The sequence below is a fragment of the Pezoporus occidentalis genome, unplaced genomic scaffold (assembly GCF_034315485.1).
Source record: "Pezoporus occidentalis ecotype Australia unplaced genomic scaffold, CSIRO_AGI_Poc_V1 ctg151, whole genome shotgun sequence".
NCBI classification, from domain to species: Eukaryota; Metazoa; Chordata; class Aves; order Psittaciformes; family Psittacidae; genus Pezoporus; species Pezoporus occidentalis.
Window position 1 is genome coordinate 3,033,831 of NW_026913328.1, and position 68,696 is coordinate 3,102,526.

The 68,696-nt window shown below is 39.4% G+C and overlaps 2 long non-coding RNA genes across 3 annotated transcripts; one reads left to right on the top strand and one right to left on the bottom strand.

The window, feature by feature from the left end:
* Window positions 1-41,967: 41,967 nt before the first annotated feature.
* On the top strand, window positions 41,968-59,474 carry LOC134159848 (uncharacterized). Of its 2 annotated transcripts, none has more exons than XR_009963325.1 (3): window positions 41,968-41,988; window positions 42,985-43,126; window positions 58,144-59,474. It is a non-coding gene; the product is annotated as an uncharacterized LOC134159848 (long non-coding RNA). The 2 variants fall into 2 exon arrangements; XR_009963326.1 differs by lacking the exon at window positions 58,144-59,474 and adding an exon at window positions 47,477-47,600.
* LOC134159849 (uncharacterized) lies at window positions 51,610-59,839 on the bottom strand. The gene is made up of 4 exons (XR_009963327.1): window positions 59,481-59,839; window positions 59,255-59,345; window positions 53,479-53,594; window positions 51,610-52,115 (listed from the first exon to the last, which is right to left on the bottom strand). It is a non-coding gene; the product is annotated as an uncharacterized LOC134159849 (long non-coding RNA).
* Window positions 59,840-68,696: the final 8,857 nt, after the last annotated feature.

Below are 68,696 nucleotides of genomic sequence, written 5' to 3' on the forward strand. Positions count from 1 at the left end.
CCTGTTTGCTATTTTTTTTAAGTATGTCTCTTTCGTTTGGCTTGTCATTACTCCTGTAATAGACAATTTTGTCTTCTGTTTGTAATTTTCTGCTGCAGTGGTTCCAAAGGTTCAAAATAATCTCTTTCTGTCTTACTAGAAACAAGATAAGGGAATGTGTATCTAAATAGTTTGCTTATTCCAAATCCTAAATGATGTCCCAGTTAGTGTACCTTTCACTGCTATACTTTTCTTACTGCTGCTGCAGAGGCTTTACACGGGTGCTTGTGTTCTGTACTTTTTATGCTTCCTGGAAGTGATTTGGACCAAAGGCATTTTTCATAAAAGAAAATGCTTGAGATTTTTCTAAATGGCAATCTGTTAAGCACTATTTTGTGGACAAAAAAAACCCTCAGAAAGTCATTGCCCTTTTCTTCTGGGAGAGAGAATTAGTCTACTAGATGCAAGGCAACACAGAATTCTACTTGAACCTAAATAACGTATTTTGAGCTGTTATCAGGCACATTACATGACATTAAAGATAAAATTTAAGAAATGGCGGAGTTTCTACCATTCTTGCATGCAGTTTATTTTTCAAGTTAATCTTTCAAATATTGAAAGTTCACATTCAGTGTCTTGATCAAAAATGATAAATGAACTACTGAATTAGAAGAAGATGCTGCTATTATTTTAACCAGTAAACTAACTCAGGGTTAATCTGGGTGTTATTTAGCCTATTGAAAGTGTTTTGAGTGAACATATGGTTTCTATTGTGAAATCAAGGCACAGTTTTAACTATGAATATAGATAATTACCCTTTGGACTTTAAACATTTATATGTGTCACGTTATGTTGGAGCATTTTTCATGGTCAATAGGTTGAAAGGTTATAGAGTTGAAAATGTAAATTGAGTGTGTTTGAGTAAAACTATCCAGTGAAATGATAGTACAATTCGCTACTGCTCTCTCTTGGAAAGAGGTAGTAATAACACTCAGTGAGCATGAGCAATGTAGCAGGTTATTTATTTAAATACAGATTGTTATGGTAAAAGATTTTAATATGAGAGTTACAGGAATTCAACCATATATATTACTAGAAAATCCCTGGTTACTGGAGCTTACGTTTATATATATACACAGTATATTTGGGGACCTAATTATAATGCTAACAAAAAAACCTTTAAATAAACTGTGTGTGTGTGCACGCCTTAGAGCCAGGAGTATTGCTATATTCCCACCAATACATTCTGCTCTTGATTTAGACTTGAAAGTGTGTTTAGTTTTCCTCCCTGAGTGTAGCCCTTGGCAACATCCTCTTCCAAGGAGCCAGACATTATGTCTGCACTGAGGATGGCTGAAGGACCCAGCAAGTATGTGCAAGGAGTACTAATCTCCCTACGGCGCAGTGGCTTACTCGCAGCAGCCCAGGATGCATTTACCAGGGCAACCCCATCATCCCAGGATACATCCCCATCATATGTGGGCTCTAACAGCCCACATAATAATATAATAATATAGTTCATAGTGAGAGAAAGCTGAAAGTCCTTCTAGTCCCTGGCCTAAGGAGGCACATTTTCACCCTGCCTTAACAATGGGAAGCATTTCAGGTGACATGAGCAGCTTCCCGCTTTGTCCTCATGGACCGCTGTGATGCTGAGTACAAGGGGACAGCACCTAGCACTGAGTTTATTTCTTCAGAGATAGCATGCATTTCTCTGAGCACCAGTTTGGCACACTCCAGACTGGATGTACCCTAGTGTTAATTGTAAAATACCTGCGTTATGTCTGTTGAACTTCTAGCCATTGACAACCTGGGAAATACATGATCCAAAACACCTTTTATAAAAATTAGTTAACTATTTATTAATAATTCATTACTTTGGACTATGTAATAGATATTAACAGAGTAATGCATTAGCCCATAAACAATTGCTACAAGAAAAACAAGGACTTCCAAAAACCCCACAAATAAAAACATTTATTCTTGTTATTATGCTTCTATATATGTCAATTTTATTATGTTTTAAATAGCTATTTCTATGCATTGTATCAGATTTTGCAAGAGAATACAGTCTTTCTCCATGCACACTAAAGAACAATGGAATCGCTTTTTTCCCTGCCCACACATGTGCTTTATGTAACAGGAGCCATTTTAATTACAGCACATCTCTATTCCTGCTCTCCCACTTTCAGAAACACACACACAAAAAAAAAAGCTTTTTTTTGTCATTTCTAGAAGTATGCTTATTCAAAATACCCTTTGATTACTCTTTACACCATTGAACCACATCCAAAACTGCTTCACTTATCTGTTGCTTTCCATAGCAACCTGTTTTTTAGCACTCTCCAACATTGTTTTCTAACTTCTGAATAATTACTTCTTTCCTTCTTTCCCTTCCATCATAGGTGGTCACTCCCTGTCAATTCTCAGTCTGGGAACCACACACTGAGTTATTGCTAATATCTACTAGCTGTTCCCCAGTAATAGCAATTAACAAAAATCATTGATCTGTGAAAAATCCCAAATACTAACATTTCCAGGTGTTATCTTGAAGCAGGAAGATTGTACTGTTTAAAAGATGAACTCCCAAGAATCCATGTGCAGTTTCTGAAATGCAGTTTCGGAAAGGTTTTGGATCAGTCCAGGTAGCAAGCATTTTTATTTTGGATGAGTTGAAATGAAACATGATATTTTCTTCCAGTTTTCATGGTAGAAAAATTGAATATTATTGGCCTAGTTAAACTGTGTCAGTGTCACAGAACTGTCATTTGCTATTAAAAGCACTAAGGTAAAAAATTATTGAGCAGCTTTCCCAACTATTACCATTACTGCTCTTCACAGTTTGTGCTACAGTAATATTAAGGGGCATAAGCTGAGAGCAAGACTCTATTTTGTTAGACATTGTAAAAATATATAATAGAAGATCTTTCCCAAGGGAGTTTAGAATATCTGTGGAGAAGATAAGATTGAGGAGGGGGAGCAGAAGAAATTGAAGGCTGGTGCAGGCAAATGGCAGAATCAGAATTAGGAAACTTTTGTTTTATTTTTAAACCTCAATTTGTGGTTCACTCAAAATCAGCCTTTTTGCTTGTTTTTATAAGTGCATTTTGTTTACTTTTTTCTTGTGTGCTACTTTACCTTTTTCTATGTCCCTCTTTTCCTTCTTTTTCCTTTCTCCCTTCTTTCTCAATTAGTCTGAAAATCATTTTCCCAAAATACTCAGTTGTACCACCTCCTTTAATCTATTCTGTTTCTGTTCTTACATCAGCTCTTGGACCAGTCTCTCCTCTAAGGAAGTGTGTCTTTGTTACTCCAATCCTATATATGCTTTTCAGGTTTGCCTGCTTTTTTTATCTTTATTGTTTGTGTGCAGACAGGAATTTTAGATTCCTTGATTAAAGATCAAATTTTGGGGGAAACGAAAAAAAAAATCCCTGAAGATTTTAAAACCCAATGCTAGAGAAAACAAATTACCATGATTTTCTTTTAATTGGGAAAAAGAAGAAAAGAACTACCAGCGCTCTCCAGAAGATGTGCCTTCCCACCAGCTGGTGTTGGAGGTGAGCCTAGAAAGAGGTGACAATTGCATTTTTCTCTGCACTTTGAATGGGATTTCTGGTGAATACTGCATTTACATAGAAACAACTGCTGCATGGAAATATACTTTCAAATATGCAGGAAGCCTATTTTGTTTGTGAATTTTCAAGTCACCTAAGAGACTCGCGTGTTTTAGATCACACCAGAATAGAAAGTCTCCCAGAAGATGGCTTTGGTGCGCCTGTCACTGTTTGTGTCTCTCTGCGAGACCTCAAGCTGCAGCTGAAAAAATACTTAAATGGGGCCACTACATGTTTTTAATCCCCCTCTTCCTTCCACTGAAAGGATCTAATTTTTTACCATGCAAATATTCATTCCTATTTCTTTCCTAATAAGCTTATCTTGCTGATAGTTCAACTAAACTCATGTTGTATTCAAAACTCAAAGTTTCCTCATTAAAGTCCAATTCCAGTTTTCCTTCTTAGATATTCAGTGCTTCTGCACACTGTGAAGAAAGATATTTTTAGAAAATATGGGCCACTTAATTCCCGTTAAGTTTTCTGTAACAGATGGTATAGTTATTTGATTTATGCATTCACCTTCACGTGGCCCTGCTGACTGCCAGGTTTTTTAAACCTCTGAAATTCTTTTTTTGTTATTCACTGAAACCTCACCCTTTCCCCTGCATGAAATATTAGTTTTACTTAGGAAATCTAACTGCGTGCAATTTTCATGTTACTGAAATTGTGCACGGTCCGGTGATTAATTGTATTGTCTTGATCACAGCCTCAGACTGATGTTCAGGGCTCATTACAGCGGGAGGAATTCAGCAGAACACGAATCTTAACCAGGTGTGGCTTATTAAAGTGGCAGCGCCCAATTTAAAGACCATAAAGGATTTGTATCAAAATTGATGCTTTTAGCTACTTTCCACCCCCAGGATCGTAGAGATGTAATACAAAAAGGACAGTGTAGCTTGCTCTTGGAAATCAGTCACATCCATCATGTGAAAAAGCAGCTCAGATCTGTTCCTCCCTGGCGTGGGAAGAGTTGCAATATACTTTTAGTACAGCACTTTTATACCAAACATCTTCAAAACTTCCCTTAGTTTGACACAGATTACAGTACCTAAAGCACAGTTTGCATTACATACTGAATCACGTATTTCTCATCTCTCAGAAAGATGTTTTACTTTCCTCTGAAGATGTGCATACTACATCAGTACAAATTCTAAGGAGAGGTAAATGTTGTAGGAAGATACAAACAGCATTTACCTTGAATTCAACCAAGACTTCATATTTTCATTCCATTTTTAACGCAGTCTAATCTGATATGTAAAAACAGCAGGGAGGAGCAATACACACACATGACCTAGGTAACTTTTTACTACCAGGTGAGCCTATCTTCAGCCCAGGGTGAGTGCTGGTCCCTCACAGCTGACATCAGTATATTGGTGGTAAGTTGTCAGGTGGCCAGAAAGGCTCATTACCTGCTGGAGAAACATAGCAGTTTGCTGTTTGTTCAGATTTTGGGAAGCTTTCAAAGCAGAGAAGTTCTAAGTGGGATTGTTGCTTTGGATAAACCATGTAAGTTGGATGTGCTTTTGTTGTTACTGTTGTGAGGAACTGCAGTCTGATACTTCTGTGCCTCAGAAATGAGTGTAAAACTTTACGCTTTCTCACCGAAATAGAAAATAAATTCTAATTGAAGGGGTAAAGTTTGAAATTGTAGTTTGCTGCCATTTCATTGTGCCATGTTGTCTTCAGTTGAAAGTATCAAATGCAGCCATATATTCATCAGTTATGGAGTGTGAAGTAGCTGCTCCTCACAGGTCAGTGCTTGTTTGTGCTTCCTTAAACCTAACAACTATTTTCCTACCAGTAAGAATGGGACTGAGCATGTTGTGAATCTTTTTGGGGAAAAAAAAATTAAAAATACTTCTGAGGCTTCTGTGACATTGCTTGTGACTATGAAGGGTTTGATCTGGTGACTTGATGACCATTTTCTCATAGCATGTGCATCTGAAGTGCTTACAATCAGAAAACAGTATGTGAACACCAACACTTCAGTGCAAGTATAGGCTGTTTAAAAGATAGTGACTCATAAAAAGACCAGTTTCCTTGTTATTAAGGAATGAAAGGTGTGCTGGTTATGGCTGGGACAGAATTAATTTTCTTCATAGTAGCTAGAATGGGCAATGTTTTGGATTTTTGCTGGAAATTGTTGATAATACAAGGTTGGTTTAGTTATCATTAGGTAGAGTGTACAGAGCCAAGGCCTTTTCTGCCTCTCACCCCACCCTGTGAGTAATCTAAGGGTGCACAAGGAGTTTGGAGGGGACACAGCTGGGCCAGCTGAAGCCAACTGATCAAAGGAATATTTAGACTAGAATCGTGGAATAGTTAGGATTGGAAAGGACCTTAAGATCATCCAGTTCCAACCCCCCTGCCATGGGCGGGGACACCTCACACTAAACCATGTCACCCAAGGCTCTGTCCAGCCTGGCCTTGAACACCGCCAGGGATGGAGCATTCACAGCTTCCCTGAGCAACCCATTCCAGTGCCTCACCACCCTTACAGTAAAGAACTTCCTCCTTATATCCAGTCTAAACATCCCCTGTTTGAGTTTTAATCCTCTACCCCTTGTCCTATCACTGCGGTCCCTAATGAAAGGCCCCTCCCCAGCATCCCTATAGGCCCCCTTCAGATACCGGAAGGCTGCTATGAGGTCTCCATGCAGCCTTCTCTTCTCCAGGCTGAACAGCCCCAACTTTCTCAGCCTGTCTTCATACGGGAGGTGCTCCAGTCCCCTGATCATCCTCGTGGCCTTCCTCTGGACTTGTTCCAAGAGTTCCATGCCCTTTTTATGTTGATGACACCAGCACTGCACACAATACTCTGAGGTCTCACGAGAGCAGAGGAGAGGGGCAGGATCACCTCCTTCAACCTGCTGGTCGCGCTGCTTTTGATGCAGCCCAGGATACAGTTGGCTTTCTGGGCTGCAAGCGCACACTGAAGCCGGCTCATGTTCATTTTCTCATCAACCAGCACCCCCACGTCCTTCTCCACAGGGCTGCTCTGAATCTCTTCTCTGCCCAACCTGTAGCTGTGCCTGGGATTGCTCCAACCCAGGGGTAGGACCTTGCACTTGGCATGGTGTCCTGGGTTTAGCAGTAGCAGTCAATTTTTCTCCTTCTTGGTAGCTGGTGCAACGCTGTGTTTTGACTTTCAGCCTGGGAACAGTGCTGATAACACCAATGTGTTCGGTCGTTGCTAAGTGATGTTTACCCTGACCAAGGACTTTGTGAACCTCATGCTCTGCCAGGGAGGAGGAGAAGCCAGGAGGAAGCAGAGACGGGACACCTGACCCAAGCTAACCAAAGAGGTATTCCATAGCACAGCACGTCATGCCCGGGAGGGTAACTGGGAGTTACCTGGAAGGACATGGGGCTTCTGGGTCGGACTCGTTTCCCGGCAGGTTGTATTGTATTCTCTTCCCTTGTTATTTTCTCTTCTCATTGTTGTTGGTGGTGGTAGTGGTGGTGATTTGTGTTGCACATTATTTGCTGGACTGCTCTTGTCTCAACCCATAGGAGTTGCACTCCTTTGATTCTCTTCCCCATCCCTCCGGGAGTGGGGAAGGGGAGAGCCCCCAGGGGGGGAAGCCTCGACTGCCTCCAGCCCAGCACCACTCACGGGAAGTGAGTGAACAAGCTGTCTGGCTAGGGTTTAAACCACTACACATGGTTAAACTTCATAAGGTTGGCATCAGCCCACCTCACAAGCATGTCAAGGTCCCCCTGGATGGCATTCCTTCCCACCAGCGTATCAACCGAACCACACACCCTGGTGTCACCGGCAAACTTGCTGAGGGCGCACTCAATCCCACTGTCCATGTCACCAACAATGTTGAAAAAGACCGGTCCCAGCACCGATCCCTGAGGGACGCCCCTCGTTACTGGTCTCCAGCTGGACATTGAGCCATTGACCACAACTCTTTGTGTGTGGCCATCCAGCCAGTTCTTTATCCACAGAGTAGTCCATCCATCAAATTGATGTCTCTCCAATTTAGAGACAAGGATGTCATGTGGGGCAGCATCGAGCGCTTTGCACAAGTCCAGGTAGATGATATCAACTGCTCCATCCCTTTCCATCAGTTCTGTAGCCCCATCATAGAAGGCCACCAAACTTGTCAGGCAGGATTTCCCCTTAGTGAAGCCATGCTGGCTGTCACCAAGCACCTTGATTTTCATGTGCCTTAGCATGCCATCCAGGAGAATCTGCTCCAAGATTTTGCCAGGCACAGAGGTGAGACTGACTGGTCTGTAATTCCCAAGGTCATCCATTTTCCCCTTCTTGAAAATGGGGGTTATATTTCCCTTTTTCCAGTCATCGGGAACTTCACCCGACTGCCAAAATTTTTCAAATATGATGGCCAGCGGCTTTGCAACTTCATTTGCCGGCTCCTTCGGACCCACGGTTTGATTTCATCAGGACCCATGGACTTGTGCATGTTCAGATTTTTAACATGGTCTCAAACCAGTTCCTCTCCTACAGTGGGCTCAAGGTCTTCATTCTCACAGTCCCTGCATCTGCCTTCCAATACGTGGGTGGTGCAGTCAGAGCCTTTGGCAGTGAAGACCGAGGCAAAGAAGTCATTCAGAACCTCAGCCTTCTCCAAATCCAGGGTAGCCAGTTCTCCTGATATCTTGCAGAGAGGGCCCACATTGTCCCTAGTCTGTCTTTTATTCTCAGTGTACCTATAGAATCCCTTCCTGTTATCTTTCACATCCCTAGCCAAGTTTATTTCTAACTGGGGTGTATGAATTTCATATTTGTCCTGGGTTCTGCAGTAGCAGTCATGTTTTTCCTTTGTGTTAACTGGTGCAGTGCTGTGTTTTGACTTCCAGCTTGAGAACAGTGTTGGTGAAGCCGATGTTTTCGGTTGTTGCTAAGTGATGTTTACCCTGACCAAGGACTCTGTGAGGCTCATGCTCTGCCAGGGAGGAGGGGAGGCTGTGAGGAAGCAGAGACGGGGCACCTGACCCGGGCTAGCCGGGGAGGTATTCCATACCACAGCACGTCATGCCCGGGGTGAGGGGTAACTGGGAGTTACCCGGAAGGACAGGGGCTTCCGAGTGGAACTCGTTTTCTTGGCCGGTGGTATCGTATTCTCTTCCCTTGTTATTTTCCCTTATCATTGTTGTAGCTGATAGTAGCGGTGGTGATTTGTTGCTGGAGTGTTTTTGTCTCAACCCGTAGGAGTTGCACTCTCTCGATCCTCCTCCCCGTTCCTCCGGGAGCGGGGAAGGGGAGAGCCCCGGTGCGGGGAGGCGGGGGGGGAGACGGACACGGACCTCGATTGTTGTCAGCTTGGCGCCACTCACTGGGAGTGCGTGAACAAGCTACCTGACTGGGTTTGAATGATGTCATGCTCAGAAATAAAAGCTGGGAGGGGAGAAGAAGGAAGGAAAGGACTTTCAGAGTTATGGCATTTTGTCTTCCCAAGTAACAGTTATATGTGATGGAGCCCTGCTTTCCTGGATGGCTGAACAACTGCCTGCCAATAGCAAGTGATGAATAAATTCCTTGTTTTGCTTTGCTTGTGTGTGTAGCTTTTGCTTTATCTATTGAACTTTCTTTATCTCAACCCATGTTTTCTCACTGTTACTCTTCTGATTCTTCTCCATCCCACTGGAAGGGGAGTAAGGAAGCAGCTTCATGGTGCTTAGTTGCCAGCTGTGGTTAAACCATGACACAGGAAAGACGCATTGTCTCTGAAATGTGATTGAAGCTTAATCCTCAGCAAATCCGTAACTTTACATGAGGTGATACTTTTGTTTTTTTGTATTCTGCATGCTTTAGCACTAGCCCTAAGTGAGCTGCAGGCAAGCAGAGTGCTACGTAGCTCTACATCCACAGGGAGATTAACCTGATACGCTTCCAGTAGTTATTGAAAGAGAGGAAGATGATAATGAGAAGCAGTTAATGACAGGAAAGCCATTGGAAATGCAGTTTATAATGTCAATGCCTTCTTATCTTTACTTTTATGAGGCTTGTATTTAAATTCTCCGTAAAACTTAAAAATGGATGGTGTGGTATATTTTTGAAGGAGGTTCATTCCTTAGGTCATATATGTGACAAATGCTTAGATCCATTAATCATGGATTTTAATACATGCAGCTGATCAAGAAGTTTGGCAGCGGATACTCTTTATCTGAAAAGGAGTAATCCAGTGAGTAGAAAATCTGACTTGCCAATAGCTGTTTTTACGGGAAGCTCAAATAAGGAAAAGGGAGAAGGACAGCTCCTGCTGAGAACAGCAAGTCTGACATGAGCTGCTAAGAGAAGGAATTCCCAGGCAGCAAAGGCTGAAACAAAGGGAAGGTTCATGTCCTGGCAGGCTTTAAATAAAGGAAAGTATGCTTGAAAGCTTACACAGTCTCGGTGGAAGCAGGGCCTATGGAATTTGTGATCCAGTCCAAAACAGAGCCCACGGAAAAAAGCAGCATTGTTCCAAAGCATTATAGTACTATCTCTGTGGACAAGAAGGAAAATGCAGGGGAAATGCTGGCAAGGTCATATGATGAGTTGCCCTAAGGCACAGTGATGCACTGTGTGCATGCATTACACTGCTGGGTTCCCATATGAAGTTGCTAATGGTACAGTAAGATTACCCATCCCACTCCCAGGCCTATCATTCCTAATTTCAGTATGGGCTATTCCTTTTACTGCCTCTTTGTGACTGGAAATCTAGACTATGCCCAGTGTTGTAGTATATGTTTCTTTAAGAAGGTGCTCTATAGAGATATCTTAGAATTAGCATGTGTATCATGAGACATAGAGGTTGCCATGGTAAGTACACATTTTTTAATTGAATAGCAGACTAATAGGCACATAAAACCTCCATAACTTGTTGGCACATAAATTACCTCTCCTGGGGCTGTAGGCAATTAAACATACTTCTTTTCTGAAATTCTTTCCAAGTCTTTTTCTGTTTTTGTTTAGATCAGAGCCTCTCACATTTCTTTCCCTTTTCCCCTCAACAATGATTCTTGGTTTTCTTTTGTCCCTTTTAGATTACTCTATATGTCTGTCTCCCTCTTGCTTTCAGTTGAATGTCATATACTTCACAGAGCGGGGTAATAAAGAGGATATTGAGCTATAAAAGGGATCTAGTTGCTTTTTTAATTATTATTATTTTAAAAGCATAATTTGGTAAATTTGGTATTCATGGAACCCTCTGGGTGCAAAATAGTGTGAAGCTTATACAGCATTACTTGCCTGTCTGGACATACAAATAGGAGTGGCCATTAAATCCCAAGAGGTATATTCAAATCAAGCATATGCATTAATATACTACATTCTAAGTAGATGTTTTAATAATCACCTTTATTCAGCTCCCCTAAGGCCACATGTTCTCCCTAGAACATAAGTCTATGACATTTTGTAACTTTAGAAAAAAAGTAATGCTGCTGTAAATCCTGATTGTTTCTTTTGCTTCATTCAGTCTATTCTGATTTGAACTGGCTGGCCCAGAAATCTTTTGATGCTATTCTCTTTCCTGACAATGCTTTTCTCATTGGGCATATTTTATTTTGCTCTTCCAGTGGTGTAATGAATACATAATTTGCTTATGTGCATTGTTTAAAAAGTCAGCATTGTCTCTAATCTCATCAGTGATACGATAAATCACAAGCTTAGGCACTGCCTTCTCATTCCAGTTTTTAAAGGGTTTTTTCTTTTTTCCCGGTTACACAGTTGTTATAGAGAAGCAAATCGAGAGAAGGTTATTTGTTCTTGCTCATACCTCAGCTATTTTTAGAATCCTTGTTGACAAATTTTCAACTAAACATTATATTTCGCAAAGAATGCTGCCCTGAAATCACTGTGGCTTGAACAATAAGAAAATTCAGGACTCCAGGAGGCCAACACAACAGGATATCCATAAGTAACAACGCCTACTTATCAACAAGGGGTGAGCTTAACAGTCTTGCTCCTGGCTCTGACAAACAGTGAGCAGAATTCCTAGTGAGCTAGAGAGCAAAGAATAAATGCACGAGATAACTCTGAAGAAAGATTAGGCGCAGCTGACTTGGTCTGTCCCTTTGCACAAATCAAGAGCAATTTAGAGCTATAATGACTGATAGTTTTCTACAGATATCCTGACTTTTATCCTATGGCAGTACGGAATTCATCCACCTTTGTTTTTTTCTTTGGTTTTAGTGTTCATTTTTTATGATGAAAGTGGTCTTGTCTTAAAGGAACAGATGAGTAGTCTTTTTTTTTTTTAACTTTCCCCTGAGTAGTTCAAAGACACCTTTAACGGCTCAGAACAAAAGGAAATTATTGTACAGATCAAGGGATTACAAAGCAAAGTTTTAACAGATTCAAAATAAAATATAAACAGCTGTTGAGAGATGAACAGCACAGAGACAGTTGTTGCCAATTCATTAATAATACCCACACAAATCCACTCTATTTATTATGTTTTTAACCCATGTTTGTCAATAGGGAAAACAGTCATAATTTGAACTTGTAAAAATAATGAATGTATACCAGATAGGTTTAGTACAGAGATTTGAGAATACCAGCATGACTAGCGTTTGCCATCTGTGTCTGCGTAATCAATATTTTCTAACAGTGTAATGAGAAATAGCTCATTTATATCCTTGCCCCTTTGGCCCAAACAATTAGTCACTGTTTGTGGCCTTGTAGGTTTGCCTGCATTAGGAGGGGAAAGGATCATATAGGCAGTCATCCGTATTAGTGCAATCCATCTCTAGTTGGAAGGAATTTACACAGTCTGTTTCCTTGAATACAATACAAACAAACACGTTGCCAGCCCTCCCTGGGCACAGAAGGCTCTGAGGCTGAGCTCCGTTGCTCTGCTCTCTCTGGAATATTAGCTTAAATACTTCTCTCCTTGCTACTTTCTTTTCCAGTTGAATTCCATCTGCCAAACTGTCCCTCCCCTCCACCACTTCAGTATGAAGCTCCTTGATCACCTGTGCAGCTCCCAGAGCCTTTTGTTTTGTGTGGCAACTTCACATGTTCCCCTTTGGCTGCAGGAATGCAGTGAAGTGCTCTTCCTGGCAGATGTTTCACAATCACATGGGTATAACCAAATCTGTGCTCTTCAATTTGAAGTTTGATAGCTTCTGTTAACACTGCTGTAGCAGAATTTCTTTTATGTAGACTATCCAGCACACTAGAAATATTGCTATCTAATGGAGCAATAACAGCTTGTCAATGGTGATCAAACTCGGGTTCTTTGAGTGGAAAGTGAAGGGATTTGAGATGAGCAGGGATAACTCTGCCTCATCTATTGTTAAGGGCATTGGCATTTGCAAAAGACCTGCAGCTAAACAGTAGTTCCTGTGGCACTTTGAATACAGGTCAACAGATTTTGTAATAGAGGGGTAAACTACATCAGGCCCTACTCACAGCTGTGTAACAGCTCTCATATAAAAAAAACACTTAATTTCAGTGTATGTTTATGGCAACTTTTATGATATAAACTGCAGGAATTAGGTTCTCAAATAGATCAGATTTTTTTTCTTGAAGATCTGTACTTTCTGTATCTCTGTACTTCTAAGGAATATAACAAATTGATAAGCTACAATCTGAGAATGCAAGGTGCAGTAGATAATAGTCTACCCTCCAAAGAGGTTTTCTTTTTTGCCTTTGGAAAAAACTGTCTATAATTTAATAGACTTATATGAAGCTTTCTACAGAATTTCTAAACGGTACATCACTGTAAACTAGAGAATTACAGCTTTCAGTTTTGAACAATCAACTCTGAAACTTTAGCCAATAAAATCTGAAAAAAAGTTGAAATAATATAGATCTTTCAGTTTTTGTAAGCAAAGGTTTAGGCTGATGTTAATTGTGTCTGCTGCTCTTTTCCTAAAATGTCATTAAATAATTTTGTATGGATTCTTTAAGTCTCTGATATGTCAGTGTTCTTGTTTCTTAAAAGGACACTTACTTGATAGAATGATACTTAAGGAATCCTGCAATATGAGAAAGATTGGTAAATGCTTTGGTCTTTTTTTTTTGTTTTGAACATCTTTTCAGTATTAAGGATCCTTGTCCCTGGCTCTCAGATCCCTTCGTTGCTGGCAGTAACCAGCACAAAGGTAGTACAGTTTTCTCTGTTTCATGGAGGTTTACATGGTGGAGATGAGAGCTATTTCTCTGCACACCTCTGAGGGACTATGCTAACTCTTGAAAGGCCTTAGTTTAATGACCCTCTCATGGTATGTCCTCTTTGTTCATTGCTCTGCTATCAGGACTCCTTGAGACAGCAGTGTGTTTTCATAGATAACACAGCACCAGCAGCTTGCTTTAGATGAGCTTTAAATCATGCTCCTCTAACCACTGCTGTTCCTTAGCTAACAGACTGCAGGTAAAACTTGGGCATTACTATTGTGACTGCTTTTGTTCTGACCAAAATAAGCCTATGTACACTTTTTTTCATTTTCTTTCCAATTAATAAATTTTTCAGGCTGAAAATGTAGATTTAATTCATAAAGTAATTCTAAATATGCAAGGCCTGATCTTGATGGCTTTACTTGTGCTGAATAGGACTTAAATAAGTTCCCTTACTAACTTTCTATCAAGCATGAGAATCTGCTCCTATCACCTCTTGAAAGAGATGTATTCCATGAAAATTGGGTACGTTCAGGTTAAGTTAATTTACTCAGAACCAGTGATAAGGTGATATGCATGTGTGCGAGGTACATAGAATCATAGAATCATAGAATCATTAGGGTTGGAAAGGACCTTAAGATCATCTAGTTCCAACCCCCCTGCCGTGGGCAGGGACACCTCACACTAAATCATATCACCCAAGGCCTTGTCCAACCTGGTCTTGAACACTGCCAGGGATGGAGCATTCACAACCTCCCTGGGCAACCTATTCCAGTGCCTCACCATCCTCACAGGAAAGAATTTCCTCCTTATATCCAATCTAAACTTCCCCTGTTTAAGTTTTAACCCGTTACCCCTTGTCCTGTCACTACAGTCCCTAATGAAGAGTCCCTCTCCAGCATCCCTGTAGCCCCCCTTCAGATACTGGAAGGCTGCTATGAGGTCTCCACGCAGCCTTCTTTTCTCCAGGCTGAACAGCCCCAATTTCCTCAGCCTGTCTTCATACGGGAGGTGCTCCAGTCCCCTGATCATACTCGTGGCCCTCCTCTGGACTTGTTCCAACAGATCCATGTCCTTTTTATGTTGAGGACACCAGCACTGCACACAATACTCCAGGTGAAGTCTCACAAGAGCAGAGCAGAGGGGCAGGATCACCTCCTTCGACCTGCTGGTCACGCTGCTTTTGATGCAGCCCAGGATACAGTTGGCTTTCTGGGCTGCAAGCGCACACTGGAGCCGGCTCATGTTCATTTTCTCATCAACCAGCACCCCCACGTCCTTCTCCACAGGGCTGCTCTGAATCTCTTCTCTGCCCAACCTGTAGCTGTGCCTGGGATTGCTCCAACCCAGGTGTAGGACCTTGCACTTGGCATGGTTTTTGGCAAGCATAAGGCATGAACTGCAGATTGTCAGGGAAACTTTGACATCAGTGCTGTGAACTTCCCAAAGGGATGTAAGAAGGAACATTAACTGTTTAAATTTGAAGAAAATCTTGCTGCACAAAGGACTGAAGATACGTGCATCAAGACTCTCTGGAAACCAAATGACAATCATAGAATCATGGAATGGTTTGGGTTGGAAGGGACCTTAAAGCTTATCTAGTTCCAGCAGCTTTGCCATGGGCAGGGACACCTTCTACTTCTAGACCATTTTGCTCAAAGCCCTGTCCAACCTTGCCTTGGAAACTTCTAGGGATGGGGCAGTCACAGCTTCTCTGGACAGCCTGTTGCAGTGCCTCACCACCCTCATAGTAAAGAATTTTTTCCTAATAACTGATCTAAATCTACACTCTTTCAGTTCGAAGCCAATCTCTCTTCCTTTGTCACTACATTCTGTTGTAAAAAGCCCTCTCCAGATTTCTCATAAGCCCCCTTTAAGCACTGGAAGCTGCTCTAAGGATTTCCTGGAGCCCTCTCTTCTCCGGGCTGTCTCTCTTTAGAATGAGATATACAAATGGGAAGTGTAGAAAGAAGCAATTAATACTTACTAATCTGGATGTGGCATTTATTTATTTACAAAATATTCCTGGTCTTATACTGCTGCTACTCATACTCTTACCAGTTCCTTTTCTCTGAGTAATTCTGTTGTCCCCAGTGCAAGAGAGGACAGTAAATAGATCTTAAGAGCTTCATCAAGATTTCCTTTCTATCACCACTCAGCACTTCACTTGACTTAAATAAGCTGAATTAATGTGCCACGGGAGACTTAAAAAGCAGTTTTCTTCCCCTGCCTCCAGGTGTTTCTTCTGCTATAAAATAATTTAGCCATATTTTATCAGCAACATTAATAGTAAGTGCTTACTTGGTAATCCTTCCTGGGAGCATACATTTAGTATATCTACTAGAGTGCAATTATGGCTCTGATGGAAAAGTAAGCTTTTCCTGATAAGATACCTGAGAAAGCCAAAATGTTGTTGTGCTGGCCTAAAACACTCTATATCTGTTAAGATGGGATAAATTTACAGTGGACTGGTGCTTGGACACATGCTTAGTATAATCTCTTTCATTTACAATTGTGATATATAAAAGTGCTTTGGTTTCATGGTATTTACATAAGATCTATCAAATGGAGCTAATTTATGGAAAATATAAACCATCCATCTCCAGAAACTCAGATCCCCTTAAAATGCTTTATTTTAAATACCAAAATAGTTTCTTGAAACTTTTCCTCTTTTGGAAGACTAAACTACTTCTAGAGTATAATGATTGCTACATGAACCGGAGTTGAGTGGCTGTTTCTTCTCCTGTGTCAGAAATAGGCATCTATAGCCCAATTCTTTACCCAGCTGTCCTGGGTTCAGCAGTAGCAGTCATTTTTCCCCTTCTTGGTAGCTGGTGCAGTGCAGTGTTTTGACTTTCAGCTCGGGAACAGAGCTGATAACAAGGATATTTTGGTTTGGCCAAGGACTTTGTGAGCCTCATGCTCTGCCAGGGGGGAGGGGAAGCCAGGAGGAAGCAGAGACAGGACACCTGACCCAAACTGACCAAAGAGGTATTCCATACCACAGCACGTCATGCCCAGGATGTAACTGGGAGTTAGCCAGAAGGGCTGGGAGACTGCAGGGTTGGAGGAGGTATCGGGTCAGAGCTTGGTCGGGCTGGGGGGGCGAGTTATCGGTCGGCTGGTGGTGAGATGATGTATTCTCTTCCCTTGTTATTTCCTGTATCATTATTATCATTGGTGGTAGCAGTAGTGATCTGTGTTATACCTTAGTTACTAAACTGTTCTTATCTCAACCTGTGGGAGTTGCATTCTTTTCGATTTTCCTCTCCGTCCCTCCGAGAGCAGGGGGAGGGCAAGAAAAGGGGGGGAAGTGAGCGAACGAATTACCTGACTGGGTTTAAACCACGACACCAGCAAGTACCAGAACAGGTTTGAATAGCATGGATGCATCCAGTCTTCCATTGTAACATAAGGACAATGGTTTGCAAAGACTCCAGTTAGTTTTATTTGGCTTGTATCTTGTATATGGCTTGTATATGCTTTTCAGCTTCATATAGTTAACTATTACTTTTTCTTCAGATACCAAAGCACCCACAACAAAGATAATTAACATGTATATGCTCTCAACTTCCTGGGTGTTTTCCCAGATTCAGTATTTCAATGTTGTTTTGAATGCTGGATTTCTCTAGGCAGTTTTGGGGAGTTTATCTTTTTTAGAATAATTAATTGTGAAATGTCTCTGTTGCATAACTATACCAAAGGACATGTTTGTGCCAGCTCCTGCACTTGCTGCTGATTATTTCTGAAGTGCGTGAATAAAAGTGGCTGTGTAGCAGTGCAGGAAATCTCGACACTGTATTTAAGATGGTGTTAGTGTGAATAATTTCGGGGGGAGTTTCCTCTGTGACTATATCACTCTGTGATTTCTGTGTAATCTGATCTCTTCTGAAGCCAGACATGTCGCTGTGCCAAAATTTCTACAGCAGAAGCTACAGAAATCGATCTTTAGTATAATGGGCAGTTAGTGTTTCTCCATCATAGAAAAGTGATGATAAAAATAAGAGATTCTTTGGGCAGTATAAAACTTTATGTATTATTGGCTCAGGCAGCAGAACAATCCTGCTGGGCCTTATGCACTGAGGTTGTGCTAGGTCAGCACATGGGCAGCTACTTACTAGTTGCCAAAGCAACTACAAACCTATCTTTTTTTCCTCATAGCTTCTCTTTCCAGGCACTTTAAGCCCTTTTAAACTCCTTTCATCCCTAATATTTGTGAAATTACCTAAGGGAGGGGCAGAGAGTTATAGGTGCAAGGTGAGGTTGGATTTTACTTTCCTGACCCTCTAGATGCTTTGGGCTTTTAAGAAGCTTAGAAATACCATGTTCAACACAGTCACAACCAGTGTCTTTATGTAATATGACTCCTAGTCTGTCAGTTTGTCATAAGGTGACAAATATAACAAATACTTGCTCTAAATATTTTTTCCTTAATTACTTTAAGCACGGTAAGATAATGCAGTTTCATAACAAATTACATTAGTGATAGCAAGTGAAAATTTAGTTTGATGCAAAATGACAAGTCTTGTCATATAGCCACTGATTAATTTTTGTAACAAGGCTTATAGTGTTTGAAATATTCACTGCTCAAATAGAACACATAATCTTCTGATGCTGATAGTTTGTCTCTTTTAAAGCAACTTTTTTCCAAACTAATAAACATATAGCTTTTTGAGGTATTTCAAGGCACAGAGCTGAGTTCTGCTCTCTAATGAGCTGTTTGCCATCCTTTTTAAGAGCTTAGTGCATTGAACTATGGCAGCGCAGTATAATGGCTATATGTCTTTACAAAGGCTTAGCTCTTGTGTTGTCTCTGTCCTTTCTCTGCATATATGAATAGCCTCTAATACAATAAAAGTACTAACACAGTCCTCGGGGGATGTAAAATGCAATGTAATTTCCAAGTCCAGAGGTAAGATTGCCCAGAGAAAGGTGTGGGTGGCAGCCACACATGTTGAGGTGATCCCAGGTGTCCACACCAAGAAAAGAAACGAACCCACCACCTGTTCTCCCCTGAAGGAGCATATTATCTCTCTCATACATTGTAAGAGTATGTAATTAAGTCCCAGTACCTCTGAGGTTTACTTTCTTGAGGCTCTTTAACCAAACTAACTGTTCTGACTTTGTGTTATCCAAGTGATTTTCAGACCCACTATGCAACATCAAACATATATGTTCAGTGTCACTCAGAAAAGTACAAGGCTGGGTACATATTGTGACATGTAAGACAACTTAAATTGCACAAATTAGTCAACAGCTGCTTTAAAGACTCTTGATTGTACACCTGGGTCTGTGTATTTTCACTTCTCCAAAACTTCCAGGATTAAGACAGATCCTCATTCTGCAGTGACACCTTAAATGGCATAGTGGTAGGTGATGTCTCTGGCTACAGTTTTTGCACATCTGGTGCATGACACTCACAGGCTCCAATTCCTCTTAAGCACAAGATAATCCTTTTCCTTGTGACAGGTTTCTCATTTCAGGTACTTTCAGCATAACAACCCAGAATTTCTCCCTTGCCATTTTTTGAATCAATAACTTTAAAATAACATTGCTGCTCCCATTTGAATGCAGGTTTGAAACTGCAGTCCAATGTAAGATGAATATCCAGGGTAAAAAAGGGAAAAAGAAGGACCTAATTGACATCAGATTAGTTCACTGAAATTCTAGCCTGGGCTTCTCTTATAATTTAAAAATGCAGCCAAAACATATGGTCTGACCAGTACTATACAGGAGATGCTACAAAATGCAAAGAGGAGAGAATGAACTTCTTGGCTGGAGACTTATAGAAGCCTATTTCTTAATGCAGTCCAACCTCACAGCTGGCTCTTAGTATCATGTGCTTCAGATGCTGTGCTCTTAAAAATGGCAAACTGCTGTCATCCCACTTAGAAGCAGTTTTAGAGGTGACATTCTCCTGGCAATGGTCAGCTGCTGTTGTGCAAGACAGGTTATTACATCATTTTTTGTGAGATTGGAGTACAGAGTGCATCAGCAAGGCTCTCTGAAACACATCAAGGTATATTGGAACTAGATGATCTTAAGGTCCTTTGCAACCCTAACTATTCTATGATTCTGTGATTCTATATTACCTTTTCAGTAAAACAAGCAGGATAACAGGTTTCCAGGTTCTGGCATGGCTGATAAGAGTCAATGTCCATCAGCAGTAGTGCTCTGCATAAATGTTTAACCCACACAATGCAGAAAGCTTTCTGTATGGAATATTCCCCAAAATAACACCATATTTCATATTTTTTTGACTGAATTCATAGGCTGTTCAGGAACAAAAACATGTGGTTGCAATGGGTTATAATTTCAGAGCAGTACCTGAATATTTTACCATAAACTGCTGGTGACTGTTACTGGGATCTGGGCAGATACTAAATGTGGGTTTGATAAAGTTACTGATGATAATGCAACATCTGTGTTTGTATGCATATACACATTTTATTCATATATATATATATATATATATATACATGCATGCTGTTTTCTGCTGTCTATGGAAAAACTCTGCTGACTGGTTCCTGCCCTTTAGCAGTCAGCTTCTCCCAGTTAGGCAGAAGATGAGGAATGACAGACATTAATAATTTTGTTTGGAATAATGAAGGGTAGTGCTACTAAGCACATCTCACCCTAAAAGACAAAATTTTGTAGTACTCTTTTTTAACCTCTTTTCCTACTCAAAAAGTGCCTGTAAAACCACATTTTGTTTTACATGGTGATATTATGACTTTTCTCTGTACTGGTAATTGTTTTTTTTTCCAGTTGTCCTTGTTCATCACTCATGCAAATTCAACTCTAGTATATATGCCACCACAGGTTAGCTCATGCCTCATGTGGGCATTAACCATGACCCTTGGAGGTATTTTTAAAGTAGTGCTGAGTAAATGCAGCCATATCAGATGTGGGGGGAAGGAGTGTAGAATGTTTTAGTGAAAACAGAACGGAATTTTTTCTTCTAAGGGTTGTAGGACAGGAGTAAGAGAGAAAAATTTTTCCTTCTCCCACAAGAATGTCTTGTTTTTTGGGGCATCTTGTTATATGATCTTATGTTTCACCCTTGAACTTTTAATTTGGAACCTTTTTAAAGCAATAAAAATGGCATTTTTGAAAGTGAAAAAAAAATCAGTATTTCTGAAATTAAATAATCTGGCAATGCAGTAACTTGACACTCTTGTCTTCCAACAGGTTTGTTGTTTTTTTTTTGTTAAAGTAGTTTATGGAACTTAAACATTGGTTTTGTCCCTCCAGTTTGTTTTGTTGTGGTTTGTTGTTTAGGTTTTATTCTTGCTTAAAATTAATGACAGAGATAAATATAAATTTTAGATAAAGTGAATCTTGTTTTTTTCAATGTAGAGAGTTTTCTTATAATGACACATAAGAAGAATTTAGTTGATTGATTTTCTATAGATCCAACAGTTTAGTAGAAACATCCATTGAACCCACAGTATGACTTGAGAACATAAAACTCCGTTATATGTTTTTCCAGTAGTGAATGCTTAAAGACACATTAGTATGCCCTCGTTATTGAGAGAAAAAAGAGCAGGGTGCAGTTTGAGTGGGTGTTATGGTGAAATAAAGAAAATGCAAAGTAAGGGAGAAGTAATGTTTCCTAAAGCATCTTGCATTTGTGCATGAATATTGTGTAATTATATGACTAGATGAGCAGTAATGTTGATGTTGAAAATCTCTCCAAAACAGAAATATTTCCAGTAAATAAACTTGTGAACAGCATCCTCTTGAAAAATTGTCCTGTTTGTATGTGGGTTTAGGGCTTTTTGGACAGGGAGAAAGGAAAAAGCTGGAAGGGAGAAAGACTCTCTGTTGATATATGGGTGTCTTTCAACTGAAGTCAATGGAGTTTGGTTACATTGACTGAACAGTTGACCCTCATGCCATAACCGGAAAGTTTAGCTATGATATTTGTAGGGCTATCATCTCATGTATCTATTGATGAGAGAGATTGAGATAGACAGCATGGTAAAAATCTGCTATGTGGCCTTGTCTTTATTAAGAGATCTGGAAGAAAGCTGTCTGAAGATGAGAGATGGAGTTAGCCACAGAAATTAATCAAAATGTGTTGAATTGTGGTGTCTAGCCTTCATTCCTGCAATATCTATCTGCATTGCCCTGTCTGGCTGTTCTCTGCTCCTGTTACAGGGATAGGATGCAAAGTCACAATGCCAGAACATGAACTTGTCTGCAGGTGACCAGAAACCAGCCAAAAATTCACCTAGCCAGGCTGCAATTTAACATGGAAAAAATGCTGAAATTATGGGTAGAGTCCAATGAATGGCAGATAAATGTGAGCCCTTCTGAGGGGTTTCATGCCTTTTTAACACAAAGGCCACACAGAACTGGTCCTGGTCTCAGTGCTTGGAGAGGCGGTGAGGTCTGCACACATTACTTTTGCGCTACCTGTCCCTAAGACTGCTCAAGACTGAAACAAGCATGCAGGCACTCACAAGGGTAGCTGGCAGCAGCCAAAATGAAGTAATACTTCAGAAATGTCTTTAGTCTACTCCATTAGCAGTTCTATATATGATGTACCTGTGGGCAGGAGTGTGGCATGTAGCCAGGTATGTCAGCATTATTCTCATGACAGACTTCTCTGTATCAAAGTCTCTCAGGTGTGACAGGTTTATATCCACTCTGCATCGCCAAAGAAATCAGTACCTGTCCTAAATGTACCCTTGCTGTTAGAAAAGGCAGTAAGTTGTTGCACAGTGATGTTGCGTTAATTAAAAGAATATAATTGCCCAAATCTAAAATGTAGCTTTCAGTTTTAGTTTATTTCAGATTAACTGGTTTAGCTCTGTACTTTTCAGGCCATTAGAGGAAAGCAGCAATTTTCAGCAATAGAGTGTAACCAAATATTGTTCTCCAAATTACTCTTATTACTTGTAGTTGGGCCACAAGTTAGTGGAGACAGAGAGATGAGTTTACAGTTGTCAAAGTTGATAGAAATGTGGAACCCCTTATGTGCACAAAAAAAAAAAAAAAAAAATGAAAAAAGAAACATATGGTTTTAATTACAAGTCTTCCAGATAGTAAATTGTAGTAAGATGTGACATCCAAAGGAAAAAGCTGACTTCTACTACAGCTGAAATGCAGGCCATGCCACTGCACTGCATCTTGTTATAGCAGACATAATTTGATATAACCATATCCTAGAATCCTGTAACTGATTATATTTGGTCATGTTTTCTCATAAATGAAGGGGGACAAGATTAGTGATGGGTGAACTTCCAATAGTTTAGAAGTTTGGATCAGCAAACCTTAATCCTAAAATGTCTTACTGCATACTTGAACCCTTTGATGTAATTTTTTTCTTCTGTCTATTTCCAAACAGTGCCCTTCACAAATGTGCAGCTTTGCCCTTCCTTTGTTCTCATCCAGCCTAAGCCTCCATCCATCAGTTTCATCGTTTCTAGCTTCTTACAGCAAGTGTTATCTGCCCACCTGTATTCCCAGATCTGGGTATGAGCCCCATTTGCTGCTCTCACCTGTACTGTTTTTCTTTCTTTTAGTCTTTTGTGTGGTGGTTTCCAAGGGTCTGGTCTTTCAACTGTCTCCCTGGCAATTCCTGAGCAAAGAAGGTACATAGTTAATCAAGGTTATGGTGCATAAAAAGGAGCAAGCTCTAGGACCCATGTTTTTGGGTGTGGACAGTGATGGAAAACTAAATAAGAAGAAACACATCCATTCTTTTCTGTCTCTACCCTGACTCTATATGGAGAGATGTATAGAGGAATGAGGACGAAAAAGTTTGATTCACGGGCAATGGAGCCCTGGCCAAGAATAGGTGATTTTACTGTATGAACTAGAAAGGGATTAAGTATCCAGTGTAACATGTTGGACAGTTACTTTTGTGGTTTTGCTTTTAAAATACATTGGTTTAAAGGAATGTAAATGTTAGCAGTTCTGTTAAAAGCAAGTGATTTGCATAGCAGAATCTGCAGGGGGAAATTATTTTTTGTTAGCGCATAGAGGATAGATGTGAGGTTCTCAAACTACAAAATTCCTGATTTACACCGTGACCACAATGCTCTGCATAAAGTACAATTCATCAGTATATAATGATATAAAGTTTACTCTAGCCAGTGTTCAGGACAAAGGCAATCAGTCTGTAATGCTGACAATGCACCAAGTCCTCTGTACTACAATATGGTACAAACACACTTCCAGTTTGGGAAGGATTCCTTTGAGCTTGGGAGTTTTGTTTGCTTGTTGCTTTTACTTCTGCTGTTATAACAGAGAAGCTGAGACTTTGACCAATGTGGTATGACAAGTATTTGTTACCACATTTCACTGCCCTGCAGTGGTAGTTCAAATCAAATCCAGATTTTGCATGCTCAGCCCATCCTGGCTGAGTATTTTCATCTGTGACATCCTTCCACTGTAGTGAGTGTGCTATGTTAGGAGAGTTTGTGTGTGTATGTTGAGCCCAGTTTTTGCAAGCTAGCCTTGGATTTTCAGTTAAGGGTATCTGATGTTCCCCAAAATGACTAACCTAAGTCCACGACCACACCACGGCATATGGCTGTTCAAAGCCTAACCCAGACATGAACAAACTTCATTGAATTGAAACATTTGAGATGGGTATCCAAGTTCTTTTGTTTTCAGTTTTTATTTCTCTGTCACAAACAAAGAATGATTGCTACATGACAGGTAGTCTCACTAGCAGAAACACAATATGAAATATTAAAGAAAAGTTTTGATTGTCTGTCAGCATGTCCCCTTAGGAAAAACTGCCACATAATAGCTGACACTGGTCCTGGCTCCACACACTTATGCCATTTGATTTGATGTGAAGCACAGTGAGTTGCAGCTGGCAGATTTTATTGCAGTATTGAAGTATTTTACAGAGTAATAGTACATACAGGCAGCATGGCATATTCCCAACAGTTCCTGTGTACTTTCAGTTCAACGGTACAGTTGTGTATACAGATACTGAACTGCTCTCTGCATTTAATTGACAAGATCTCTGCAGTGATATAGGATGCTATTTTCCTTACCACTGCTCAAGTAGACTAACAGTAGAAATATAATGAGTATACATTAGTTATAGACCACATAGGCCATACCAGAACCTTCAGAAGACTGTGGAGTAAGATTAAAAGCCAGGAATTTCATGAGAGGATGTTTTTGTAAGTTTTTAGAGGAGGCTGTGGACGTATTCTGCATGCAGCCCCTTTGTTAGTATTTCTGCTTTTAGTTTTGGAAAAAAAAACTGTGAAAGCAGAGAACAATTAAGTTTAACAAATTAAGTGTTGATTTAACCTATGGTTCTTGGGTACCTTACTGTGTAAGCTGCTCATCTTGGAATTAAACATTTTATTTTATTTTTTTTAAATCTGGACTGCAACTAAGTTATTCCCTGATGATGGTCAATGGTATAGGTCTGGTTTGTGTTATGAAGTGTTTTAACAGAGTGTTTGGCATCTGCCATCTCATTTAAGAACTTCAAGTGCATAAATTATTCTGAAAAGTTGACTGGTTGAAGTCTTTCAAAATATTTGAGAAAGCTACTTCAAAATGTGACTGAACATTGCAGAATTTAAGATGTTTTTTCTTTGAATTGTACTTAAAATGCTCAGAGCAACTTATTTTGTTTCTGAGATCAGATGGAACTGTGCACCAGCAAAAAGACCTTGCTATGAAGGAAGTGCTCTCTCAAGATAAGTGAAGTATTGTGGCTTTCAAAGGTCAGACTTTTAATGGAGCTTATTCTGTTCTACTGTTTGAAAATAGAAATAAAATATGGCTACAATTACCATGCAGCATTTAATCAGATGTTGTTCTCAGTATTCATGCAGTGTTTGTTTTGGTAAGTTACTTGCCAAGTCTGGAAGACAGAAAACCTGTGAGAGAAAACAGGAGAAGGAGGAATCTAGAGATTATAGAAAAGTCAATAATTTTATCATAAGAGGCTATGGGAGCTGGACACTTCTGGTGTTTGTGGAGGAGGAACTGCAAGGAAATTATTTATCTATCTGGATCATTCTGAAGCCTTGAAGTTTTGAATTTTTCACAAACTCAGAGGTATATTAGGGGAACAGCATAGCTGCACACTCTCACCCTCCCTCCCTGATCTGGTATGGAGTGAAAGGATGTTGTTAACATGGAAGAAGGGGTGAAAGCTGCTAAGGAAACTCTGTTGGTCTCCCGGAGGGTAAAGGAGCACCAGGAGGCCTCAAGGCAGAGTTGAATGGCTCATCTGCAGGAGCTGCTGATATGAGAAAAAGTTTCCCTTCACCCTAATAAAGAATGTTGAAGTCTTAATATTTAGGTTCATTAAAAACCTTTAAAAAAAAGGTTTTAAACACTTCTCTTTATATCAGCTCTTGTTACTATAAAACAAGTTGAAATACCACCTCAACAAGTTGTTTCAATAATAATCCATCAAAAATTTAGGAGAAATCAATGTACAGCTGTGAAAAGTTTCAATTTTATTAAATCACCATTTTCTGCTGGAAAAACTGTTCCGGTGGAAAAACTGTTCCACTGAAAAAATGTCTGCAAGCTTCAGTAGAAAAATCCCTGGACAATTATGCAGTCCAATAGCTCAGCAAGAATGTCTCTTCCGCCATTTTATATTCTTTTGATGAAAGCTTCTACCTCCTATGGTTTTTGCAGTTTATTCTTCTACTTTTGCGATGTATCTGGTCAATAGAAGTACTGTACTTTCCAAACACAAGAGAGAGAATACTCCAAAAGAGAAATCTGTGGGTATCGGTTTCAATTGTGCATGAAGCTTCTTTAGGCTAACACCTTTCTTTGTGTTATCATATGGGAAGGGAAGTTTTAAGGCCCAATGTTCATGCAAAGGAAGTTTATAAATTACGTGGGAAGATTCACTCCCTTCCACGCTGAACAAAACAGGCTCCCCTGACACAGCTGAGTAACCATAGCTAACCCATGCCATGGAGATTCAATACATATTTTCATACTTTGGAGTAAATAGTTTGCTATTAGGCTATTGAAAGGGGAAAAATAACTTGAATAAATCAAGAGAAACTGACTAGATCAGAATGTAGGGAAAAAATCCACTGAATTAGACTGGTAAATAAATCATGAACTACTGGCTAACACCTGTAGTTTTTTATAAATGTGAAGTGTTTATTAAGGATGTTCAGACTTTATAGAGCCAAACCTATATAAAAATCAGGATTATAATCACAATGTTACTCACAGACCTTTGTCTATCAGTGTGCCAAGTGCCCACATGACACCTTTCCCAAGAAAATGATTATGTGACTTTTTTGCTAGGGAACAAAAACAGTTAATTGTTTTATTTCACTAATTGTTCAATGGATTCATCTGTATGTCTGTAGAGGAAGGATACTTGTTTAAATGCAACATTTTTATTGAAATGTCTCCAAGTATTCTTTAAATATGTACTAAATTATCTGACTTTTTCCAACAAAAGTGAATATTCCACTGAATATGAGAATTTATTTATTTTTTGAAATGTCTTTTTCCTTTTGGAAAAAGATAGTAGAAGAGAGGAAAAGTTCACATATCAGAAGCTCTTTTCTTTGAGTGGCAAGGAAAACATCATCAAACCACATCTATCATGTGGATGTCACAAGCTCTAGGCTTAGATCTGCATAATTGTGGAGAGGGGCTTTAATTTCATTGTCAATACCTCAGAAAAGTTTCTCGACTCCATTTCAGTCTTTGTAGATAATTAGTTGTTGGGAACAAATTAAGGGAGAAACTGACTGCAGCCATGGTTCAGTACTCCTCTGTGGTGTGGAAGATCTTCCTCAAGCCTTTAGATGCAAGAGATGTTCATATAGAGCAGATGCTTCCTCCCAGCAAGGGAAAGCAAGGGAAACCTTCTCACTTGCAAGGCCCAGCTGCTTTAGGAAAAGTCAAGTGTCAGGCTCACAAATGCAGAGCTGCTGAGCTGGAAAGCCGAGATGTCGAGGGACCGTTATTCAGACCAAAGAGGACAGGCAACCTGGGGCACCATTTCATTGTCTTAAAAAAAATGTGGGAGCACCTGGGAAGACCAGTGGGTAGAATGACATATAAGATCAAGTCTCACCTCTGAGCAGGCTGAAGAGCTAAAAATCATATCCTTACCAGTAAACATAGTCCTGGCAAAGAAGAGATCAGTCTGGCTATGGGCTATGTGGTATGTAGCAAGCAAGTAGAGACAGATTTCTCAGGGGCTTCCTTCTAGCTGTGGTGTAAGACAGAGAGAGCTTTAGCTTAGTGTATATCACTTGACAGTTTGTTGTGACCACTTTCTATGTAATAGTGCTATTTATCAAGAGGAAAGATGGCAGGTACTCTGGGACTGGGGGAGAATTCAGGGGGATGATGCTTTCAAGTTGCCAAGTCATAGAATCATAGAATCATTAGGGTTGGAAAGGACCTTAAGACCATCTAGTTCCAACCCCCCTGCCGTGGGCAGGGACACCTCACGCTAAATCATATCACCCAAGGCCTCATCCAACCAGTTCTTGAACACTGCCAGGGATGGAGCATTCACAACCTCCCTGGGCAGCCCATTCCAGTGCCTCACCACCCTCACAGGAAAGAATTTCCTCCTTATATCCAACCTAAACTTCCCGTTTAAGTTTTAACCCGTTACCCCTTGTCCTATCACTACAGTCCCTAATGAAGAGTCCCTCCCCAGCATCCCTATAGACCCCCTTCAGATACTGGAAGGCTGCTATGAGGTCTCCACGCAGCCTTCTCTTCTCCAGGCTGAACAGCCCCAATTTCCACAGCCTGTCTTCATACGGGAGGTGTTCCAGTCCCCTGATCATCCTCGTGGCCCTCCTCTGCACTTGTTCCAACAGTTCCATGTCCTTTTTATGTTGACGACACCAGAACTGCACACAATACTCCAGGTGAGGTCTCACAAGAGCAGAGCAGAGGGGCAGGATCACCTCCTTCGACCTGCTGGTCACGCTGCTTTTGATGCAGCCCAGGATACAGTTGGCTTTCTGGGCTGCAAGCGCACACTGAAGCCGGCTCATGTTCATTTTCTCATAAACCAACACCCCCAAGTCCTTCTCCACAGGGCTGCTCTGAATCTCTTCTCTGCCCAACCTGTAGCTGTGCTTGGGATTGCTCCAACCCAGGTGTAGGACCTTGCACTTGGCATGGTTAAACTTCATGAGGCTGGCATCAGCCCACCTCACAAGCATGTCAAGGTCCCCCTGGATGGCATTCCTTCCCTCCAGGGTATCAACCGAACCACACAGCTTGGTGTCATCGGCAAACTTGCTGAGGGCACACTCAATCCCACTGTCCATGTCACCAACAATGTTGAAAAAGAACAGTCCCAACACCGATCCCTGAGGGACGCCCCTCGTTACTGGTCTCCAGCCGGACATTGAGCCATTGACCACAACTCTTTGTGTGTGGCCATCCAGCCAGTTCTTTATCCACAGAGTGGTCCATCCATCAAATTGATGTCTCTCCAATTTAGAGACAAGGATGTCATGTGGGGCAGCATCGAGCGCTTTGCACAAGTCCAGGTAGATGACATCAGCTGCTCTACCCCTGTCCATCAGTTCTGTAGTCCCATCATAGAAGGCCACCAGGTTGGTCAGGCAGGATTTCCCCTTAGTGAAGCCATGCTGTCTGTCACCAAGCACCTTGTTGATTTTCATGTGCCTTAGCATGCCATCCAGGAGAATCTGCTCCAAGATTTTGCCAGGCACAGAAGTGGGACTGACTGGTCTGTAATTCCCAAGGTCATCCATTTTCTCCTTCTTGAAAATGGGGGTTATATTTCCCTTTTTCCAGTCGTCAGGAACTTCACCTGACTGCCATGATTTCTTAAATATGATGGCCAGTGGCTTCGCAACTTCATTCACCAGCTCCTTCAGGACCCACGGACGGATCTCATCAGGACCCATGGACTTGTGCACGTTCAGATTTTTAAGATGGTCTCGAACCAGTTCCTCTCCTACAGTGGGCACAAGGTCTTCATTCTCACAGTCCCTGCATCTGCCTTCCAGTACGTGGGTGGTGCAGTCAGAGCCTTTGGCAGTGAAGACCGAGGCAAAGAAGTCATTCAGAACCTCAGCCTTCTCCAAATCCTGTGTAGCCAGTTCTCCCCAGAGCTTCCTGAGGGGGCCTACATTCTCCCTAGTCTGTTTTTTATTTGCTAGGTACCTGTAGAATCCCTTCCTGTTATCTTTAATACCTCTAGCTAAGTTTAATTCTAACTGGGCCTGTCTTTCCTAACCTGGTCCCTAGCTTCCTGGACAACATCCCTGTACTCTTCCCATGCCACCTGTCCTTGCTTCCACTTATTATAAGCTTCTTTTTTCATTTGAATTTTCCTCATCAGCTCCTTATCCATCCAAGGAGGTCTCCTGGCCCTCCTGCTGCACTTACTTCTAGTCGGGATGCAACACTCCTGAGCTTGCAGCAGGTGATCCTTGAATATCAACCAACAGTCTTGGGCCCCCCTGCCCTCTAGGGCTGTATCCCATGGAACCTTCTGAAGCAGGTTCCTGAAGAGGCCAAAGTCTGCTCTTCTGAAGTCCAGGGCAGTGAGCTTGCTGCACGCTCTTCTCACTGTCCTGAGGATCTCAAATTCGAGCATCTCGTGATCGCTGTATCCAAGGCTGCCCTGGAGAGTCACATTTCCAACGAGCCCTTCCCTGTTGGTGAGCACGAGGTCAAGCATGGCACCTCTCCTTGTTGGCTCCTCTATTACTTGCAGAAGGAAGTTGGCTTCTACACAATCGAGGAACCTCGTGGATTGCTCGTGCCGGGCTGTACCGTCTTTCCAACAGATGTCAGGGTGGTTGAAGTCACCCATGAGAACAAGGGCCTGAGAGCGTGAGGCTTTTCCTATCTGTCTATGGAGTGCTTCATCTGCAGGTTCTCCTTGATCAGGCGGTCTGTAACAGATCCCCACATAATGTCTCCCATAGCTATATTCCTAAGTCCTGTGAAGATATATAGCACCAGCTGCGAGACTGGAACCAAGAGCCACAAGGCTGTTACTGTAAGCAGTGAGAAGCACAGAAAAGTCAAACAGAAGGATAACTACCAGTGCCACACCAAGCACCAGGGCAGAGTCTTGCAAATGGCAGCAATTGCAGTGAAATACCATCTGGAGATCATGTACTACATGTGAGAACTCTCCGATATCCACAAGGATAAGGAGCTTGGATGTGGTTGAAAACTACATTTTCTCAAGTTAATTATTCACCCTGGTTTACTCATTTGACTAAACTCAGAAGTAAGCCTTTTTAAAGCTGTGTGAGCTCCTAATCGTCTGCTCAGAAGGCAAGAAAAAGTTCAAATAATCAGAAGAATGTTAAAATATTGACTTCAATCTTCACAGAAGCGTATACATTTGCTTTTCCTGATTCCCAGATGAATTCTTATGTGCACATCTTATCAGACCAAATAGTAAATCATAATATTCACACTGAACAATTTTATACCAGCCTTGATATACTACTAACAGTCATAAAATTACAAGGAACGTATAAGCTTAGTACACTTAAGCTGAAAAATATAGTTGGTAAGCTACAACATATTGCATTATTTTTTCAGTGGAGAACTATTATAACAAAAAACTCATGCTTGGATTCATGGCAACTGTACGTACATGTACAGCTGCCTCCATAAATACTGACCTGGCTTGCACTTCAGGGAGATGAACTGTAAAACAGGCACTACAGTTTAATTGACAGTAGTGCAAGACGCATTGTAGAATGAGTTAAAAGGACACTTGACCATCACAGCTGATTCCAAATATTTGCTTCACATCCCTCCGTCCTTCCTGGATACTGTCTAGTTGGGTTTGAATTATTGCATGTAACCTCAACAAGCTGCCAGTGTTGATTGTGCACATTCACTGTGCTGCTCAGTTCAGCCATAGAGCTTATGGCAGGAAAGGGGAAGCAGGGAAAAGACAAGAAAATTAAGAACAAACAAAACCACCTTTGCCTTATAAAGTGAGGATGTGGGTAGATATACTAGACAAGCAAATGCCAGAGTTGTTAGCTGTACTATTTACCCCTCCACACCAGAGAGACTTGCCAGTTTATAGTATACTTTATAGGTGCATAAGAAGAGACAGTCCTGGCCCTGTAGAAAAAATAAAACCAGTGGAATTACTTTTAAAGTGTTCTTCTGACAATATCTATAATAATAAACTCTAAGGGAACTAAATCTTTTTGATAAGAGAAATCGCTATGACTTGGTATTAATAGCCAGTATGTGTGTTACATGCGGCTAGGAAATTATTGATATTTCCAATTGTTTAAGGTGAGTTATCCTGTAGGTTTTAGTTGAATTTCTTTTGGATGTACTCATACAATAATGTCTTGTAACAAAAGTCTGTGCCTTGTGTTTGAAGCCCCAGGAAAGATCCTGTTGTGTCTCCCATGTTGCATATTGAGTGCCTTGCTAGATTCTTGGAATGATCTGTGGGGCAAATATTTCTGTCAGCTTACCTCATACATCTAGTGAAATGAACACATGAGAAGAGAGAAATAATTTCTGATTTCTTCATTTCCACACCAGCCTATGGCTATTAATCCTCACCTCCAGCTTGCTTATAGTGTGTTTTTCCTCCACACGTGCTGGCCTGGGGACAAAGGATGCTAAATCCTATTTTAAAAACAGATGGCCAAAACCATATACTTTATAAAATATTAAGCAGGAGTCAGTATGAATCCACCATTCCAGAAGCTTTACCTCTTGACTGTCACTGGATCTCTCTCTCCTGGGTATATTGCACTGCATATATTTTGAGTGCTGTGTGGATGCTCCTAGCTGTTTCTCTTCTCCTTTTCAGAGGAATGAAGAGCTTGACGCTACATCTGTGGCCTGAGCAGTCTTCTCCAGAAGAGATCATGACTAATTTTCAGTTGTGCAATGTTGATTTAGAAAATCGGACACCACCTAAAACTAGTGTAATGAAACATTTCTAAGGTAAAAGTTAGCTTCTCTTGTTAGGGCATAAACTTAAGACTGAGACAAGGGGGCACAAAATCACAAAATGGAATATAAAAACCTTTAGAATTAGTTTTAAGTAATGTTAAGTTTGATGGCTTTGTAACAGTAGCAATGGAAAATTACTGAGGTGCATGATACATAGAGAAAAAAATAGAGTACAGCTAGAGAACATACTGAGAATTCTCACAAGATAAATTGTTATAGTTGACATAGTTGTAAGAAAAACGGTCTAGAAGAACAGGATACAGGGATAAGGAGTATCTGGGAACCGCAGGTGTCCAGGATGGGCTACAGTTAAACTAACTGATAAGTAGGAGGATAGAAGGATTATTATGCCTCTGGTGCTAACGAACCAATTAAACTGTTATGAGCATCTACTGCGCGTGCTTCAAAGGCAGAAGTGATGAAGATTGTTGGAAGAAGTAAACTACCCTCAGAGACCACCACCACAATTTTGTATGCATACAGGGAACTTTCTGGAAAATTATGTAATCCATGCGTAGCCTCATGAATATGTATGTATGCCCAGTGGCTATAAAAGGATGGCTTGTGTGGCAATTGAGAGACACACATTAGGAGGAGATATCCCCCATGTCTCCTGGCACTGCAATAAAGAATGCCTGCTTGTCAGTTTGAAAACTTTGTTGGCAAGTTTGTTCCTGGAGTTTTCTCCGAATCAAGACAGATGTGGAACTGCTGACTTCTGTCCTTTGACTGTAATGGGCTCTTAGTGAATAGTTCAGACATAGGTGGCCATGCTTTTATAGCAACATAACAGCTAGCAGTTATGTGAAGTTATAGTTATTATGAAATAATTAATTATTCCCTATTAATTAATACTCATTTGTAGACTGGAGATGTTGTTTATAAATATTATTTCTGATGTATGGCAAAGTCTATTGTATGGGCAAAGTCTATAGTCTTACAATCCCTGCAAAAAAAGCCCATCTCACCTAGTTTGTCTACTGTAGTTTCTAGACAGTCTTTTTCAAACTTTTTTGCTTTTAGACATAATCAGGTTTTATAAGTGTCAGCAAGAAGGGGGGAAGGAGGGAGAAATGAGACCAACAAAAAAAACCCCCAACAAACAAAAAACCCCACAAAGGTGTGTGTGAACTAAAATGGTCTAGAGGAAAGCTCAGAGTGAAATATTTGCTTATAGACAGTGACTTAGCAGTTCTGGAGCCAAAAAATGCCAGTCTGTAAGCCAGGAAATAACCTGTCTGTGAACATAGAAAGTAGGGACCTGAAGGAGAAAAGAGGGACTTAGTCATGACAGCAAAGAGAAAAACAGAATGATAGAGCATTTGGCAAAGTTTGTCTTTAGCTAGAAAATGCAATCAATTCTTAGCACTTCTGTCCTTCTTTCAGCAAAAATTTTGTCTGATTGCCTTGTTTTTGCTTTGCTCTTGAACAAACAAACTTATGCCATCAGCTCTGGAAACAGGATCAGGTGCCTAATTAACCCGTCAGCTGACATTCAGGTCACAACTTTTGGGGAACTCATATTCAGAGAATGCTTTTACAATAAAGAGGCAGGTAACATTCATTCCAATTCTGACTTTACCCCATGCTTTTGTAGGTAGGTATTTAAAATTAGCCTTTGTGCAGAGGAGAGGGCCTTTCATTATCAAACAGACTGATGAAAAACTGTCCATTTAGCACAAGTGATCTGACACTTCACTTTCCATGTTAACTGAGCCTCTGTTTGAGGGTATGATATTGGTGTCTGTAACAAAACAGTAAGAAAAAATATCAGAGTGAAATGATGGATTTGATTGTTCAAATAGATACACTTGCCTTGATTTATCCCACAATTGTCTAAACTGCCTGTGATGCTGCTGCCCAGCTCAAATCCCTCTTGAAAACTAATATGTTATCAAAGTAAGTATATTCTAAGCAGCCTGTGTCACACACCAGGGCTTACTCTTTGAGGCTTGCACACAGCTATAAGAGCTGGCTGAGTCTACACAGTGAGTAGACTGAAAAACCTTGTCTGTGAAAGAGGTGCAAAAATGTCTTCAAATGTTTAAAAATACACAGGAGTGACCCCAGGAGAGGAAACATCTTGAACGTAAATCTATTGCGTAAAAGTGAAACTAGAATAAGTACCATCTTGCTGGTTTTGCCTCTGTGTGATGCAGAAATGGGGGCAGAAAGACTCAATTTTTGTGCTAGCGTGCCATGGCAAATGCAATTAAAAGCAAAAAGGAGAATTAGGGCTAAAGTGCAGTTGATACTAAGGAGTGGTCAGGGATTTTTAATTGAAATTGTTTTCCCCTGTAATTCAGGGAAACAATATCTCTGAGAACTGGGATTCTAATGAATGTTTGAATATTACATTTTGTTTTTAAAAGGAAAAAAGTAACAACCAACAGACATTATTTCTGAATTTCTGATTTCCATTCTAAACAGAAATACACTTTAAGAAAGAAATCAACTTTTCATCCTGATTCAGGGAGAAAAGTCAGTAATTTCCCATAAGGCAGAAATTCAGATTTTTATTAATATTTGTCTTTGAGCAGCCAGAGTCAAGATCCACTTCTTGCCAGATAATAACATGGATAAATACTGGCATTGCTTTTATATAGTGGAGTCAGTGTTAAGTGAATTTGGGATTTTGGTTAGTTTGATTTTGCTCAGTGTTGTGTGTTTCAGGGAGGGTATTTTAGCATAAATGATGATACTTGACATTTCTAACCCTTTTTACTGTGAATAACTGAATCAAACTTTAGATTATTCTGGAGGAGGTAAGATTGTGATATGCCCTTTCTTTAGGCCACTCAGACTCTATACCCTATAAAGTGTGCATTATAGAATACCCTTCTTATCCCTCTACCTCTAACCTCACTGCTACATCTAGCCTGAAACCCTTTTCATCACTCAACAAAAGCCAGGGAGCTTGAAGAGCAGCTGATAGCAATCTCAAATGTTGTTAAAAGTGAGCACTTATTAATATTTTAAATAACTGAATATATTGCAAGTTCTGAAGGATTAAAATTAGTTTTAAAGGCTCTGTAGATCAAATTAATTTCTTGAATAGAACTAGAAATGTCCCTTTCAGAATAAGAAGTCACTGGAAAATCTCCTTGATACTTTTCTAATTCTCCTCAATACTTTTCTTATTCTTCTCTCCCACTAAAGGAGATTTATATTTTATTTAAACAGCACTAGATACATTTCACATAGAAAACTAACTTCAAATGTACAGAGCTTTCTTCTTACCATCAATTATTAGAGCACTCCAGGTGTTAAGTCTTCTACAAAATTATAGAGAACTTAGGTTTTTGACAGATTCAGGAGGTGTTATATAGCAAAGAAATTCACCTTCAACCTCAAAAGACCTAACTGCTCATGGCAAGCTGATTTATGTTTTTTTAAACTGTCCTACTCCTCTGAGGCCTATAATCCCTTTATATTTGTGTATAATTGGTCAAGAGGAATTAGTCAAGATTCAGTAAGGATCTCAAAAGGGAGCATTATTGACTTCCTGAAATTAATGCCACTATGTAAAGTCCTTGTAAATGGCAAATGTAAGGATTTTCATAATTATCATTAAAAAAGCTATAGGAATTGCTGCCCTCATTGCAATCAGACTTCAGGAACAGCTGATGCTTGCTGCTCACCTATAGACAGCTGGTCAAGTAGTGGGGGGACAAATACAGGTGGTTTCTGAGAGACGAGGGTTCACAGCACTGCTGCAGTCATAGCACTTGAAAATCAATTCGGACTTGTATTCTCTTCTATTATATTTCTCTCTGAGATTTATTTCAGCTGAATGGCTGCCAGTTCTCTCTTTATTACTGTCTCTTGGAGCCTACAGCCACTCCAGCCAACCAGCCCTAACTCTGTCTTCAGTATGTTTTAAAGTTGTTTTGGCTGAAGGAAGAACCAGTGATTGCAGAAAAAGCCTCTTTTTCTCCGAGCCATTGCTGGACTTTAAATTTTGTAACACTGGAAAAAGATCAGAAAAGAGAAGGGGAGGAAAACCCCCCAAAGTCCTTTTCTAGGACTGCTCTGCTTCCACCCTCAGGACAGGCTACCTGTGAAGATCAGATCATATCTGAGATGCAGCGATTTCTCAACATGTGCCGGCAGAATGTACAGAGCCCTGGCAGAAGCATGCTAATGTATTTGGGGTAGTTACTTTATGTTATTTAAAATGCAATTAAACAGAACAAATACTGTGAGGAAATGGACAAGATTTTACATTTGCATACAAAAATTAGGAGGAAGATCTTTTCATCACATTATATATTCTATATAAACATTTTGGAAGGGAAATAATATGTGGTGATGATATAGACTGATGTAATGAAATAAATGGAATGATAGTTCTTTTGTCCCTCAAGTCAAAAGTTGTTCCCAGAAAATAATTAATTTATGGATGTATTTATCCCTGTTATTAAATACTGTAATCTGGAGCCACATCCTTCCCAGTTAAGTCTGCAAAAATTAGTCCTAAACTCTAGAAAGATTAATTGCACAAAAAGAGTATTTTTAGAAGGTTATTGTATTTTTTATTTTTTTTTTAAGTATACAGGCAAGGGAAACCAGGGATTTTCATGGAACAGGAATTTGAAACAAGGAAAAAAATCTACCTTTGTACTTCTAGTGTAGTTGTACTTAATGGTAATAACATATTTCTTAATAAGTTTAAGGTCTGTAATGCTGGACACTGTCAGCTGGGGCACACCTACCCGGCCACTGGTACACATGACAAAGCTCCTGGTTAGATCCTGTCTGAGCCTGGATGACGCATTTTCTACATAAGGTCACAGAACTAAAGTTGTAATAAAGCAATAATATTGAATATTACTTTTCTAGGAGCATCATCTGAGCCAGTATCCCTTATATAGCTCTTTAAATACACCAGGAGTTTAGTTCTAATCCAGAGGAAAGGGATGAATTCCCATTTCAATGAACTTTACTGGATGAATGCAAAAGCAAAGGCTTAGCTTTTGGCAGGCTACTTCCTATATTTTTGCTGCCTAACGTTAATGAGTTTGATATTAGCATAATATAACCACTGCATTTCATTTCTAACCTGAATAATTAAAAAAAAAAGAAAAAAGCTGGAGGCAAAGGGAAAATGGGGGAAGGGGAAACCAGCTTGAAATGCAATCTGCCCTGGTTTCAACTCTTAAGTACTAATCTTTCTTGGCAAGCTGAATACATTGAATTTGTTTATGCTGCTGAATGTGTAGCACAGAGCACAGGTAAGTGGGGGGAAAAACACAAATTCCCACTTACCCTTGAACAATTGGCCAAGCAGATCAGCCCTGATTCCTTATGCCCCATAAATCCACACAAAGGTAGGCACAGGGGACAGCAGCTTCTCTAAATAGCTGAGAAATATTACTAACAAGAGGGCTTGAAAACACTGTGTGCCTGCGGGAGTAATGAAGAAATGCTAAAGGACTGAATTCCTCATGTTGCCTCTGGGTTTGGAAGACCATGAGGTTGAATATGATACTGTGGGAGCTACACTTACTCAGATAATATCTGTGTAGATCACCAATATGCTCAGGTTCTGTACAAGCCTGATAGTAAGTCATGCCCTTTCTCATTACCACCACAGAAATGCACAATTACAAGTGCCACAACCAGGAACTGTTAAAAAAAACTCTCTTTCTGTCCGGTGAGCAGTAAGATACAGCTATGGGGTCATCATACAAAAGCAATTCATTATTTTGATTAGTGTAACACTTAAAGGCCAGCTTGCACATTAACTATCTTAATTATCAACTACAACAGCACTGTGGTGTAACATTAAAGGTGCTCTAAAGTCTGCTGTTTGCTGACAGTGCATGACAGTTCTGCAGATCATAACACTTTCACAAATGCTCTGAGGCAGGCAATATATGTAGTTTTGGTTAGGGTTTGTTTTTTTTTCCTGTGCAGTTTGAATTAACATGAGTTTTTCTGAGGGAAGTTCAGATGGCTGGATTGTTATTAGTCACTCACACATACAGTTCCCCCGTAGAAAGAATAAAAATTTAAGTTCTGAGAAATAAGGATGATTTGTGTGTGTGTGTGTGTGTGTGTGTGTGTGTGTGTATTTGGGGGTTTTGTTGGTTGGGGGGGGTTAATTTTTTTTTTTTTTAATATCACTCCATCAATTTCTTGATGAAAACATTATTTTTTCATTAATTTGAATGAAATTCCAGGGAAGCTGATCTAGCATTATTAATAATTGACCAGTTGCCTTCCCCACGTATGGTCACATTTGTTGTCACTCTCCTCAGCTGCCTTTGGATATTTTCCTGGAAAAGTTTTATATTTAGATACTCCCTTAACCCTTAAATGTTAGAGAGAATTTGCCAAGAAGCCTCTTGCTTGTTTTCCTGCCCTCAGGCAATGGTCTGCATCACCTCCTGTGTCCTGCATCACCTCCTGGGACAACATGAAGTGGCCTTGTTTCCTTAAAGCATGGAGTAAATCCTAATGATGGATTTTTCTCTCTGAACCCAACCAGTGTTCTCTAGGTAGCCTCCCACCCCCCTGTATCTTTCATTCCCTCTTTTCTCTTGCAAGCCTGCAGTCAGATAATTTTTTTAAACATCATTGCAAGGTCACACAGGACAGTTAATATCTGCTAGTGCTGCTGGCTGCTCCTATGGTCAAATCTAGCTTTCTGCCACCACATGTCCTGTAAATCCTTTTATTTCATTGATGACAGTATTTGAATTCAGAGTTTATTCTGTAGGTTTTTAGTCTTGATGAGACTATGGAAGAGATTTTTCAAAGGCATAAACAAGACATTTATGTCCAAGTCTCACTGGCTTTCAGCAGGAACTGTTGGTGCCAGAAACATTTTGTGCCCTTGACAGTTGTCCCCTATTTTTTAAATAAAGATGGTACAAATAAAAGGTTCTTTCATTTTAGAGGAATTTGTAGAGATCATAAATTAAGGCTTAGATAGGTAAACAATTTAAATCCAGTATGCTTTGTAGTGGAACTATGCCCCAGAGTGCAATGTGTAGTAAGCCCCAGAGCATGCTTAATGCAAAAGTAGTCAGGGCCTTTGCTGATTTACTGCCAGCTGTGCCAGACCCACAAGGATCTCCTAATGCAGGGTAAGGAGCTGAGCAAGGAACTTGCTGGGGTGGGACAGAGTGAACAGATGAGGGACTAGGGGATGGCAGGTGTCCAGTGTGAGGAAATGGAATATTTATGGGAAAACCAGATGGAGCAAGGATCTCTATTCTTATTTTGTTTCTCTCTTAATTTGGGGAAGTATCTCCCTGCATTACGGCATGACATAAAACTTGGCAGTTGTGGTGACTACTGTGTGAGGACTGCTAAAAATATCAAGCTTCCAGCAGATGAAAAAGCAATAGGATATGAGGTACCTAATCAGCTTTCTATACCTCTCACCTCCACAGATCGAAGTACTTAACTGTATACTATTCATTAAGTAAAATCCCACTGCTGAATTCTGTTTACCAGGTAAAGAGACTTTTTTGTCACTGTTCCAATTAATCGGTGTTTCCTGTGCACATGGAAAGAATCACTAAGCTCTGATTCATTGTAGCGAGTCCCCCGCTGTTGCAGATAATAGCGGACAGGGGGTGGGCATAACTGACTAATACGCCTTTAAATTCCATTTGGGTTATAAGCTCTTGAGGCGTAATGATTTTTTTAGGTACTCTGTCATGTGTCACAATGTCACATCATATAAGGTAAATATGATTCATGTTATCCAGCTTGATACATTGCCATGAGAATATGCTGAAGGGGCTTTTTGTGCAGTGAAACACCCCATGTGAAGCGTTTTTTCCCCTGCAGTTTAGTGTTTCTGGTGGGAATGTTTGCAGGAGTGCAACCAATCCTTCCCATTTAGCCTCAGACAGAAGAATCTCAAGAGTCTCTTCACAGTCCCTTGACATGGCTGAGTGTGGCATGGTTAAAATGTCTACAGAAAGCAGTGTGGAAGTGGCAAGTTTTGACCCTTAGGAAGACAAAAATATAGCTATTTTAAGAAAGAGAACCTCTTAAATCCCTCTGGTAAACAGCAGGAGTTGCAGTCTGTCAGTGTCTTCAAGTCTCTGAAATCTGCTGAACCATTTGGCACTGCCTCAGAGTTGAAAATGTTTTTCCTTTTTCATATGATAATAAGAAAAGGGGAGATTTTGTTGGGGTTCTTGTTTTCTGTTTTGTGTTTTTTTGCTTTTTGTTTTGTATTTAATGTCAAGGAGACACCTCACAGTAGTAAGAAGCTGTCCCATACAGATATTTTTTCCACTTTTGCTTGCCAGGTAAACACCACTGTGATTTGGTATTGTAGCTAACAGGAGGTAAATAGGGAAATAAGGCGGCATTTCAGCAACCAGGTCACTGTTATCTCTTACAAGTAGTGGCTAAAATAATTTACAAAAACAGAAAACCAAACCCCTCTTGCATAAACTCCTGGAACAATAGATGGCTATTTCCTCACCCTTTTCGGTGGGGGTGGAGTTGCTGAGATGGAGCTGATTACCCCAGCTGCAGGGCAGTGTGGCATTGCGCAAATAATAGAGCACAGGCTGTGCTTTCCAAGGAGAGCCTTTGGATTGTTTGGAGTCCACCAGGAAGTCAACTCTGCCCTGATTTCCGATGTGATTCAATAGGCTATTTTCCAGAGATGTCTGGAGCCAGAATAAAACATGCTTGATAGGGCTGTTGAGAATATTCCCATGATTATAAAACCACAGAGGGACAACTTGTTTTGGGAGGTGTGCTGACAACTAATGACAAAACAGTGTATGCATTATCAAGCAGATATTGTATTTTTGAATAAAGGACCAAAAATGCCTGGGCCCACAGGACCACTTTCTGCTCGCAGTTATAAACAGACTACTCCTACTGAGTTCAAATATCTGCATGTAACTCAAAGTTTCTTTTCTGAGGTGTACTTTATTTATTATTAATTCTCTCTGGGCTCTCTACATGTTAAAACTCACTTCTGCAATGCATTCACTTCTTTGAGCTTGGCTGTAGCCTCATGCACCTCCAAGAAGGGATGCAGTGCAAAGAGGTTTGGCTTCTGAACTGTTATGATCTACTTACAGGAGAGAGGATGGTACTTGTCTTTCTAGCACCATGCTTCCCCTTCCCACATGCTTTCGCTGTAACAACGCGAGAAGCTAGTGAGGCAGCACTGCTATCTACCCTGCCCCTTCTCACAAACGCCTTTGTCACACAGCATGGTCACAGCCTCCTCTCTCACTTGCTGTCCTGCCCTGGAAATTCATATCGACCTCTGAATATCTGGGAGACCTCAGACTGATCTTTTCTTCTTTCCCCTGGTGTTTACTTCTTTGGTTTAAAATGCTTCCTGCTAGCAACCTGATACTGCAGTCAAAAGGCTTTCAGGTATGACTAGCTAGCCCTTGCCTGGAGTGAACTTCTGCTGTAATTGTCATGGAGGCATCTGGATGTGAATAGATCCATCTGACTCAAATGTGGAAGTCTTACCTTCTTTGTTCACCTATGTGAGCTCCACTATGCGGCTCCACTAACTACTGCTTATTAAGTGCTCCTCCTTCGGACTGAGGTTAACAGTGAGTCCACGTACCTAACACATTTTCCCTGAGGAGGTATTAATGTATCTTGAAATCCTACTCCTTCCCTCCTTGGGCACAGAAGAATTTAACCATTGCAGGAGTATTTTGTTTTTCTGTACACAGTGGCTGAGAGGAGGACAAGGATACAGAAACATTTAGGAACATTTAATCCTGAGAATATGATTCCATAGTACTTGGCAATGTTGCCAAACAGGAAGAATGAGGATATTCGGTTAATCTGGTTATTTTGGAGAAGGCTTCCTTGCAGTAGAGTGGACCAGGATTGCTTAGGTAGCTGGAATATGAATAAGTGTCTGTGAAATAACTTGGAAACTCTTGGCAACTAATGAAACTATTCTAAATTTTAAGTCTCGTCAAGGACATACGTGCAACTCCCACACTGAATAGTGGTCATGGAAAGAAAATAAAGATCTGGGACACTCATGTTCTTTATTGTGCATGATGCTGAACATGTCAAAGAAAAAAATTCTACCCCCAGCTGAAGCAAATGATGCAATTCTGATAGACTTGCTAGAGACGACATTGCACTCGCTGTTTAACATTGCCTCATCTTTTACCAAATCACTCTGCAGAAAAATGTTAGACTGTTTCAAACTGACAGTTTTTAATTAGGAGAATCTGATCAGCACAAGCATTAGTTCCAGGAACACTTAATAGGAATTAAAAAACCTGCCTGTTCCTTCAGCTAAGTACTTTTAACTGGGGGCTGTGGGGGGAACCTGCTTCTGTTCTCACTGAAACAGGGAGCAGCTCTCCTGAAATCAACTTACTGTCTGTTGCAAAGATGATTGCAGCAGAGCAAGAGCACCTTTTTAAGACTGCTGGCATATGGGCAACATGAAGAAAGCTTCACATTGTGACACACCTAAAGGAAGAGGCAAGAGATTCAATGGCTGCTTTATGGATCTCACAGCTGGACTACTAAGGTAGGAAGCGTAAGCAAGATATCATGTCACTCATAAAAGTGGAGAAAAGATGCTTCTCTTCCTGTGTGGAAAAGCTGAGATGCTGCAGTACTTTTTCTAATCCATAACTTCATATGCGGTATTTGTGAGCTTGAGCCTAAAAAAAAAAACCCAAAACATAAAAAAGCAGTGTGTGTGTTTGTGTTTAGATTACAAAGGAATTTCAGATGTGTATTTTCTGCCAGCACACACCCTTGGTGCTGTGCAGCTTGACTGACTTCTGACTATTTAAAACAGAAAAATAAAAAGGTTGCTTAAGGGTTTAAAGATTAATAAGTGTGGCAAAATCTTTCATAACTAGGCAACATTTTCAGGCCTCAGTGCTCGTGTCTTTTCTGATTTTTTTTTCTTTTCTATAATTTTATTTCACTGCAGATGGGTGTGGGGTGAAACAACAGTGTCTGATGTCAGGACAGAGATTATCAGTAGAAATTAGTCAGCCTTTCAGTGTTCTCACAAAGTAACAGAAGAGTCCTTTGCTATTATTTTCATGGCACAATGATGAGCAACCCCAGCTGCACTGTTCTGAGTTGTGGAGATATACAGACTCTAGAGGAGAAATACTGCATGTTTTTTTCAGGAGGTTTCAGGATATGCAGTGTAGTCCAAGTAATATCTCTTACTAAATCCACATTTGGATCTTGTATTATTTGAGAACAGAATAGACTTCTCTTTCCCTTTATCAGTTGTATGTATGGGCTTTCGTAGACACATACATGCTTCTGACATATATTCGCTGACTGGTCATGTACTCTACAATTAAAACACTTCATTCCTAAATTATTGGATGTCTCTTTGTCTTCCAGCACATCTCTGTTTTCTTTCAGAAGAGCAGTAATGCCTTAGAACTGTCAAAACCAAACAAGTTGTCATTTATGATTTTCTGTTTTGGTTGACGGATCTAATTACTAGAATTCAGATGTGCTTTTGATCTTTTTTCCTATGGAAAATACAAAATTTGTAAAATGGAAAATTTATTTTAAAAATTGCCTCAAAACATCCCTCATGGCACATTGCTGACTTTTGTATTTAAGAGGTTTACTTTTATTAAGCAAAAAGCCACATTGAAGAGGCATAATACTAGTACTCTGTATCTCTGAATGCTGAAATTAAGTCTGTTCAGGATTTAACAAACATCCACCTTCAAAGATATCAGTCTGTTTGAACTCAGTTTAATCTACAGTAGTGTACAGGGCTAATGCATATGGAAGAAATGGCTATGCTTCTCCATATCTAAAATGATATAATATACAAAGGCTCGGTAGCTTTTATGTTGGCCAATTCTGTTGCCAATCAAAAATGTCACAGAAATCATGTCCTGAAGAGATCTAAGTCTCTGTAGTCAGTTGAACTCTAGATACTGGATGAGAGGCATAATTTTTGGATTTGGCTGAAGTTAGGTATATGTTCATGTTGGAAATATGTACACTAAAGTAATCTTAGAAAGAGATCAGAGTGAAAATATGGCTTGAAGATTAAATGAAAAGCAATAGCATTAATTTCTCTCAGACTGTTGTTAAAGGTCTTTGAGAAGGGTATACATGAAGTCTCCTAATGCAGGTTATAGTTGCACTGGGAGGTGGGGAGGAGGAAATTAAAGATGATGAGGAAGGGTGAATGAGCTAAATGTGATATAAAAGAAAGCCGAACAGTGAAATTTTTAAGTTCATTTAGTTTTGCAGAGATTTTTGTTTGTTTGTTTTTTGAATTCCTGTGGATTGACAAATTTGCTACGTTGATGCAAATTGGGTCTATTCTACCAAAATAGGACTTCTTGGGTATTTAGTTGTTTTTTTTTTTAATTATATATCAGAAGGATTAAGCCAGATCCTAACACTGTCCCATGCAGTTCTGTGTGGATTGACAGCCCTGCATTTGGGCCTATTGAGCATCTGTTATGAAGTTCTTTAGGTTGGGTAATATATGTGGCATAGCTACTGAAAGGCCTGTTCAGGAGAGAGAAAAAAGATCTGATTTCATGAGGAAGGTGAAGATGAAGGTAATGTTTTCTGCAGAAGAAGCTGTGAAAACAAATCTTTTATGGGAATGGCACCTAGGAGGTAGCAGGGTAGGGAGTAGGGTGGAAGACAGGCAGGATATTCTGCAGCCAGTGCCAAACTCCCCATTGGTCCCGTGATGGTGCAAGAGGATTTCACAGCAGCCTGAGCAACTTCTGCAACCTCTTCTTTCACCTGTCTGTTTAATGCAAGTTTGTTTTATGTAGGGATTTTTACCAGCTCCTTTCATACAATTTACATACCTATTAGATTAGGTTCAAGTTTCACTTGCATCCATACGGTAACCAGATGGCATGGATAAACTGTCCAAGCCTACATTCTATTCTGCACATTAATTAAAATCCATAGCAGCTTAGCTGATCACGCTGGTTGCCTGGCTCCTAGCTCCTACCACTTTCTCAGCATCATTACCTATCCATAAAGGGGAACATCTCTATTAAAAGGTACTTTTCCCTAATTGAGGGTGAAGTGTCCCAGCCACAAAGAAGGAATGCTACTGTGCAGAAGATCTGTCTCCAGAGCTGGATTATTCAGTACAACATTGGTCCCTAGATTTTTTATTCTTTTTTATTTTTTAACTTTGAAATCCTGCACTTATTCAAGAAGCTCAAAGTATTAGGAAAATGCGTCATGTTTCAGCAAACATACAAGAGGTTCAGGGAACTGGCTAGCACATTAAACAGTTACCCTGTGGCCTGCACTGTTAAATGAAGAGGAATAACAGCAGTTATTGAAACTTGTTCTACTTTGTCACAGAGCTACTGGAGCTGCCTGAGCATCATTGCTTGCTTTTTGGAAACCCTAGAGGAGAATATGACCTAGGAACAATCATACCTTTGTAGTCCAATTGTTCCCATGCTTGCAAAAAAAATAAAAAATGAAAAAGTGATCAGGGTAGCAATATTGTACAATGTGGCTTTGTTTTCAAGTTACTTGGAAAGTCTATATACTGTTACGCTGCTTTCAGACACAATAAAAGGCCAGTTATTAATCCTGCAATTACCCAGCCTTATCACTGCTATCCACACAGGCTGACTGTGGCTGGACTTCTAGAGGATATTGTTCTCATTACAGTGACCAAAGCAAAATTTAATTAGAGATCCGTCTCTCAAATGGACAAATGAAAAATATAAGGATTAGGAAATTAATCCTAATACTTAATTACATTAAGGTGTTTTGCCATTCTGGATGGGGGAGTTTTGATACTCTAGGGAACTCCCTCCTGTCAATTCACTTTTTAGTGACTGCAAAGCACTACGGGGATAGGGGGAAATGTTGTTCATGACATTAAAAATCATATCCTTCCTGTCAGCTCTGAGCATGGAACAGGAATATCTAATTAAAAGGTTTTGCTCTGGATCATATCAGTTCCTGACAGAAAACTCTAAATCCATGTTATAGGAGCAAGGCAAAATGATCTGCAGGTAACAGAAATGGAAAAAATGAATTGATAAGGAGATCAGACTGTGACTAAATGGAAGCAAGGAGGCTGAAAGGCAGCATTTTAATAAGGAAGGCTTTTGTACTGTTTTTAGGTACATTTGGGCAGATTTATCCCGCAAACCATTTAAATTTCATTGATAAGAATGAACTTCATTGCTTCATTTAGAAACTTCGCTGTGTTTTTTTTCCCCATTTGTATAAAAATAAGAGCCATCTGTAGGAAAAACAAAACAAACAAAAAAAACAACCCAGAATAAAACCCCACAAACAAAACCTAAACATAACTTGTTTGTGTGACTGCTTTGCTGTTATTGTTTAGATTTCTAGGAAACAGATGCGTGTTTTTTGTTTGGGGAAAGCATACATCTGTTCTGCCGAATTCTCTCCAGAAATCCTTAATTTTCCAGTAAGAGCTTATTCAGTTGCATTTGAAAATAAGAAACTTTCCCCTCTATCATCTGTGTGCACACAAACATGTTTTACAAGGAAAAATGGTCATTTTGAGATAGTGAGGAATTGTTTTCTCAGCAAATCTGTAAGAGTCTGCAAAGCGCTGTATAGTAATTTAGGTTAGAAGAAGAAAAGAAGGTAGCAACAAATTTACGTTTGTAACCTGTGAAAGGATATCTGAAGCATTGGAGGTGTTTCAGTCTCATATTGAAGGGTGGTATACAATTTAATAAGGCTGAAACCAGTAAGATTGTGTAGAAATTCCTGTGTAAGGTTTAATAAAGATGTAATTCCTGTCTACAAATTGCTTAAACTGTTCAATGGAATTCTATAACAGGGATATTATTCTATGTAATGGTTTAAATATTTTATAGGTTACCATTTGCTGTTAAATTTACAGGTTTGCTCCAGAAGGGGAAAAGGGGAAGCCATTTTATGTGTTAGTCTACTTTGGGATCTACTTCAAAACAATTACATGGTATATTTTTCAATTGCTTCTTATATTGAGAAGAAATAAATACTACATCATAACTTGTAACAGCATGTGACTCATGTTCTTATGTGCCTATTTCAGGGTTTGGATTAAAGTATCTTCCATTAAGGCATCTTCCTTTCGCTGGAGGATTTTTATCTTCAGCTGAGGAATGGAAAATGAAAAAAAAAATGCATAGTCAGTAGTCAAATCTTAGTGCAGAAGAATCTGAGTACATCAAGAGTAACCCTATTAAGTCGTTCCCCTTGGGGAGAAGATCCTACAGTAGTGATGCAGTTTGGAAATAAATTTGAAGCAGGTGGACAGAGCAGCAGGAGGGCAGTATCAGGCTAATACAGCAGGAGGGCAACTCCAGCCAGTTAGAAAAAAATGAACTGCGTGAACTGTAGGGGACTGCATATTAGAATTGCCAAGCTGAATATTTCCTACTGCATATCCTAAATAAATTAGACCTACACAGAAATGTGGGCAATGATAACTCCCCACATGGCACAAATAGCAACTGAAATGAAAGCTGTCCATGCATCTCCGTTAAAGCTCTGAATGTTCAGGTGGGATGTCACTTCAGTCCCATTTAAACCTGTTGCTATAAGCTAGCCCTGTGGATAAATGTAAATGTCCCTGTTGGTATTTTTTAATGATACTGCTGGTATTGTCTACATAGCAACGAATTTCTTTCACTGTGACAAATACAGAACCGTCTGCTTTATATTTCTCTCTAAAGCCAGTACTGGTGCTGTGTGGTGGTGGTTGTGTGTGGCTGCTAAGAGATGAGAGCACAGCAGGGAGGTCAAGGCTTCCTGGAGGAGCAGTGAGGAGGAAGAAACATCCCTGAATAAACTAGAGAGTGAAAGAGCTCTGCCAAGCTCCTGCCACAGCATGTCCAGTTGAGCCAGCCTGCAGCCTCCAGAATTCTTCACTCAAGTCATGCCAGAGACTCAATGACTCAGTGTTCCTCAGTGAGCAGTGGATACTAGTAGATGCCTTGAGTTAAAAGTGAGCACCCAAGTGGCAATACAAGACTGGGAACTTCTGTGTCGTGCCAGCCTAATCGCTAACATTTCAGAAAGGGGTAGAAGAGATGGCTTTCTTAAGCCACCCTGCTATGGACTTGAAATACCCTGGCCTTGAGCATACTACCAGAATGGCACCCAGAGTAGGGCAGGTCCAGTCATCCTCAACCTTTATCTTGCCAGAATAGACCCCGGCCCCCTTGATTTGTCATGCTAGCTAGTGTATGGCTGCTTGTATTAAAATATATTACTTTGTTCATTTATCCACGCTTCTGTTGCTCTGCTTCTGGAGGTCTGTGATGTTGGCTGGTGCTCCTTGGACAGCCGTTGGCAATGACTCTGCCTCCTGGATGCTGCCCACCTGCTTGTCTGTCCATAGATGCCTGATGTTTTGCCTGCTGTCATTCTGGCTATATCTTTTCCTTCTTCTGCGGCAGCTGGACTGGATGCAGATTGATTTGTTGCATGCAGTGCATTTCCTTCCCTGACTGCATACCTTAAGATACAAATTGCATTCTGAATTTTCCATTCCACATGGGTGCAAAACAAAGCCTATTGAATGCAGCAGAAATCTCCTACTGATTTCAAGGGAGCACTGAATCTTATTCTAAATCACTGATGCTATAGGGTTCGCCATAAAGTTTAGCTCTTTGCTCAAAATACCACACATCTGGGAATATTTTCCAGCAAATTATATTTTCCTAGATATGTCCTTGCTGCTGTACTGAGGTTTCTTAAGACTTCTGCTTCCAGGTCTCACTTCTTTTGAATGCCACTCTTGAGAATGTGTCTTTAACAATTTCACCCTGACAAATGTTCCTCCTCATAAAGCACACTAGTCTGTATTTCACTTTGCTGGAGTGCAAATGGCTTCCTGCTGCTGAAGAAAGTGCTCTTCCAAGGAAGACATCCCTTTAGTCTCCTGGGAATGGATCTGAATTTTTGAAAAAGCAAACTTCTCTGTTGTAGCTTTTAAAAGTTGCTGGAGTTTCTACAGATCCCTGGGGCTCCTCTCTCTCTTCCCAGTAGATTCCACAAATCAGTGAGGCACTCAGCATTTTTTATTCTCTCTTTATTCCACTGCTTTACTGAGGAGCTTGATACACAGGGAGAGTCTGCTCACAGTTGAGTCCCCAGTGGGTAAAGGTCCTTCAATAGTGTTTCTGAAATAATTACAGGGTTCTATTATACAGTCTCATACAGTCTTGTACCATGTGTGCCTTTGTAATGCCTTCCTGTGAAATTCTGTGTTAACTTGTGGCGTGTCAACAACTGTCTTTTAACCATGCCTCTGGAAGAGGTTTAACACTAAGCTATAAAACATAATTTGAAAACTGACAGGCATTCTAATCTAGAGCTATGCTTCTAAAACTCTGATGTAATGAGTTGCTGTGATTAGGTTAGAGGAGGACAGCAATAGAGATGTCATACAGATTTAGGTATTTGTTTTCTATTTCAATAAAGAAAAGAATATATGACCAAAGTCAATCCATCATAACACCAGCCTTGGAGGTTTTGGGATGAGTCCCGTCAAGGCTGGAGGAGGGCAGAAATAGGATGCCAGGATAAAGCCTCAGGATATGTTCTGGGGGCTATCAGGCAAAATAGGTGGGCAGAGCAGTTTTGTGATGCTGATACCATGCACAGACCCCAGCTCCTCCCATCTTGCAGCAACACAGCTGATGCAGAAAGCAACTACACTTGCAAAATTGAGGTGATTACATTACACTCTCAATTGTGTGGGTGTTGCTTTTCAGCAGACTCTGTTTTCAGATCACATAAGTGATAAAATAACTTGTCTAACTAGGAAAAAGGCAAATCTTATTTAAATATAATAGTAACAAAGTTTGAGCCTTTAAGTTTTCACAAGTAAAATAGTATCTAGCAACTGAACATAACAGGGATGATTTATGCTAAACCAATTTTAGTTTTATAAAAGTCATTCATGGACACATGTCATTAACCTTCCAGCAAAATTGATATGGACTTTTGGCTGCTGCTCCAGTACCTGCTTTGCTACTTTTAGGGTACACCTTGCCACCAGGTCATGATTCTAAAGGTTTTTTCAAGAGACTGGTGCCAACTGTCATTCATGAGCTCTGGTAGTCAGAAAGTCTCAAATTTATCTATTAATTTAGTTATTATGATGCTAAATTAGATGCAGCTTGGTCTGCGGGTTTTGGTTTTGGTTTTATTTTGGTTGAGTGGTTGATTTGGGGTTTTTTGTGCACGGCAAGGTCTTAGTGATATGTTCACTAGTTTTAAAAACTGTGGCAGTAAATATTATGTCAGGTAACGGTCTTAACTTATATTCTCTCTTTAACATAAGAAGCACATAAAAAAATAAAGCTTCCACAGTTGGGCTGTTGTGAAGCTGATCTAGGGAATAAAGTACCTACAGGATAGATTTACTGTTGCTCTGTGGATAACAAACGGGCTTGCACTTTTCATAATTACAAGGGGTTCTGCAGAGTGTGTCACTTCCTTCACAGGTTAAACAGTTTGAATATATTACCTCAGGAGCAAGGGTCATCTCTGCCAGATTATTTTGAAAGATGTTTTTTTGGAATCCTGTGGACACAAGGTCTAGATCATCCAAACCAGCCAAGAGAGAAATTTGGTGGTATACTCCCAAGACGAGACTAAATAAATAGGATGAATTTAAAAACAGAACATACCAAGTTAACAACAGAACATACCAAGTTAAATACAACAAAAACCTCAAACAGGTTAAGTGGGACCTGCTCCTTTTCAAAGAGCTCTTAAAATGTAGTGGATGATTGAGGTATAGGAAACCAAGGTCCCTTTCTTCAGCCATAGGTTGACTTTATCACTTGAAAAATATACAAAATTCAATGTACTTGAAGTCAGGTTAAAAGTAATTTATATGTGTATGCTAATATGGAAACCAACCTTTCTGAAACTATTATTTTTTAAAAAAAAGAACTCCTCCAAAAATATTAATTCAATACTTTAGGAAAAAGTATTGAATTCTAAAAAGGCAAACAACTTTGAAGTCTGTTTTATTAGTGGGTTTAGAAAATTTCCCTTGTTTTCTAGATATTCCCACAATGACAAGAGAGGAAAACAGAGGTGCAGTACAATCGCCGATGAATAAGGAAAAAAAAATCAAAATTAGCGCAACAAGTCTTATACACGATTGATGAAAAACTTACCTGCTTCACCTGGCACTTCACTATTGACTTTCTATAATGTGGAAAACAATCATAACAGAAATAGTAGTATACAGTATCAGTAACTGAAAGCTCCACAAATTGAGGGCAAACAACATGAAAAGAGAAAGTCACCAGTCCAGTCAGTCAATAAAGTTCACAATTTTCAAGGACTATGTTTGAATCGCTGTTATTAATCAGGCTCCCAATTTACAACAGATGATATTGTGCAGTTGGTGATTGATAATCCTTTCGGGCGTAATGTCGGTTCTTCCTTGAACCATGAAGACACAGTTTGTGTGTTTTTGAGAACTCATAGATTGGTGAGCTCCACAGTTCACCAGCTGCCCAAATTACTTTCTATTGAAAAAAAGGCAAAAAAGAAAGCTTTTATTTGGGGAAGGGGAGGAACTAATTTATACATAATATTTCTCAGCTATTTTCTTTCCTTTTTTTTTAAGGTATGGACGTGAATTTGCAACACCCTGAACATAAACATAAAAGCTATTAGAAGCAATTGTTCTATAATAAAACATAATGTTGCTAGAGCACAAACATCTGTCACTCATACAGACATCATCCTGTAAACCTATCTATCTCTGTTTTCCTTTCTGATTATATCGAGGTAGCTTGTGGCATGACAGTGATTTGAATGACAGACATCCAACCTGGAACAGTGCTTTGCATACTCCTGTTTGTTTGCAGGGCCTCTTCAGGTTTGAAAGATTTAAATTTTAAAATTTGTTTTAATTGAGAAAAAGAACGACGAGGAAATGGTTGTTACCTTGGAACTCAGAGTCAAAGTTATTGTGGGGCTCTGGTTTTCATAAAACTTTACCAAGTTTTTAAATTGACTTTTTTTTGTTTTCTAATGAAAAAGAGTATGAATTATTTAAATTTAGACCGCATTTTCTATATTAGAGCCATACTATACCAATACAACAGAAGAGACAACACTCAAGACACAGCTTAACTTAATCGCCTTCCTCCCATACCTTAATTACAATCTTCAAAACAGTTATAGAACCTCTATATTAAAGGCAGATTTTTTCCCCTGTCTTCCTATTAAGTTATTGTTAGATTTTTGGAATGCAACTTTAATAAGTTTAATCAATGAGATTTTAATTTTTCTAAGTATCCTCAACACCATAATCAAAATTGGCTAATTATTTAAAATTTCTAGACACAGAGCACTGGAGACTCCTGCATTTCAAGATAGTAAAAACTCTTTCTATCTAAATTTTTTTTAAACTTTTGTTATACATCTCTTATAACTATTCTGACATGCCTGTGACCAATCAGACAGTTTTGTTTCTGGTTTGGGCATGACAAACTGAATACTTACATTTCCAGTCCTATTGGACCATATCTGTAGTTTCTCTGTAGTGTACCAGATATAATTGGTCACATATCCTGTATAAACAAAGCTTTCTGCCCTGAGATCTGCAATGTAGGCGAAATACAGTCCTTTGCCAATAAAACCATGCTCTCTCTTTAAGGATACCAATCTGTAAGTTGGCATTTTGTATTATGTGCTTATTTGTCAAGCAGTAAATTGATTTGTTCGAGTGAGAAAGAATAATGTGGAACCTAGTAATCTTAAACTATTGTAGTGTATGACAGAAAGGTTTAGGTTGCTTATTTTCCAAAGGCCATGCTCTCATTTCAAATCTGTGCTCTTTGACCTGAGATCAAAAAGAAGGGGAAAAAAGGTAATTCCTACCTGATCACTGTTTCCCTACCCTGGGTGCTCTAATCTGGTATCCATCAGGCAATTGGCATGGTCAGCTGACTTGCTGTCACAACTGCATCCATTTTCTCTCTTCTGCTTGTGACTTTCTGCAGAGGTAGCCTGTGAAGACCAAAGAATAGTAGGTGAAGTGTTGGTGAGTATCTTGGGAAGCATCAGTTTTTTTACAAGGTAGGAGAGAAAGCTGTCTCAAGTAAAGTTACGAGGGAAAAAATTAATTGAATGATAATAATGTTTAATCAATTTTAACTATTAGTTTCAAATAGAATATTTAATCATAAGCATTTGTCCAGAATACCGGACCAACAAATATTCATAATTATATTTGACTATACTTTCTTGTCATAATCACTGATTCTTTGATAACAGTGCTCCTTTTCACAGAAATAAAAAGTTTGTCTTTAAGAGTTTTTCATTTTGAAACCTGTGTTACCTTAAATCGGGTACTAAATTATTAGTTTCTGATACTTCCATAGTAATAATAAGGCAGCCTTCCCCAGTGGCTTTCCCCCTCCCAGACCTCACTGATTTATGGCAAGTTCTGGAGCACGGGTTTATGTCATATCTATTAATTATTTTATTTTTCTTATTGTTACTGTTGTAATAGAGCATGGAGTATCTTGTTGCAAACCCTGGGGGCACTTGTTAAAAAAAGGAAAAAAAAGACTATCCTTTCCTTACTAAGTTTAAAATTACCCCATCCAAAGACAGAAACTGTGTGAGGATAACTAAAACCATTGCACGAAATAACAACATAATAGTGAAATGATTATGCTTCCCATCAGTGAGGTAGTCCAAAATGTGAAAATGTCATCAGGTATCTTGAGAAAGACATTTTTGAAATTACAGCCAAATCTATACTTCAGCCAACAGAACTACCAAAAATGAGATGTGCTATGATTCTTTGTACAGAGAAAAATGAGGGTCTCTTAAATATCTTCTAGTCTGAGGGGGAAACTATGGAACTGCAATTTTGTGATTCAATTAAACTGCTCCATTTCCTAATTTTATTACAGGCTTTGTCAGAGGAATGGCTAAACGTCTGCTTATTAGTCCTGATCTCAATCTTTATCTCAGGAGACTTTTATCATAATGAGTGTTAATTCTATGAAATTAATTGAGAGGTTGTTATTTTCATCTCTAAATGGTGTATACTTTTGATTGACTGGTCAATGACAAGTCTCTTCTCATTTTCCACTATAATAAGGCTATGAAAAGAAAAAGAAGTGGAATAGTTGGCCAATTAAGTTATACAATAATGACAAGGTCAAGCCAAAGAGAGTACATTGTGGTAGTTTACAAATTACTAAGGCATTTGGGTTTTTCATGCTCCTGACAGAAATTGTAATGAAAATAGAAAGTGACACATGAATCCATTAACTTGACAGCACAATAAAAGGGAGGAGAAATAATTTTAAGCATACAAGTATACATCAAAATAATTTGAAGGGATCAGAGACAAACCCACAAGAGATTTTTGACTCTTTCCAAAATAAGACAACACACCACAGAAAATATACGTTTCTTATTCCCTTCTAAATCTATGTCTTTTGCAGTTAGTTTCCTATATTTCAGGGAAGTTTTTCCTTGCTTTATCTCTTCGATCTGCTCTATCTCTGAGTAAAAACTTTGAGTCATGGAAAGATGGTTCTATTCACTGAAATCTTGTGATGGTGATGTAATGAATTTGTGTTGCTTTGCCAAGGAAAGAGCAGCTCTCATCAAGAATGTGTGAAGCTGTGCCAGTAAAAAGTGACATATTTATAAATAAGGAACAATGTAGTCATATTGAACTTATGCCTGGAAACATCCTGGATGTTACATCATTCTGGTTGAACTGCTTTACCCAATAGTCTTATGAGACTCATTTGTTGAAAAAGAAAGAGCAGGGCTCCTGTCTTAAAGTTTAACAAAAAAGCTGGTACAAAAGATTTTTAACACTAGCTGTTTCCAGTGTTTCCTGTAGCTAAGGTAGAATCATACATTGTGTTAAAGAGCAATCATGAAGGACCTGTTCATTTTTATCTTCATAAAACAAGAGAATATTATTCCATCTAAACATGTTATCAAATTATGTATATGACATCTTTAGACATCTGGGGTACTCTAAATTTTCTAACAATAGAATTAGAATTGTTCATTAAGTATCTTAATATACAGTACCTGCATAGAAAGCTCATGTGAATGGATGACATTATGATCTAGCCACAATATATTAAGTGCATGGTGAAAAAAAGGAAAAAAGTGAGCTTAATGCTGACTTTCCCCAAAATCCTCTCTTCGAAGATGATCCCTAGAACACACAGGGAAGTTAAGGGATATTTTAAAGTGTGCTGCATGGGAGAGATCGTTCTGAACCTGCTGTGCTATACCATCACAATTCATGCTGCACCTTCCCAGAGCCTTTCTTTTGGGCACACATTGCGATATTCCCAATGACTGTGGGTGGCATAACTCTGCCTACATCAAAGAAATCTCCAGCTGACCTGCTGAAATAACTCTTCATTCTCTTGGCACTGATGGCACAGTACAAAGGAGACAGCTAGGGTCAAGCGTCAATACTGTGTTAAAGAATATCCTCATACTGATTCTCAACTTAGGCGAATACATCAATCTTATCTGAAGACCTTAGGTTATTTTGCAAAAACAGAGCAAAACTAGTTTATTTGCAGATCTTGACCCTATCTGGTACAGCTAGGTGCTGCCCAAGGTCAGGTTCCCAAACAAGGGATCATTTATGTTTGATCACGCCAGGGAATCTGTATGGTCTTGCACGCAGCATGGCCACTGCACCCCCAAACAGTTGCTTTCTGACTACTCCAGACTAACATAATCATCTTCCCAGCACCATTGCTCTCTGTTGATGCCTTATGTAAATGTGATGAATTAGCCTTGCTGCTACTGTTGCAGTTATTTAAAAATAACAGGATACACAGCCTTCTGCAAGCTGAGTCTGTAACACATCCCATAGAAGCTGACACATTAGGGTGTCATGTTTCAGACTGTTCAGTTATCTCGTGTTCTTGTGATAGCAAATTTTGTAGGATTTGACACCTTGTCTTTCAGTCTCTCTCTCACTCTCATCCCTTCTTGCTTTGTGTGAATGAAGAAACTTTCCATTCTATGTCTGAGCAGATCACAACAGATCCTTCAAGATCTTCCTTCAAGACAGCTCATGAGTTCTCTGGCTAAGGAAGAATGAATTATTGTGGATTTTTTCCCTGTTTAATTGAAAAGGCAATACATCTCTTTATGTATTGTCAGCAAAATTCATCATCTTCATCCACATTTTGTGTATATCTTCACTGAATACAGTTACTATCCCCAAGCAGTATTTGGTAATATTTTTCTTTTAGGAGATGCTATTATCTCTAAGGAAAGGATATTAATGTGCTGTCTGCATGTCTCGTTATGAACTTGAGGACCTGATCAGGGTAAAGATCAAGTATCACAAAAGTTTACAGCTGCAATAAGTCTGATTTTTGTTTTCAGCCTGGGAAATTTCTGGGAGTTTAAAAAAATGCATGATAAATTCTGGCCTCTGGATCACAGAATAGTTGAGGTGGGCAGGGACCTCTAGAGATCACCTAGTGCAAATACCTTCCTAAAGCAGGCTCAGACTAGAGCAGGTTGCTCAGGGCATGGTAGGTTAGATTTTAAATATCTGCAAGGCTGGAGACTCCTAATGCCCTGTTCCTACATTTGATCACCTGTACAAGGAAAAAGCTGTTTTTCTTATCTTCAAATGGAATTTCTGTTATTTCAGTTCATGCAGATAGCCTCTTGTCTTACACTGGGCACCACTGGGAAGAGTGGCTGCAACTTTTTAACTCTCTCCATCAGATATTCATACACATTGGTTAGATCCCCCTGTGCTGCCTCTCATGCAGGCTGAATAGTCCCAGCTCACAGTGTTTCTTCATATAGCAGATGCCCCCATCCATCAATCATCATCATGGCTCTTTGCTGCTATTTATTAATGTTAGGGATCTATGTTACCCAATTAGAGACCAGTTAAGATCACATCCCCAGCAAGTCTGCCTTTCTCTGGAGAGAAAGGGACATCCCTCAAGCTTTCTAGATTGCAGAGGATGGGATGTATACTTTTGAATGGGTAAGTTTTCCCATTAACAGTTTCCATGTAAATGCTGTTCTTAGAAAACCATGATCTATATTCTGATAAACTAATTCACCCATGTTTTCCCCAGAGTAGAGAGGCATAGTTTAGGTAATACTTTTATCAATACCTTATTCAGTTGTATTTTAAAAGTAAGAAAGTACTTTTCCCTCCAAATATAGAAGAATAAGAGATAGAGTGCAAAGTCATCTCGTAGCGATAAAAAATGCTTCAACTGGCAAGAGTTGGTTTGCAGTGTTCCTAAGACATATACCGATGGCAATAATGATCTGTCACAACATATATCTTCAGAGTAATTTCCCTCATACTTATCCCGGTGTCAGAAACTTAATACAGAAGAAGGTATGAGTAGAACAGCAGATAGCAGAATCACACAACCCAAGCTTTCTGACTCTTAGTCTTCCTGCTGAACACTGTCCTCTTGTAGTCATTCTTTGAATTATTTTTTCATAAATAGCGTTAGCTAGATGCTTACTGAATACTCAATTGTGTTTTCACAGCTACTGGACTGCAGTAAAGAATATTCAATCTCCTAAGCAAGGCTGATAAAGAATGCAAAAAGGAAGCGCATCTCAATTCTCTGTCATTGCTGGCTTCTTGAGCATGAGCTGACACACACCATGGACTTAGAAGATACAATGATTGAATTGTGCAGGGTGGAGGGAAAAGATGTTGGAATTCTATATTCCTACAGTGTCCCTAGCAGTGACTAATATAAGACATTAGCATTCACTATGAATTAGAACTCATGGTTAAATTTGTTAAAGTTGTTTTGTCTCTAAAACATGTTTTATAGGATTTTTTTTATAAATAATAACAGAATATGGCATAAAACAATGTCACAAGCCAGTGTCACTGTACAGCATGAAGTATAATCGATGCATTGTGACAGAGAAGGCAAAAAGTATGCCCAAGGGCAAATTTCTCACAAAATTGACTAACAGGATAGCAAAAGCCATGGAAAGAACTGGAAACACTGCTTACGATAGATATTTTATTTATATTCAAATATGCTGCCACTTTTGTACCCTCACTAAGCCTAACACACAATATTAGCAAAAACATCTGTTCCTCCCATTCTTCTGCTCAGGACTCTTTATTGCTATTTTCTTGTCCCACATACAATCAGTAATTTTAATTATTTCCATTATCATGTACTCAGTCAGCTAAGAGTTGAGTTTCAGTAGATTAGACTGAATCCAGTTTGCTTTCATTATTTTCTCTTTGTTTCACTTATTGCAAATTGTTCTCTGTGGTGGTTATTATTTTTCATTAAGTTCTTTGGATTCTATGAATCCTTTCTTGGAATACCCAACAATGCACATTTTAAACTAAGTCTGTTTTCACTAGTTATTCCATGCCTTTAGTTTTCACTGAAAAAAACACAGCCCAAATAACAACATGGTCTAATTCCTCTATTCTAAAAACTAATACTCAGTACCCATTTTCCTTAAGCATCACTGGGGATGATGGACTGGCAGAAGAGATGCCTGCCTTCCTCATGCAACTGTTTTACCATATTTCTTTCTTCTTCTCTGCTACAATAGGATTTATTGATATTGGAGATGATTTTTTTTTAACCTCTTCATGCAAAGTTTGTGCATGCATTACCTACCCCTTGCTTACAATGTGGTGTGAGCCTGAAAAAATTCATCTGGTTTTCTTAGCAGGTAGAAGCGCAGATACGGCTTGGCCACAGTCCCTGCTACAAAAGGCAACATAAGACCCTCAAGTAAAGCAATGCCTCTTCTGAGCCCTTCATGTTGCATTCCCAACAAACAACGTAGAAACTGCCACGGATCTTTTACTTTTCCTCAGGTATGTGAGATATATGAACCTTTGTGGCTGTCCTCTTCCTTTATGTGATTGCTTTCTGAGTGCTAAATGGCTGTGTCTATACATCCTGTTTTATCTGCTTTTGAAGTTCAGCGGGCCTCTATGCACCTGCTGCCTAGCTGCAAAAGTTTCTGTGTCATCAAACTGATTTCTAGAGCTTGACACCTCCCCCTCTTGAACTAGTGCAAGACAAGGGGCCTGGCAGACCCCCTGCATAACTCATAGCCTAAGCAGGAGTCTCTCTAGGCTGTATTCACATGAGGGCTGGTTCCTCAATCAGACATCTTTAAACAAATTACTCCACTAATATGTTGCAAGTCCCTTACCAATCTTATAAAAGATCAAAATTCCCATCTTAGCTGCCAGGGGTTTTTCTTAGCATAACTGATTTGTTTCAGTCTGTTTATCACAAGCTTTACATCTACTATTTAAAACAGAATTTAAAGTACACAGGTTGTTTATAAAATATCTTTTGCAAAGTTGGAAGGCTTTGGTGCTAAATACTGGGTCATTGCTTATTCTCCAAGCAACTCCAAGCAACGAAACTTCCTTCAAGGTATGGCACCCGTTGTCATAGCTGTCATGGATTTCTGTCAACCCATATAATAGTAATTCAATATCTGTAACAAGAAATAAGAGGTAAAGATGCATTCTATGTAAGTGTAGTAAAAAGTCCTCAGAAATAATTGGTTTAATTAAGGAAGTTGAACAAGTTCAATGGCAATGCATAGCTTTATCTTGCTTCAGAGCAGGGACAACACTGACTGGCGAGAGCTAGCACAGCAGAAGTCATTTCAGATAAATAATGAATGTCGCCATTGAAAAAATTATCTTCTGTGTGACAAAGCATGAATGGAAACTCAGTGCAATAGAAGTGGAAGAGAGCAGATTCAAGAGCACAGACACATTTCCATGCAGATATTGCTACTGTTTTGATGTGAGGGAGTTCCAAGTAACAAGTACTGGGTGTGCCAGTAATGATTCAACTCAGTCCCTTTCTTATCAAACTGCAAAATGAGGTCATTGGAAGCAAGGAATGGATAAATGATGGAACTTCCCTGTAAACACCAGAGAATCTTGATTACACTTTCAGCTCAAGGCACATTCAAACTTATGAATGCATTGAGACCTTGAATGCAGCTTGGCTACCCCAGATGTGCAGAACTGGCCAGGAGATGCTGTGAGGAGATGCACTGGAATGCATGTGTAGAGGAAATACACACATTTTTATAGCTGTTTGAGATACTTTAGCTTTGCACTGGTATTCAGCAGTTAATGTTAAATAGAATCTCTAAAACTTGGAAACTATTTTTTTTTCAAATATAATACTTTGCTAGTTCAAAAGCACAACTGCCTTTTCTTTTTTTTTCTGAATGTATTCTTCCTCCTTGAAGGCCTGCTGTTAATATTTCATTATCTTTTTAATTGTCCACATATATTGGCTTAAAAACTGAGCTTGTGAAACACTGGTCTTTAATTCATACTAATTGCAACAGAATGATAGCATAATCATAACATAGCAAGAATGGGAAATTTGTATTAATCAGATCAGGTCAGTGCTGTACAGCTGCAAGTAAAAGTCTCTCAAACTTGCATCACTTCTCCCAGGAATTACTGCTTTGTTGGCAGCAACTTGCACAAAAGAAAACCCAATTGCTATGGGATTCTTTTAACCAGGAGTGCCATTGTAATGCAATAAAGTGCTCTGCAAAAGAGAAGTAGATTGGTCAGTGTTGTCTGAAGGACCAGGCACAAACATTAACTTGTGAATTTCCTAAGCGAGTCAAAACTGATAGTGATGGGCTAATTTACAAATGTGAGTTTCTGACAAGATGTTCAATTTATGTCCCATAAACTGTGCCACTTGGCAAGAGAGAAATAGATAAGAAAGGGCAGGAGGGAGTGTTTAAGTTTCTATGTCTCTTTAAAGGGGAGGAAAGGGCAATTTAACTTTGAGAGTGTGCTAAGAGGGTTAATTCAGGAGAAGTTCTGCAATTTATTCTCCTTCTCTGTAATGTTGGACCTTAGGGCTTAATGTAATGGAATGTGATTTAGAGTTCTGAATGTGCTAATTTCGTAATTCAGGTGTCCTGTGGAGAGGCTGTGTTCATGCCAGCTGTCTGGGGAATTAAATGCAGCTGATTTGTGTTGGGGAAAATGTGCAGTTTGCTTCAGGCCAAAATTGTTGTAAAATTTAAACCAATGTATTTTTTCTCTCTCCTTAATTTAAAGTATGGGATACAAGAGGGCCTGAGGGGAGTTACCAAGGGCTCCCACATACATCCTGGTGTTTAGTATAGAAAATTTTTGTATTGTTAAATTATAACACTTGATAACCAGCATAAACCAGTTTTATTTGTAGCACAGCTCTTCTATTTTCCTTTACTTTTGCCTTGCTTTGGGTGTTCCATCTTCATCAAACACTAATTACAGTAGGATTTTGAGTCTCATGCTCTCTGCAAGCATGAGATGTCAATCTAATGGCCAATTTCTTTGTAAGAAACTGTTGTGTTAAGTATCAATTTGATTTTCTTCCACAATAAGAGATGTGGGGTGGGAAAATGGTTTCCATAATATTCTTGAGTCAAACTGAAGATTTGTTGATATTGCTGTGAAATTGTGAGCTGACAGTGCCTGCCTACTGTAAGGGGTATGCTCAAGTGTTAGCTCAACAATGTAAGCCAAGTTTGCCAGGTGAATAACACGGCTTTGAATTATTTATTTATTTATTTATTTCAAAATGTATCCTCAGGATATTACAAAATGTAGTTCTGAAAAATAAAGAGCCATGTCTTAGGCTTATGTAAATCAGAGTTACTCCATTTGCTTCAGTGAAACTATGCTGATTTATGCCAGCTAAAGAGATGGACCACTGTTCCTTAGGCTATAAACATGCTTGTTGCTTTACAAATGATTCTGCATCTAAATGCCATTATCACACCGTAACACCTGACCTGAGAGGTGAAATTGGTTACTTTTATTGAAATCAAAACAATTATATTTCTATCTTTACTGGTTTCCTTCAGCTGCCTTGGGAAAACATTTTAGAAAAGCAGGAAGGTGAAGTTGTCTTTTTGTACATTCTTGCAAGAGTACTGCCTTTTTGAAATACAGCAAAGACCTCTTAAATAGAAATGCTGGTGAATAGCAAATGAAAGGTACCTGGTTTGTTTTTAACTCCATCTTCAACTTAGTCCCTTTACCATGCCTTTTTGGAGACAAGTGTAAGTAAATTACTTCAGGTCTCTTAATATTAAATATAAAATGCTGAGTGGACAGAAAACTTAAAAGATGTTAATAGCAAAGCATGATGAATACAAGGATTTACCCAAACCAGCCTATGGAAGTATGCCAATTTAGCCTTTCAACGCAGGATGTCTTTGTCCATTAGACACAACATGTTATGATCCATGTGATTTTGGATAGCAATAGTCTGTATTTGTTGGTTTTGCTATAGAAGAGTTTGCAGCAAGTCCAGAGAAAGCAGTATGTGGAAGTGATGGATGTTCTTCAAAGTAACATTAAGATCAGTCCATGTTACACACAGAACAGATACAAGTTGATTTTTGCTTTGTTCTGTGTAAGCGTGGCTTAAAATATTTTCTACATAAAATCCTTTTGAGAATGCCAGTATGTATGGGGTGTGAGAATGTGGGTAGATACTAATATTCCAAGTCATATCTGACAGATAAAATTTCATTTCTAAAAGGGCAATGCCTGATACTGTGATACAAACAGCTTGTTTCAGAGTGGATAAAATAAAAGATGAAAGTTCCCCTTAATGGAAAACAAAATTGTTTAAAATTACAAAATTATTACTCTCTGACTTGACCATACTTCAAAGCTTTGCATGCTGATACATTCAGTTCCTGCCTTTTTCTTATTCAAAGTCCAAGAAGCTTTTGATATAATTCATCCACTTCCTTCTGTATTGCCCATGACTTTTGAACTTAGTATTGGTTTAAAGTAATCTGGGCATAATCCTCTTGTTGCTGCTTCGTAGTTAAACTATCCAGTTAATAGATTAAGCAGGTAGCAGGTACAAGCTTTGCTCATTCTTATGGGCACTGCTTTCACAACCTGGACCTGCACATTGTTGTATTTTTTGGCTGAGACTTTTTTTTTCCAAAGCTGCAGGTTCAACCCATATATTTGGCAAACTCATTTTCTGTGTTCAGAGAAGAATTCTAAGAAAGCTGTATCTTTTCACTTTGACTTTTAAATAAGAATTATTTATTAATTAAATTAGAATTCATTTAAATAAGAATTTCTGTGGGTTTTTTAATCAATAACCAAAACAATTCTTCCCTAACCTTTACCATAAACATAACCAAACTGTCACATTTGTAATGAACATCTTCCCTGTTTCTAAATTGTTATTGAAACACTTTCCGCAATGTGAGAAGACTGGACTGTCAATCAACTGTTATTGAATAAGAGTTTACCTACACGATCACCAGAAATTAATCTGAATTAGGCATTAAATTAGTGGAGCTAACTCACTCTAAGAGTTTATTGTGGACACATATTGAAAATTAAATTGGTGTTAATTTGATTTGATTTCCTTCACAATATAATAACACTTTGTTATATCACTTTCTACTGTAATCATATCAAGCATTCTAAATATGTAAAGAAATATGCTGTACAAAATAGTACTAGTTATTCCAGGAGCATCATTTTGGTATTTGGTTATCATTAAATTAAAGATACAGGGAACTACTTGGGGTAATAAGCTATTGAATGTGAATCATAATGCAAAATGTGAAATTGAGGTCTTGACCACTTTGTGTAAAAGTATGTCAAGACTATATCTCCTAACTGCTATTTCTGTTTCCACTGGGGAATAATTTTCCTGCCTGATTCCATTTTAGGGAGTTCAGAGTTTCACACCAGGAGCAGTTTTATTTCCATTTGTAATGTTTGAATAAGTGAAGTTTGTAAGTCATTCTGGTATCTTCAGAAGAAAATAACTACAGAAGAGCAAACTTATTTCCAAGACGGACACTGGATGTCATGACAAAACAACGTGATAGAAGAAAAGATGGCTTGTTTCCGACATGTGAGCTCATCAGAATATAATTGTGTTAGATGTCTCATCTGCAAATCAGATCATAAACTTAATCGAAGCCTTTTTATAAGAACTAACACATTTTGCCTTGAGTCAGAAATTTGCTGTTGCTACCATTGGTTATGCCCAAGGATTGCTAACATTTGGCATCAAGTTCAATTTTATTCGGTGACTGTAACAGAGATCAACCTTGTTTGATCCCTCGCTTTTACTTCAGGGAAATTAATTCCAAATGATGCAGCTGGATTGAAGAACTGAGGATTTAAATTTATCTTCTCTGCCGGGTGAAGGAGGATGCATATTTATAACATGAATAGCAAACTCTCTACATCCTGGCTTCCCATATTTTATTACTTGGTACCAGTAGCAAAACTGTGCTCTCAGCAACAACATTTCTAGAGGATTTTGTTTTGGTTTGTTTGTTTGTTTTTTTTTAACTCTCATATACAAGATTTAATAGTACAATCACAGACAAAGGATAATTCTCCTGCTTTTATAAATTATGTAATTGTTACCTTGAATTGTGTCATAATTGGGTGAAAAAGAAATGCATATTCTATTCCCTGTTGTTTCTATCTGTTCTTCCTGGCTTGTCCAAAGAGTGTCCAGGCTCTTCAAGTACAGTTGTAGTACAGTTTTTTTGCTTTTTCTGTATATCAGGTATTGATACAGACCTCCTTTCTAAGTCTTTTTGAAAGGTACTAATGAAAAAAGACAACAATGAAAATTGACAACATTGATGTCACCTCATTCAGCCTGAAATATCAAGGCTGACTTGTTTAAGGCTTTGGACAACCTCTCTTACCAGAGAAATGTTTCTTCCTGTGGGCTGCATCAGTTTCCTCTGGGTTATCCTGATAGGCTCTTCCACTCAATCCCAGAGAGCCACCACCTTTGCTTGCCCATTATATTGAGCAATATAGAGCAATAGAGTGTATATTCAGAGACTCCTATGTCAAGCTAAGTAACTCCCTGACTTTGCTTCTCTTTCATAAATGTTTTTTTCATTCATCCCCTGTGATTCGGAGAAAATTCAAGGAACAAACTTGCCAACAAAGTTTTCAAGTTGACAAGCAGGTATTCTTTATTGCGGCACCAGGAGACACGGGGGATAGCTCCTCCTAACGTGTGTCTCTCAATTGCCACACAAGCCTAGTCCCTGTTTAGACATACAATGAGCATCCTACTGTTACCTTTGTTACTTGCCCTACAAACACAGCTTCTGGAAATGTCCCAGAAATTTGCCTAGTAACAGGAAATAAGGAAACAACAGTCCTGCAGCTTAGGTGGGAACATAGAAAGAACTCAGAAACGCCTTCCTTCTCATCCATCTATACTTGTATGTTCTTTCCCACAATGACTCCCATGTTTGACAGGACAGTTATGCCTTGAGCATCTCCTGGACATGGCAGTTCTGCACTGGTCCCCTACCCACGGGTGGTGATAAACGAAGCTGGCAGTTAGAGGGCATAATTCCTACAAGAAAGTTTAGCTGCCTGGAAACAGAAGAAAGCCATCACCCTGGTATGCGGTAAAAGCTGGTAGAAAAGATTGTGTTTACCACCAGCTCCTTTAGCATATTCCCTTTGCGTTCATCCTAAATTTGGCAATGCAACATTCTCTCCTGTCCTAACTCACCATAATAGTAACAACTTCAGAGACAAAGTTGTTACTACTGATTGGAATACTTTCTGCCACCTTCCCTCTCTTGGTAGATACATGGGGAAAAATGTATCGTTATTTTAAGGCCTTTTGACACTGGGCTTCTACAAGACATTCAGGCATTCTGAGCAGCTGACCCCAATCATCCTTTTTATTTCTGCTTACAGGGCAGAAGTTTTGGTCAGAACTACAAAACATTTAAAAAGTCTATGAAATTGATAGAACATTAAAATGACATGTTTCCAGGGTGTCTTTTTATTACCGTGCTCTGTCAGCTATGGCCATGCCCACTGTGTTATAGAACTGTTCAACAGATCTGCCTGGATGATGATGATGCTTTTTCAAAAAGCACTTTGGATTTAGAATAATAACCACAATCTGCTACAAGACAAATGTTGATGAAAAGAGGATGCCAGCAACAGAAAATGTGACAGAGCTGGAATTTCTAACAGCAAAGCTGTGTGCAGCAGTGTTATTCACACTTCGAAATGCAATCTCTCTCAGATAACACTGCCTTCTGATACGCAATATGGGCCTGATCCAAAGCCTATTTAAGCCAGTGGACTGATTCCCAATGACTTTAATGGGCTTTGGATTACACCCTAATTGCACTAATGCTCCCTTTACTAAAGCCCTTAGTTATAATGAAGCTCAAAAATGCTGTGTTTGTTTTTCCCTCATTTCCAGGTGTTAATATTTTCTCTCTTTCCATCTAAGTAAAGCCTCAATTATAAGGCAGGAGAGGAAAAAGCCCAAATCTTTCACCCACTGCAGTGATCTGCTGTACCTAGATCACTAATGCTCAGTGCTGAGTCACAGTGAACAAGATGATGATCACCATGTAAAGGCAGTTAATAAAAGCAAAAGCGCAGTGGCATTTCAAGCCTGATTTGGCAATAAATGTCTCCATGCATGAACAGCCCACTCTAGTGAGAGAACTGATAGTACCTGTGAAATGGGAAACTATGGGACCAGAGTTCAGCAGGAGGAAAGGTCTTAAAAGAATCAGTGAGGCAATTTCTCTTTTGCAGTAAAAACATAAAGAAAACAACTCATAGTTCATAGGGACATTGACAGTTTCTTTTCTCTAAAGAACTTTTCTCTAAAAAGTACAAACATCAAAAAACCTGCCCAGGTATTCCTTTTTTCAGCAGGCCTTGCAAACGCTAGAGTAAACTGACATTCCCCTCTCTGGTGGGCAGCTCCCACGGGGAAATTACTATCCTTTTGCTATAAACAAAAAGTAGATACAATGTCCTGTGCCTATTCCCATGATGTATAGCAGAATTTTTGACAAAATGCCAACATTTACATCAGTAAATTCTCATCTTATTTGACAACTAAAAATCATCTTCCCACTAGTCCCTGGCTGCCTTAGCTTCTTTAGTAAGATGGGATAATCCTGTGACAGCTACTTGCTAACTAAATGTATTGACAGAAACTGCCCATAAATTAATTAACCACTTAAGCAAATTAAACAGATGGAAAACAGGGAATCAGCTATGAGGGAGGGATAGATGGACAGTGAGACACACACACATGCACACTGCTGAATATAGCATTCCGTTGCTCTCCCTGTAGTCAACATCTTTTTAAACAGAGACTATAGAGGACCCTAAGTTTTGTTCCTTCAACAAATGCTGTAGTCCAGCTGAAATGAATGGACAGAAACAAGAGAAAGTGAATGGACTGTAACTAAGAATGCTATAGATTTAACAGCAAACTAAAAATTAGAGGAAAAGTATAGGTCCAGGAATATTGAAAACTGAAAAATATTCCATTTACTTTTTTCGTTCAGATAAGCAAAAAGAAACCAATTCTTTTACCCCAAGCAAAATATTCTGTCCAGCCCCTTACAGTTTATTTAATCCATTTTCATTTTAGTCTGTTTCAAATTAAAAATTAATTTAAAAATAAAGATGCTGAAAGGTTCACTTGAAAATGTCAAAGGGAAAGCTTTTGTCATTTCCAAAATGGAAAATTTCAGTTTCAAAAGGCATCAATCATAGAATAGAATCATAAAAATAGGGCTGGAAAGGACCTTAAGATCATCTAGTTCTAACCCCCCTGCCATGGGCAGGGACACCTCACACTAAACCATGTCACCTAAGGCTCTGTCCAACCTGGCCTTGAGCACCACCAGGGATGGAGCATTCACAACCTCCCTGGGCAAAAAGCCCAGGTCAAAGCAAAATGTTTCCTTTTTTTTTTTTTTTCTGAAAATACTTCCATAAGTCAGCCTGGATTTGCAAGTAGATTCTATCCTTCCGCTCAAGAAAGGTATTGAGTTTAGGTTAGTTGGGTGGGCACTTTTTTTGCAAATTAATTATTCAAAACGTGTTTGGTTTTTTTTTCCAACTCCATATTTGATTCCATGTGTGTGATTTTTGGTGTAGAAAATGATATTTTACTTCAGTAAAAAATACACTATCACAAGATAGAAAACTTGAGCTGAAAAAGACAATAGGTGAGGTTGGCTAACAA